Genomic DNA, 72,089 nt, shown 5'->3' with positions numbered 1-72,089 from the left:
TGGACAACTTGGAGGACGAGAATGAGGAGACAAACGAAGAGGCTTTTACGGAGATGGACGGAACGGATGGTTCAACAGGAACCACTCTTGCCGGGAGAGGTAAGCGAGCACAAATTCAGACCACAAAAGCTCAAATAGCAAATGACAAGTCGGCTACCAACAGAGAAAATACTAAGGGGGGTTAGAATGTGCAGAAAGTCAGGGAAGGAACTAGGGGCACGGTCAGAACTAATAAGCAAATAAACTAAGCGGCAGAAACTGACAACCACACGGTGGTTCGAGGGTATGAGAAGGGGTCGAGGGTGGAGAAAACAATAATTAATGAAGAAGGTAGCATGATAGAAGTTCAACACACCCAGGAAGAGGCCGGAGAACACCACCAGGACCCACCGGATGGGGGTATTCCGATGGATAGCGGAGGAAATGAGGATCCTATGATGGATGTTGAGTTCACCGAGGGACAGTCCTCGGAGGTGGGTGGTGAAGCTGCTTTGTGAGCTTCCCACTGTGCTCTTTGTGTGTCGTTTTTTGGGCTTTGTTTCTTTTCAGTTTTCTATGAAGATAGTTAGTTGGAATTGTCAGGGGGCTGCGTCTAGCGGGTTTAGACGAGCCCTTCTTCTCCTCGTTAATAATGTTAAGGCTAATTTGATTGGCCTGGTTGAACCTAGAATCTCCGGCAGTGCTGCGGATAGGGCATGCAGGAGCTTTGGTTTTGATAACTGGATTCGAGTTAAAGCGGTCGGCTTTAGCGGGGGCATTTGGCTTTTGTGGCGAAACAACATCAACGTGGAGGTCATGGCGACTAATCCGCAATTCATTCTAACCAAAGTTAGCAAAGGAAATGGGACGGTGGGGCTGGTTTCGTTCGTCTACAGCAACCCGTCACACCACTTCCGGAAAAAACTTTGGAACAGTTTATCTATTGATAATTTCTCCTTAAACGAAGAGTGGATTTCGGTAGGGGATTATAATGCAGTGACATGCATGGAAGATGTCAGCAACAAGGACAACTTCCATAATCACCGATGTGCAGGTATGAACCATTGGATTTTTAAAGAGGGCCTGATTGATATGGGCTTTGTTGGTGGCAGGTACACATGGACGAGAGGACGAGATAGCTCTACGTTCACGGGAGCAAGACTTGACCGTGCGCTTTGCAATTTAGAATGGATAACCAAGTACCCAAACACGAAGGTGGTTCACTTGCCGAGAGTGTGCTCAGACCATTCCCCTTTGCTCATTGACTTAGGCCTTTCAACAGAAGTACAGAGGAGTCGCACGTTTCACTACCAGGCTACATGGAGCAGTCATCCGGACTTCAACAATATAATCTCTCAATGCTGGAATGGAGATAGAACAGTGAGAGAGAACATTTCGAATATGCAGGCCACGTGTGCGAACTGGAGCAGAGAGATATTTGGAAACATAGACCGGAGGAAACACAAAATGTTAGCACGGATCAAGGGCATACAAACAATTATGGATAGCAAACCTCATAATGGTCTCATCAAGCTCGAGAGGAAATTACGATTGGAACTCTAAGAAATCAAGAGGAGCTCACTTGGTTTCAAAAATCCAAGGAGGAGTGGATCAACTCGGGTGACCGCAACACAAAGTTTTACCATGCAGCTACCATGGTTCGACGCGCGAGAGGGAAAATCCATGCCCTAAAGAACAGGAATGACGAATGGATTACAGACTCAATGCAATTAGAAGAAATGATTCAGGAGTATTACAAGAATTTGTACACCAAAGAAGGAGTGACAACCGAAAATGGGACTCTGTCCGGGTGCTTCCCGAGGATCGCCGAGACTAAATGGAAACTTGTTAACGAAGAGATCACGAAGAAAGAGGTTGAAGAAGCTATGATGACTATGGCACCGCTCAAAGCACCCGGACCTGACGGGGTACATGCAATGTTCTACCAACAGCACTGGAACATTGTCGGAGATTGTATGTACAAGTTAGTTAGGAATTTTTTTGAGGAGGGAAGATTACACGATGATCTCAATGAAACGAATATAGTGCTCATTCCTAAAGTGGAGAGAACCCGGAAAAAATCAGCCAGCTGAGACCTATTAGCCTTTGCAATGTAGCATATAAGCTGGTTACCAAGGTTATGTCCAATAGGCTTAAGGGCATAATGCCGGACCTTGTTAGCCCAAGTCAAAGCAGTTTTGTTGCCAACAGACAAATCACGGACAATATTGTTATATACTAAGAAATTCTCCACACCATAAGGATAGAGAGGGGCAGGACCGGATATATGGTTCTGAAGATTGATTTGGAAAAAGCATATGATAGACTAGATTGGGGGTTTATACGGTCTACCCTAAAGGAAATAGGCTTGACCGACAACTGGGTCAGGAATATTATGCATTGTGTGGAATCAGCGGGCATGTCAATACTCTGGGAAGGAAAGAAGCTCGAGCGATTTAAACCAGAGAGAGGAGTTAAGCAGGGTGACGCTATCTCACCGTACCTGTTCGTTCTATGCATTGAGAGACTAGGGCATATCATCACCAGAGCGGTGAACCAAGGGAAGTGGAGAGGCATTAAGGCTTCTAGAAACGGACCGAGCATATCTCACCTTTTCTTTGCAGACGACATGGTTCTCTTCGCAGAAGCTGAGGAGGATCAAATACGTGCCATAATGGACTGCCTTGACACGTTTAGTAAGTATTCTGGGCAAAGGATTAATAAGCTTAAATCTAACATCTTTTTCTCCAGTAATGTCAACAGGGAGAAAGCGGAAGCTTTGGCAGAGATGGCTGGAATCCCAATGACGACAGACTTGGGAAGATACCTTGGGGTTCCCACCCTCCACGAGAGAATAACCAAGGACCACTGCAAAGGCATCCTGGATCGGGTTCATAGTAGATTGGAGGGATGGAAGACACGTTTTCTCAGTTTAGCAGGAAGATAAGTGTTGGCCCAATCGGTCCAAAATGCCATTCCATCATATGCAATGCAGACGCTGCTCATACCAAAGGGCGTGTGCGATGCAATCGATAAAAGCACAAGGAACTTCCTATGGGGAGGTGATGGTGAGAAAAGGAAAACTAGTTTGGTGAAATGGGGGACGGTCACCCTACCTAAAGCTGAAGGTGGTCTTGGGATTAAGTCTATGCGGAGTATGAACATGGCTCTCCTTGCCAAACTAGGGTGGAGAGTGCTCAAAGAGCCGAACAACAATTGGGCTAGAGTCATCACGTGTAAGTACATGAAAGCAGGAGCTGATCATTCGAACATCAAGAGGAAAAGAAACGATTCCAATGTCTGGAAAGGCATCTGCGCGGCGAAGCCCATCCTCGAGCGGGGACTAACGAAGGTGGTGAGGAACGGGAGAGATACTATGTTTTGGACCGACTGTTGGGTGGGTTCTGAACCTCTAAACAAAGCAGTATTTGGTCCCCTAAACAGAAATGATGAGAAGGTCATAGTGGCCGAGATGTGGACCGAGACAAGCACATGGGATTGGAACAAAATTGATGTGGCACTCCATCCTGATAAACGAAATGAAGTGGTGGTGAAGGTGGTTTTGAACGATGATGAGAAGAAGGACAGACTGGGCTGGGGCCTTACCAAGAACAGCATGTTCTCGACAAAGTCCGCATACGGGCTGCTACTACAAGGAAACAGAACTGAAACGGACGAGTGGAAGGACATTTGGAAGATCAGAGTTCCAAACCGAATCCGGGCGTTCATATGGTTGGTCAAACACAAAAGGATCATGTGTAATGCGGAAAGAAAGAAGAGAGGATTCACTCCGGACGAAAGATGCGACGTATGTGGCGCAGAGATAGAGGATGTTAATCATGTCATTAGAAGTTGCCTAGCAGCAGAGGGAGTATGGAAGAACATTAATGTGATCAACAATCCAGGTATGTCCTCTTGTATGAGCTTTGATCAATGGCTAACAAGCAATTTAACAGGTAATCAAGGCGGGCAGAGAAGGAAGCAGAAGGTGGCGAGGTTTGCAATCACGATGTGGTGGATTTGGAAGTGGCGAAACGACGTCGTCTTCAACGGGGTTGGGCGAGAGACTAAGGAAAAAATTGGATGGTTGCACGGGCATTTCAAGGAAGTTGAAACATCCCTGGACAAACAAACAGGCCCAATGGTGAAACAGATAAGTGATGCAAGAAGAAGTCAACCGTGGCAGCCACCGGAGGAGGGATGGATCAAATTAAACACGGATGGAGCAGTTGACAAGCACAAAACAGCTACGAGCGGAGGCATTTTCCGGAACTCGGAAGCTGATTTTTTAGGTGCCTTTACGAGCAAAGTAGGCACGTGCACGCCTTTGGAAGCGGAGGCGTGGGGAATCTAAAGTTGGACTACAGAGAGCGTGGCAGCTAGGATATCACAAATTACAAATTGAATCAGACAGCGCCAAGGTTATAAGCCTCATCAACCAGAGAGAGGAGTACGATGGCCCCGCCAGAAACATAATCGAGCTATGTCGAGGCCTTATGAGAAGAACGTGGGAGATTAGAATCAGACACATTCCAAGGGAGCAAAACAAAATTGCTGATGTTTTAGCCAAGAAAGGACATAGGCAGAATGAGACTTTTGAGTGGTATGATCAACCCCCAAATGATATTCAAAGACTTCTGCGACAGGATGAGCTAGGCCTTCTTGGTGCCTCTAATGTTGTGAGGATCAGCTACTGATCTCGGATTTTTTCCTCCATATTTTCCAAAAAAAATAGCTTATATAAAACATATTATTCCTAAGCCCATTATGAGATTATAATGCTTAAAAACATTTTAATAATTACTTAGTAAGAAAATAACCCATTATTTTAAATATTTATATTTAAAATAATTGTAGGGAAATACGGGGTATTACACTCTACCCCCTTAAAAGGAGTTTCGTGACTTTCGTCACCGAAGCTCAAAAATCGATTTGGGTATTAGCTGCTTGAGTATCAGAACACCTGTTAAACTACTCATCCTTTTGATTTCTAAAGACAAACTCTACCATTTATTCAGTTTACTTCTGCAATTACATCAAAAATAAAAAATAAATATTATATGAGATACTTCTTGAATTTTTATTCTCAGATTCTTAATCCCAATAACAAGGACATCAGAGCTATTTGGGAATTAGCTCCTCCAGTTCCCAACCGAAGATTGCTTTTGCATCCTAATTGAAAGCTAGCAAGAATCGCATCGAAGGGGCACCAGGCACACTTGTCAAATGCATTTCGGGCATCCACTTGACATATTGTAATTATTACGTATTTGATGTATTTTACATTTAAAAAAAAAAATCAAATTAGGGATATATGATGTACTTCCAGGAATTCAATTTTACATAAAGCGCATTTGTAAAATTTAGTTTTCGTAAGTAATTAAAAATGGTTTCAAACATATTGAATTTGAAAGATCCAAAGGCCTGGCGGGTGGAGAATAACAACCACCCGCCACTTAGACGGAAGCAGAGATGGAGAGGAATGAGAAAATGTATATAATACTAAAAGATTACAATATATTACTACAATTCAATGTTTCTAATGAAGAAACATAGTACATATATATACGGACACATAACTGTTAATTTAAGCACCTATTCATAAACAGACACAACCCTATAGACATGCATAACCCTTTGGTTTTCAACAAAACGTATATGGCATATGCATTTCTGATGCAAACTTATTCAAACACATTTGGAACCAAGTTCTTCCTTTCTTTTTCTTTTTCTTTTTTTTCAAATTTCAAAGATGTCCCCATTTTTGTCCAGACCACATGAAATATTCCCATTCTGTCAAAAATCCTAAATAAAATATCCCCCGGGAAAGACAAAGCCAAAAAAAAAAAGTGCAAACAAGTGCACGCTTTACCTGTAGAACTTGATCAATGTAAGGCCTTATCTTCTGCTCAAAGCCTGCATTATTTTGACTTGCTACAAACTGCTGCATCATAAGTGCATCTTCTTCTGCCTAGAAACATAATCACATTATCATTAGACTTAAAATTATTATGAAATGTCAAAAGATAAAAGTACACTAGAAACCGTTTGGAAATGCTATGGATCCACTTATAGTCCTTGTATAAAATGGTGCTGTCAAGATATTGTAAAACACAAATTTAAAGGAAAAAAAAAAAAAGAAGAAAAAAAGAGTCAAAATTGCTCCCAAAGATCAAAGCTCTGTCCTTAATTTCTTCTCAGATGCTATTTTAATTTTTGGTAGCCAATCATGGGAATCTCAATGCTTGGCAAGTTGATATTTGAAGTGAAAAGCAAAAGCAAAGACAAAGTAAAAAGAAAAAAATATAAACTAAACCTGCAAAAGCCGAGCTAATTCTTCATCCGACATCGCGACTTTAGGCTCCGAATTCTCTTTCTTCTTCGTTTCTTCATCTTCGTCAATCGACACCAATCGGAGCTTTTCTGCAACCGACGCCAGATCAGCGTCTTCTGATACAACCTGATCATCATCACCTCCCAATATCTGTCCATCATTCCCATTTCACATCAACCAAGCGTAGCATTCCAGTGCATATAATTGGATATACACATAGACAGAGGGCGCGTACCTTTTGTTGATCGGGAGGGACGGAAGTGAGAGAGAAGAGCTGGAATTTGAGGACCTGGAAATAGGGAGAGAAAAGGTAAAAGAAGGAGGTGTTAACGAGGGAATTGAAGAAAGAGAAAAAGAGGGAAGGAGATGGAGATGGAGAGGAGGACTTCGAAGCCATCGTCGGTGTCGTAATCGACGTCGAAGGTGGAGTCATTGTGGCGGACAGAGAACCTCCGGGCCACCATTTCTGCGATTGATTTCTTTTCTTCTTCGTCTGGAATTGGATTCTTTCTTGGCAGGAAGGCCAAGTCAATGAAGACCTGAAGAGGAAGGAGACGACCTCTGTGTCTGTCTGTCTGTCCACTGTCTGTACCCTTCACCTTCACTTCACAAATAATACTGCATAATGCACAACAGCGCAAGCAAGTCAATTACAATGATTTTTAATTAACCTATCAAATTCAAAATTCACTCTCATAGTCTCATGCATTTTTTTTTTTTTTTTATACTACTCACTCTATCATTACAATATGTTTTCATAACTATTTTCTTAACACTGAAGCTCAAAAAGTCAATACCGCCCTTAGACTCAAACCCATAACCTCTCACACATTTCTTAATCTACCCAAACAAACAAACAAATTTGAATGCACAATCATTTTAAATGGACAGATAAAAGTATACTATACTAACTTTATACTCTTAATCTATCATCACTATAATAAAGCAACAACTATAATACTCCGCAAAATATTACAAAGAGTTAATTCCATCAATAGTCTTCCGACTATTGTGATTTTCCAAAATTAGTCATCGTCTTTTAATTTGGACGAAAAAGGCACCTGACTTTTAGATTTGTTCCAGTATTGGTCCTTCCGTTAACTTTCAATTTGTTAGGCGTTAGTGTAAGGGCTAAAATAGTCATTTCATTAGCTTGCATTCTTCGGGACGCTGCATTCATCGCAATCACTATTAACACACGGTGCCGGAAGAATCTTCGGGAGAAGAAGCTCGGCCGCTTGAGGATATGAATTATCCGTCCAACCGGGGCCCCAACAAACCACTAAAAATTTGCTTGTCCTCAATCCACAAGTGAAATCCGGCCCGGAAACAATGGATTCAAAGGGGACGCCACCCACTACGCTACTCGAAAACTCACTGTTTTGTCCCAAACACATGACTGTCTGATTCGCTCTCCGGATTGCGCAGCTGTGGTTTAACCCTAATGCTAATCCGTTGTAATCGTAAGCTGAATTGAATGACACTTCTAATTCGCCATTTTCGTTGTTTCCTTTGCAGATTACAAAGCCAGTGGTGTTTATCTCGCTAGCAAAGCTTCTATCGGCATTAACGTCCGGCATTGATTCGTTTTAGAACTGTGTTTCTAGGTCTGAGGCGATTGGTGTCGCTCCCCAGCATGCAACCCTATTTCAAGATTTCAAGACGCCGCAAGTAAATCCTGACCTAAATGAAATTGACTAGAATTTCGATGACCTATTTTGTGGGTTCCAAATCGAACCGTCGCACCAGCATAGGGCGTTGCGGGTCGACCTGTTTGTTAGCCTGCAAATTTGGGTATCGCCGATTGTGAGGCTAGAAAGTGGGGTTGTGTAGTTGAGGTAGAGCCTTTTGAGGCAGAAATTAGGGTTCCAGCATAGGAGCGTGAAACCACCAGAGCGAACACCGCAGAAGACGTTAGTCTCGCCGATGATAACGCTGAAAGATACTTCGGGATATACGGTCACCGGCGTGCTCCGACTGTTTGTCTAGCATTGAACATTCTGGGTGGATTTCCTGGCTACAATACCATAGGTGGTTGTAGAGGCGCCATACATGACGACCAGCGTGGATGAAAAGTCGCCGAAGGCATGGGCGGAGAGAGAGAGAGGCTGAAAATTCTGAAGGCTTGAAAAGTTATTCGCCCTTACAAATGACTATATTGAAGCCTTGAAATGACTCTTTTAGCCCTTACACTAACGCCTAACAAACTGAAGGTTAACGGAAGGACCAATGCTAGAATAAATCTGAAAGTAAAGTATCTTTTTCGTCCAAATTAAAAGATGAGGACCAATTTTAGAAAATCACAATAGTCGGGGGAAACATTGCTGGAATTAACTCTATTACAAATAAACGATATTATTTTAATACAAATACTTACAGAAGTAAAATTTAATTTTGAATTATAAATATTTTTAGCTTAAATGCTATTAAAATCAATTATTTTGTTTTAGACTTTAAATAAACTAATTTATGATCTTAAAATTTTCTATTCAAAATCTATCTAAGAGGGGAGCCTGCTAATATTGGCAAATTATGCTATGGACCCGGGTCCAAGTTGCAAGGTGGACCCGGGTCCATATTCACAATTTTAGAATTCTATATTCACAATTTTAGATCTCAAAATACAAAATTACATTACTCAATATTCACAATTTTTGAACTCTATATTCACAATTTTGTTATATAGATTCAAAAATTGTGTTATACTGTTGAATATATAGAGTTATAAAATTGTGAATATAGAGTTATAAAATTGTAAATATAGAGTTATAAAATTGTAAATATAGAGTTATGAAATTGTGAATATAGAGTTATGTAATTGTGAATATATAGTTATGTAATTGTGAATATAGAGTTCTAAAATTGTGAACACAAAGTTCTATAATTGTGAACATAGAGTTCTAAAATTGTGAACATGGACCCATGTCCATGACATAACAACCGGCTAACATCATTTTTATAACTATCAAATTAATGTTTGAGCCTAAATATATTTTATATTCCTAATTCCAATAATTTATCATGAGCACAAATCTCTAACCCGTATTTTTTACCCTAAAATTTAATAATTACAATTTTCCCTAAAAAACGTACCCTACCTATACAAATAGCATACTCGTGTCTTCCGATCCCCATTTTCCTTCTCACTTTGCAGCCCACGATTCCTCTCATTCTCTCACGTAAGTCTCTCTCTCTCTAAATTTTTCTTCTTGATTTGAGCTTCTCTTCTCCAAACCCTAAGCCCAAGACTTGGTAACTTTCTTCTTCCTTTCCCCCATTCCATCCTCTAGTATAAGTTATTGAAATGATGTATTTATGTGGGTTATTTGTTGTGTTTTTGAGTTGAAATGGTGAAGTTGTTGCTATGCTTTGGTTGGGAGAAGGAAGATGAAGGGTGTAGAAGAAGAGTTTGTAATTCGTAGTTTGTAATTCGCTAGTTATTATTTGTCTTAATTTCCCTAAAAAAAATTTTGCCCTAAATTTTAGTAGCAATTTTGGGGGTTTGTTTCGCATTTTAGTCACTAAATTTTAGTAGCAATTTTGCTTTTAATTGTCAAATTTATTTGTTTTTCTTCCGGTTCTGAATCTTTAAAAAATTTCTCAAATTTATTTGTTTTTCTTCCGGTTCTGAATCTTTAAAAAATTTCTCTTTTAGCCGTAAATATAAAAAATCTCTTTTAGGCCAATCTCTTTTAGCCATAAATACCCTAAACCCTAAACACTTTTTAAACTAATAATTTTGAATGAGCTTGGGCTGCCTCCACTTGCCTTTGTTCCGCCGCTATATATCTACACATACCTAAATTAAGAATCCTACAAACACTTTATTATTATTATTTTTTTGTGGTTTATCATAGCGCGTAAGAGGGAGAAAATGGAAAACCTAACTAAGGATCAAGGGGAAAGCCAATCTTCAAGCGACAGAAAGATCAAACAAGCTTATGGTAGTTTTGAAGTTCATGATTTTCATATCTCTCAAACTATAGGGAATGACGACAAGGAGAAAAAGGTAATTATATATGAATGATTCACAACATTCTTCTTTAATTTCTTTTTTTTTTTTTCATAAAAAAGAACTACAGTTATAAAGAATTTTTATTGAGTGTTCATTTGATTTTGACAGTTTAGGGTTATATCTATTATGGTAAATAGAAGGGTTCAAGTTGGAGTACGTTATGTTTGAATAGGTGGATTTTTGTTTGTAGATCTTAATGGTGGTCATCGTGTACGAACTAGAGAAACTTTGTCAAGATAGCTGGATTTTTGTTTGTAGATCTTATGGTGGTCTTCGTGTACGTACTAGAGAAACTTTGTAAAGTTTTCACTTTAGTTTTTAGAGGTTAGGGTTAATGTTTGAGAATGTGGTGTTGACATATGTGGTTTTGAGTTGAAGATTTAATGATGGCCAAGACTAGAGAACCTGTTGTAGAAAAGTTTGAGTTGTGGCCTAGGATTGATTCTTTATACATCTATCGTATTTATATTGTTGTTATTTATTCTACGAGATACTGTTATTGTTGGATTGCATGCTATATCATTTCTATTTGGTTATTTTTGGTTTGATATTTATTTGTAATGTATATCTATTCACTTTATGTCATTACAAAATTTTATCATGACATCAAACAAAAAATAGAAAAAAGAAATATCCAAACAATAAACTTATTTAATTAGTAGTAACTTTTTCATTGTTTTTGCCATTTTGAAGCTAATTCCAGCGATGTTTGTCAAGCACTTGGGAAAGTGGTTAGGTGAGATTGCAACCTTGAGGCGACCAGGTCACCAATGGAGGGTTCACATACGTACAGAGAGAGATGGCACATTTTTTAGCGACGGTTGGGAGACATTTTACAAAGACAATGATCTTGACATTGGTGAAGTTGTATTCTATACATATGTTGGAGGCATGCACTTTGATTTTAAAATTTTTAACAAAGATGGACGGGAGAAGATGTGGGACTCTGATATTCAAAATCCGAATGAAGAAAGTGATCATGATAATCCTTCAACCACTCCAGGTACACATTTATGAATTTAAAAAAGTGAATATATATATATATATATATATATATATATATATATATATATATATATATATATATATATTTGTAGGCATTTCAAATGAAAAGAAGTTACAGGCCAAAAACTTGTTAATTTTTCACGTACAAGAGAATATGATGAGTTACTAAATTAATCAAATGAATCTACATAATAAGAACATGAATAAGTTTTATGTAAAATTTTGTGTGCATGTGATACCCCGGATTTAAATCATGCCTTGAACCCCGGTAATTCCTTCTTTCATCGAAATAATTTAATTAATTGGGTTCGATTCACGTCGAAATAATTTTATCCCTAAAACGCTACACAAATCATTTTTCATCCTAGCAAGGGTTCAAAGCAAGATTACTCTTTTAGGGATTACTAAGCTTGGGTAAGTGTTAGATCATGTTTAGATTGCATTTTATTCTACATTTCCTTAGTCTTTATAAGTTTCTTATGGTTTTCCTTGGGGTGTTCTTGGGTCAAGATGATCATGGTGATGATGGTGGTTTGATGGATTGAGTTAGGAGATTGTGTTTTGGAGAAGCTAGCATAGAGGTAACCCTCCATGTCTCACTAAACCTACTTTCACTCTCATATATGTGTGATTTGGTGTATTGTGGAATCCTGTGGATTATTTTTTGGTTATAGCTTGTGATTTGTTGGATTATTGAGCCTATCTTGTAGATCTTTGGATTGTGTTAGCTATTCTTAAACCTTGGTATGTTTGAGTATTGTTTTGATGGATTCCATGTGTTATTTGGCTTCTGAAATATGTAATCTGATCATATTTTGGGTACTGGAATGAGCTATCGTGTATTATGTTCTAAGTCTGGGATTTGTGCATTGGTATTGCTCTTGCGGTGCATCTCAGCGGTATAATGTGTCCTGTTGAGGTTCTCCCTAAGTGTAGTGGCGGTGGGGTTTGGCGGAATGTGGTGTTCCGTGGGGGTGTGTCGCCCCTTCGTGTGGAAGGGATCGGCAGTCTGGTGTGTTCCGCCAGATCATTTTCGTTCTCTATTCCAGTGGTTGTTTTGTGGTCTAGTGACTCTGTTGTTTCACCTTTGATTCTAAAGTATATTCTGAATATGTCGTTGAGTATACTACCCTAATTATTGAGTACTGATTCATGTTTGTTGGTCATTTATCTTGGATTATTGATTGAGTATTGTTGGTTGATTCTTTGATTAATGTTCTGAGCATGAGGTCATGTTATTCATGTTCTGAATCTGAGTATTCCTTGGTATGAGTAATTTCTTTGGAGATGAACCTGAGTTTGATATGTTGAGATCTTGAACTCTTGTGAGTAATTCTTTGGCTTCTTAAGTCTTGTATACCCTTTGGAAAGTAATTATTCGAACTATGGCTCTACATGTATCTATTAGTATGGGAGGGAGTTAATTGGGCATTTTATGCCTCTGTGATTGGGCGTCGTATGCCTATGTGATTGGACTTATACGCCTCTGTGATTGGGCACCATGTGCCTCTGTGATTTGGGCATTGTATATATGCCTTTGTGATTGGGCTTATATGCCTTTGTGATTGGGCACCATGTGCCTCTGTGATTGGGCTTTTATGCCTCTGTGATTGGGCTTTTACGCCTTTGTGATAGGGCATTATATGCCTCTGTGGTATGTTATTTATGTTATGGTTGGGAGGTTTGGTTTGGAGGTTTTACTATGTCTCTTGGTTTGGGTCACTCTAAGGAAGTGATGTGAGATTGTTGATTTATTGGTTTCACTTGTGTTGTTTAGTTGAGCTTGTGCTTTGGTTGAGTATCATATTATGGAACTGTGGTATTGTGGATTCATTCTTTGATATTAAATTCGTCGAGGTGTCCTTAGTTTGTGATTCATTCAGCCTATTATTGTTGAGTCATCTAGTTTTTTAACAAAGGATAATTTCGTTGGCATATATTCTATATGCGTGTGTAAAACTTATTTACAAAGCTATGCTATACTATTGTATTTCTCGCGAATGTGAGTGAATGATTACTTAACATTTGTTTGCTAATATTTCTAACTATTTTTCAGGTATGGAGTAGATCTGCACGTGAGAACGCTAGCTGTAGTTCTACTTCTCCCTTTATTATTAGCTTAGAGATTGTTGAGGATGTTTAGACATTGGGCCTGCGTGCCTTAGACTTATGTTTGTAATGACTTATTTAGATTATGTTTGAGTTTTGAGGATTATGAGATGGATGTTGAATTCGCCTTATCATCTAGGTTATGGTTAGCCTGGATGTGGCGTAACACTCTGAATTGGTACGCTTCCGCGTTTATATTATTAGCATTGAGATTTGATAGCTTTTGACTTAAGTTTATTGCTTATCTCTGCCTGAAAGTTGGGGTGTTACAGTGCATCTAATATTGTCTATTTTCCACATTGGTCCATGTTCCTCCCCTAGACACGAAGACCTAAGGCTATCCGCACTCATGCAATCTTCTCTCACTTTCAAAATGTCACATCACAAAATTTGCAATTATTCAATATTCATTCTTCATCCATGCAATTCTCTCTCTTCTTTCAAAACCAACTCCACTATCACATCAACTTATTAAAAAAATATTATTTACCAATAAAGTATTAATAATAATTAAAATAAATAAAAGTAATGATTAAAAAATTAAAAAAAAAAAGAGGACTTGCAACCACATGGCAGTTATTATTATTATTATTATTATTATTATTATTATTATTATTATTATTATTATTATTATTATTATTTTCTTCCACAACATTTTGCAATACCCAAAATTTCATGGGTGTGGATAGCTTAACATGTATCAAGATTATTTACTTGTTGAAGTTTATACTATACTAAGTTATTAAATATTTGGAAAATGCAATATATGAATAAGTTTTTATTGTTTTAAATTTGATGCAGCACATGCTGAAAGAGCTATCATACCATGAGATGTTTCCCAACAAGGAAGCCAATGCAAGATTGTTTTAAGAAATTTGAAACAAAATATTTGGATAGGGAAAGTTCACTGAATGTTGTGGATGGTATTTATTAATGTTTTTACTTGAGATTTCAGATCTAAAATTAGGGCTCTCTCTAAAATTGCAGGAGAAGGGTTTTAAATAACCATCATAAAGTCAAAATCCTGAAATAGCCCCTGATGGCCCGGTCACGTGGCTTTCACGCGTGTATGGAGGCGTGGGCGTGTATTGGAAGTGGTCCACGCTCCTTTCACGCGTGAAGCTTGCGTGAATGGATCCTGCCCGATTGCTTCTTTGCTTGTTGATCCGTTTTGGGCTCGAATCCCATTTTGTTCTGTGGAATTGACTTCAAAACATGCTCTAAAATTCAATTAGAAACTTTGCTCACATCCGAGTCTTTTATGCATGAAATTATTACAAATGGGTGATAAAACTACACAATATTGTCCTATAATTGACCCTAAACTCGACTGTTCTTGGTGATTATCAAAGTTTCCACACTTAAACCTTGCTTGTCCTCAAGCANACTATACTAAGTTATTAAATATTTGGAAAATGCAATATATGAATAAGTTTTTATTGTTTTAAATTTGATGCAGCACATGCTGAAAGAGCTATCATACCATGAGATGTTTCCCAACAAGGAAGCCAATGCAAGATTGTTTTAAGAAATTTGAAACAAAATATTTGGATAGGGAAAGTTCACTGAATGTTGTGGATGGTATTTATTAATGTTTTTACTTGAGATTTCAGATCTAAAATTAGGGCTCTCTCTAAAATTGCAGGAGAAGGGTTTTAAATAACCATCATAAAGTCAAAATCCTGAAATAGCCCCTGATGGCCCGGTCACGTGGCTTTCACGCGTGTATGGAGGCGTGGGCGTGTATTGGAAGTGGTCCACGCTCCTTTCACGCGTGAAGCTTGCGTGAATGGATCCTGCCCGATTGCTTCTTTGCTTGTTGATCCGTTTTGGGCTCGAATCCCATTTTGTTCTGTGGAATTGACTTCAAAACATGCTCTAAAATTCAATTAGAAACTTTGCTCACATCCGAGTCTTTTATGCATGAAATTATTACAAATGGGTGATAAAACTACACAATATTGTCCTATAATTGACCCTAAACTCGACTGTTCTTGGTGATTATCAAAGTTTCCACACTTAAACCTTGCTTGTCCTCAAGCAAGTATACTATCTAAACTCTAATCACTTAAGTGCCAAGAATAGTTAAGTACTCTTATCGGTTGATCAATCAGGTAATGTGCAGGTGCTAAAAGCAGAGTGGGTGAAATTTCCTATACTATCTACCAAGAATACTAAGCTTATGCCAACCAAATGTGAGAAATATGCTAAGGGAGCAAAAATCTTATAAGATGGACTTTATAACAAGAAAAACCATTTTCACACCTTCCAAGCATGCAAACAATAGGGACTCACTTTCCATTTTGCAAGGGCCTAAAAGCCGATCCCACTAGTGGGAACGATGTGCACACCCTAGTCAATGTTCAACCTTACGCCAAAGCCCCCTTACGTAAAAATAAATGAGGGTAGGGACATGGACCGCTAACCGCCATGGCTTGGGCGGTCACTCTTTCTTCTCAACCCCCTCGGCTATTCTTTCGGACAACCCGACTTCACATGGATCTCCATGCTTTTCCGAAGACAGTGCAATGGGTGCCCGAATCCGAGCAGGGCGGCTCACCTCCTCTCTATTTTCTCATCTCCCAAGATCTCTTTAAGATAACCAACTTCACGTAGAGCTCTACGCTTTTTCGAAGGCGGTGCAATGGTTTCCCCATATCCTAACAAGATGGCTATCCTCGTATCTTATCTCTAGGAGTGGCCATTTTTAAGCATTTATTCACAATTCGCCAGTACAACCCCTCATGCCTTTTCCTAGGGGATTGGGGATGATCTAACACTCTCACATTTAAGCTCTCCTTTTACCCCATGCCTTACCGAATTAAGTTCAATTTTTGGGCTTCGCTATCCTTATATTTCTAAAACTAGAGGGTACACACTCCCACTTCAAAAGATCCTTGACTAAGGTCCCAACAAAATAATAGGTGAATAACATGCAATCACACAAAGATTTGAATCATTTCGGTTCCATAGATTTCAATTTTTGGTGCAAAACGTAACTTCCAAAGCATATTTCAAAATTTTTCTCGACATAAAATTAGAATTCCTCCTAGATAGTATTAACAATGACACACTCTCTAATGTGGTCGGGCATTGTGCCTCTGTGGTAATGGGCTTTTATGTCTCTGTGGTTGGGCTTTATGCCTCTATGGTAATGGGCATTATATGCCTCTGTAGTTGGGCTTTGTGCCTCTGTGGTTGGGCTTCGTGCCTCTGCGGTTGGGCTTTATGCCTCTGTGTTGTGACATTGGTATGATGGTTTGGTATGATGGTTGGTACGATGGTTTGGTGGTTGTGGTTTGGACTTTATCCTTTTGGTTTGGGGTCACTCTAAGAGAGTGATGTGAGATTGTGTTTAGTTGGTTTCACTTGTGGTTGTTCTGTTGAACTTATGACTCAATTAGTATCTTGTTATAGAATTGATGTCTTATGCATTCGTTCCTTGATATTGGATTCATTTGGAAGTGTCCTTGGTTTGTGATTCATTCAGCTTGTTATTGTTGAGTCATCTGATTTGAAATAAAGAACAGTTTCGTTGGTGTGTATATTTTATACATGTGTGTAAAACTATTTACAACCTATGCTATACTATGAATTTCTCACGAGTGTGAGTGGTTGATTACTTATCATTTCTTTGCTAATGTTTTCCTAAATGTTTTCCAAGTATGGAGTAGACTAAGCCACGAGAGCTCTAGTGATAGGTCTACCTCGCCTTATGCTTAGTCTAGTGATCTGTTGGATCTGTTTAGACGTTTTCAGGCCTGTGTGCCTCAGACTATGTTTATGTATTGGCTATTTCAGTTATGTTTACGTTGATGGATTAGTATTGTGGATTCTTAGCCTATGTATCTAGGTTCAGATTTGCCTAGATGTAGCATGACACCGTTTGAGTACTAGTACGCTTCCGCTTTATTATGTTGTTAGTTCTGAGATTTACTAGCTTTTATATTAAGTATTTGCCTATCTCAGCATGAAAGTTTAGGGGTGTCACATTGACCTTTAGAGATTTTTGCTTCCTTGGCATACTTTTTAAATTGAATTGACATGTGTTTAACATTCCTGGTAGATAGTGTGGGGGATTTCACCTTCTCCGCTCGGTAACACCCGCGAATCACTAGGTCAATCAATTGATGAGAGTATGTGATTATTTTTGGCGCTTAAGTGATTAGGGTTTAGATTGAGAATTGCTTGAGGACAAGCAATGTTTTAAGTGTGGAAACTTTGATAAGCGCCAAAAGTAGTCGCGTTTAGAGTCGGTTTAAGGACTTAAACGCACTGGTTTTACACCCATTTGTAATCAATTCGTGTATAATAAGCTCGGATGTGATCATTTTTGCAAAATTCACTTTGTGTTGTATTTCGAAGCCATTCCCGCAAGACAAAACAGGACCTGGGGCCAAAGCAAGGAACAAACAAAAAACAAAGCAGGCACAAGAAGGTCAATGCTTTTCCCACGTGTGAGGCTAGCGTGGAACAATTCCAGTGTGGTTCCACGCCAGGCCTCCACGCGTGGAGCTGGCGTGGATGGGACCATTAAGGGCAAAATTGAGATTTGGCTGATGAAGACTATTTAAGTGAATCCTGAACATTTTTTAGGGGATCCCAATTCTAGTTTAGATCTAATTTTCTTTTCTCTCCCTTTTAGGGGAATTTCCCCAAAATCCTTAGTTGTAGATTTCTTTAGTTTAGGGAATAGATCTAGCTAGATTGGAGGAATTAAAGAGGAAGATGTAATAGAGTTCCTATAATAGATTGGTATCTCTACTCTACTTTTCCTTTCTTTAATTTCATTTCAATTTCCATTTGATTTCATTGTTGTTATCTTTTGCTTTGATTTTATGATTTAGATGATGACTAGATAGTTTAGTTTAGGGAATTGGATGCCTGAATGTGTGTTTTAGTGGTGGTATAGGTTTAATGAAGGTGATAAAACGAAGAGTCAAGACTCCCCGAGTGCCGTGTCTCTCAAGGATGACAAATTGGAGCAAATTAGTGTTGGCATTTAGGATGTTAAGAGGTAAGAGTTCAAGAACTAACTAGGAACAAGAGGACGACAAGGCATAGGTTGGAGAAAGTGCTAAACATTATCAAAACATAACTAAAGAAATGCGGATGGGGTTAGGATATATCGGAGTTTGCACTCTCGGGCTATGGTAGGGATGAAATGCCAATCAATCTAGCTAAAGGGACTTGTTATACAATCCCGAGTGATGTCACACTCGAGCTCCCAATCCTCAGTCGGTTGGGGAATTTTATCAAACACCTTGCCTACGAGTTCCCTTTGGGCCTCATCCTCTCGGATAGAGGGCAGGAGATGTGAGCATCTAGCTCTCACCCATTTGCGATATCTCGCCAAATGGGTGATCTTAGACTCTCGAGAGATCGGGTACCTCGATCCAACAAGATCAACACAATCATACTCACAATTTAACAAGATCAAAGGTAAATCAAATCACAATTGGGAATATCAAATCATGAGTGCAAAGCTCCTAAAATCCTAGCCCTATCCTAAAATCTAGCCACTCATGGGCTTCACAAACATCATATACTATTCTAGATCAAGATTCAATAACAAAAACAATATAAAATGCAAATGAAATCAAAGAAAGAAAGGATTCAACCAAATGAAATTGAAGATTAAATGCAAGAAAATTAAAAGGATTATACCAATTTGGGGAAAGTAATCTCCTTCAATCTTCTTTCATCTCTCTAAAATTCCTACTCTAAACCTAATCTAAGAATGGAAATATGATTTCTGAAAGTTCTCCCTCAAAATCCTTTCAAGCCTCCTTAAATAGCCTCCGAAATTTCGCATTAAAAACATTTCCGCGCAGTGTCCTTTCCACGCGGCCTCCACGCGCGTGGAGGCGGCGTGGACACTTTCCAGTAGTTGTCCACGCATGCATCCACGCGTGTGGGCTGCGTGGACCCAAAATTTGCTTCTGTTTTCTGCATCTAAGTTGTAGTCCACGACGATGCGGTTCCTTAGCAAATTGCCTCGCCTCATTCGGACATTCCTAGCTCCAATTACGCTTGTTTTACTGAGATGTCGCCGGAATGCCCTGCGAAAGTTCAGCTTCGTGCAAATTATATCAAAACACACACAGAAATTGTCATGTTCTAACAAGTTTTAGGCCTAATGGACATCTAATATAGCATATTTCACACCTAAATTACCCCTCAAACACGGCTACTTTTGGCACTTATCAATGCCCTAACCTAGCTATTATGATTGATTTGTTGAAATTCTTCCATTGATTGTAGAAATGATGAATTAGGGTTCTAAGTCTTGTGTGGTTGATGTTTGTCTTGATTTGCTTCTATTTCCAGCTGGGATAGATAATAGAGTTAGGGGAAGTGTGGATTTCGTGATAGCGAATCCACATGAGTCCTAATCGACCACATCCCTGCCCTTAACCCGAAAGGATGAGGTCCGGGAGGAGTGGTAGACCAAGTTTTCGATAGAATGCCCCATCCGAATGAGGAATTGGGAGTCTGGAGTGTGACGCCACCCGGTGATGGTGCCGTGAGCTCCCTTTATTGAGCCCGAGTCACATTATCTAGAATCCTCGTAGTAGAATCAACCGCAAGAACTAGTTAGGACATCCAACCTCCCATTTCTTTTCATTGTTTTCCTTAGTCTATCCTTGCTTACCTTTTTCCTGATGATTCTTTTGTTTTCTAGTGATTCTTGTAACTCTTGCCTCTTAACATCCTAAATGCCAATACGTAATTCGATTCCAATTTGTCATCCTTGAGAACACGACACTCGGGGAACTTCTTCCTCGTTTTACCAACTATCACTTTCATCCACACCACCACTAAACAAAAAACATCAACTTATCACAACTCTTCTATCCTACAGCTATAAATAAGAGCTCTTATTTTTATTGATTGATCCTAGGAAAAATCATAGAATCTGCTTCAATTCAATAAAATGATCCCTAATGTAAAAGCCCCTCCATGAAGATTATGCCAAATGTTGGTCTAAACCCACATTGAAGATCAAGCCATTTGAACATGGAAGCCCTTTAGAAAAACAAACATATAAGTTCTTCTTTAAAGATCAAGCCACTTGAAATCCGGAGGCCCTTCAATGGATCGTTCAAGACATTAATTGAAGAATCAAGGGACTACACAGAGATCTTGCACTCACACTATATTGACATTCTGTGTAACTAACAATTTTGAATTCAATATACATAATTCAATTTCTTTATTCACAAATTGGCACGCCAAGTGGGACAGGTCTACCTCTCATCTCTTCATAGGCACATACCATTCGATCGATATGGGGGCAAACCCTGTATGAAATTTGAAATGGAGGAAGTTAAACAAATACTCCTTGGCATGAGTTAAAATGGCCTCATACCTTCAAGGCTCCTTGGCACAAGTAGAAACGGCCTCATCTCCATACCCCTTGGCACGAGTTGAAACGCATTATCTTTAATTGTAGTGTCGAAATTTCCTTACATTACATACTCTCGAGTAGTATATGCTCTCAAGTGGTGTACAAGCAAGTCTCGATGAGGCATTTGTTGACACAGAAAATTAGCTAAATATGATTATTTTTTAATACTAGTATATTTAAATAGATTTTGGATAATATTGATATTATCTAATTTGTTAATTAGATAATATCAAAAGAGTTTGAACTTATCACAACTCTTTTATCCTACAGCTATAAATAGGAGCTCTTATTTCTATGTATTAATCCTAGGAAAAATCATAGAATCATTCAATAAAATGATCCTAAATGTAAAAGCCCCTCCATAAAGATTATGCCCAATGTTACTCTAAACCCACATTGAAGATCAAGTCATTTGAACCCGAAGGCCCTTCAGAATAACAAACATATAAGTTCTTCTTTGAATATCAAGCCACTTGAAATACGGAGGCCCTTCAATGAAGTGTTCAAGACATTAATTGAAGAATCAAGGGACTACACAGAGATCTTGCACCCACACTATATTGACATTCCGAGTAACTAATAGTTTTGAATTTCAATATAAAATTCAATTTTCTTTGTTCACAATGCAAATGATGAATTTTAATTATGATGTTATATACAACATGCATTCTGAAGTTTTCTACGATGAACCACAAGATATGTTGGCGTTTCCTCACGTGTATCTTTACATTTAAGTATACTTAGCTGGCATTTCCTTCTAGTAGAACTTAAGCTGGATAAAACCTCAATAGTGTACTCCATACTTGCATCAATAAACTACTTTTAGCTTATGAATTTTTTTATGTCCATCACTTAGGGTTGTAAGGAAGAAGAACTTGAAATGACAAATTTTTCCTCAAATTTAATAATACTTACAGATATACATATTAAGTAACAGAAAACCATGAGAGGTTACTTTTTGATAAAAACCGTAAATTTGAAAAAAAAAATTAAAAAATATTTTCAATAAACATATTGGAGAAATAAGGGATTTTTTTCAATCAAAATACCTTTATACATTAAGAAACTTCGTTAACAAGTGATGATCACTGATACAATTCATTTAATATCAAGATTTTTCCATGAATAAAGAATCATTTTCTTAATGGAGTCGTTATCAATGGTTTATCTTCTATAATTAGCAACTCCTCATTCTTATCTTCTTGAAATTAGACATCACATTCTTTCCTATTTAGACTCCTCAAAATTATACTCAAATTTCCTCTGTCATACAGAGTTCTTGACAAGTAGATTTTCTAGGCAATTGATAAGAATTTCGGAGTAAAATTCTAGAATATAATAATATAATTGTCAACACAAAAGTAAAAACATTAATAAATACCATCCACAACATTCAGTGAACTTTCCCTATCCAAACATTTTGTTTCAAATTTCTTATAACAATCTTGTATTGGCTTCCTTATTGGGAAACATCTCATAGTATGATAGCTCTTTCAGCATGTGCTGCATCGAATTTAAAACAATAAAATTTATTCATATATTGCATTTTCCAAATATTTAATAACTTAGTATAATATAAACTTCAACAAGTAAATAATCTTGACACATGTTAAGCTATCCACACCCATGAAATTTTGGGTATTGCAAAATGATGAAAATAATAATAATAATAATAATAATAATAATAATAATAATAATAATAATAATAATAATAATAATAATAACTGCCATGTGGCTGCACGTCCTCTTTTTTTTAATATCTTAATCATTACTTTTATTTATTTTAATTATTATTAATACTTTATTGGTAAATAATACTCCCTCCGTCCCATTTTGGTTGTCTGGTTCATATAACGAGGCTTGACTAAAGTTATTTTTAATCCAATTTTTCATAATATTAAGTTTAGTATATATATATAATTTATATATTTAGAAATTACATCAAAAGTACTATTAAACACAAAAAATTAAATTTAAAANGGTTGTAAGGAAGAAGAACTTGAAATGACAAATTTTTCCTCAAATTTAATAATACTTACAGATATACATATTAAGTAACAGAAAACCATGAGAGGTTACTTTTTGATAAAAACCGTAAATTTGAAAAAAAAAATTAAAAAATATTTTCAATAAACATATTGGAGAAATAAGGGATTTTTTTCAATCAAAATACCTTTATACATTAAGAAACTTCGTTAACAAGTGATGATCACTGATACAATTCATTTAATATCAAGATTTTTCCATGAATAAAGAATCATTTTCTTAATGGAGTCGTTATCAATGGTTTATCTTCTATAATTAGCAACTCCTCATTCTTATCTTCTTGAAATTAGACATCACATTCTTTCCTATTTAGACTCCTCAAAATTATACTCAAATTTCCTCTGTCATACAGAGTTCTTGACAAGTAGATTTTCTAGGCAATTGATAAGAATTTCGGAGTAAAATTCTAGAATATAATAATATAATTGTCAACACAAAAGTAAAAACATTAATAAATACCATCCACAACATTCAGTGAACTTTCCCTATCCAAACATTTTGTTTCAAATTTCTTATAACAATCTTGTATTGGCTTCCTTATTGGGAAACATCTCATAGTATGATAGCTCTTTCAGCATGTGCTGCATCGAATTTAAAACAATAAAATTTATTCATATATTGCATTTTCCAAATATTTAATAACTTAGTATAATATAAACTTCAACAAGTAAATAATCTTGACACATGTTAAGCTATCCACACCCATGAAATTTTGGGTATTGCAAAATGATGAAAATAATAATAATAATAATAATAATAATAATAATAATAATAATAATAATAATAATAATAATAATAATAACTGCCATGTGGCTGCACGTCCTCTTTTTTTTAATATCTTAATCATTACTTTTATTTATTTTAATTATTATTAATACTTTATTGGTAAATAATACTCCCTCCGTCCCATTTTGGTTGTCTGGTTCATATAACGAGGCTTGACTAAAGTTATTTTTAATCCAATTTTTCATAATATTAAGTTTAGTATATATATATAATTTATATATTTAGAAATTACATCAAAAGTACTATTAAACACAAAAAATTAAATTTAAAAATAATAAAAAATTACTAAAGAAAATAAGCAATGAAGAAAGAGTTGGTTTGACCAATGAATAGTAATAGGACAGGTAAAATGGGACGGAGGGAGTATTTTTTTAATAAGTTGATATGATAATGGAGTTAGTTTTGAAAGAAGAGAGAGAATTGCATGGATGAAGAATGAATAGTGAATAATTGCAAATTTTGTGATGTGACATTTTGAAAGTGAGAGAAGATTGCATGAGTGCGGATAGCCTTAGGTCTTCGTGTCTAGGAGAGGAACATGGACCAATGCGGAAAATAGACAATATTAGATGCATTGTAACACCCCTAACTTTCAGACTGAGATAAGCAATAAACTTAAGGATAAAGCTATCAAATCTCAATGCTAATAATATAAATGCGGAAGCGTACCAATTCAGGGTGCTACGCCACATCCAGGCTAACCATAACCTAGATGCTAAGGCGAATTCAACATCCATCTCATAATCCTCAAAAGTCAAACAGAATCCAAATAAGTCATTACAAACATAAGTCTAAGGCACGTAGGCCCAATGTCTAAACATCCTCAACAATCTCTAAGCTAATAATAAAGGGAGAAGTAGAACTACAGCTAGCGTTCTCACGTGCATATCTACTCCATACCTGGAAAACAGTTAGAAATATTAGCAAAGAAATACTAAGTAATCATCCACTCACATTCGTGAGAAATACAATAGTATAGCATAGCTTTGTAAATAGGTTTTACACACGCATATAGAATATATGCCAACGAAACTATCCTTTGTTTAAAAACCAGATGACTCAACAATAATAGGCTAAATGAATCACAAACCAAGGGCACCTCGATGAATTCAATATCAAAGAATGAATCCACAATACCACAGTTCCATATAATGATACTCAACCAAAGCACAAGCTCAACTGAAAAACACAAGCGAAATCAATCAATCAACAACCTCACATCACTCCCTTAGAGTGACCCAAACCAAGAGACATAGTATAACCTCCAAACCAAACCTCCCAACCGTAACATAAATAACATACCACAAAGGCATATAATGCCCAATCACAGAGGCGTAAAAGCCCAATCACAGAGGCATAAAACCCCAATCACAGAGGCATACAAGCCCAATCACAGAGGTACATGGTGCGCAATCACAGAGGCATATAAGCCCAATTACATAGGCATACGATGCCTAATCACAGAGGCGTACAATGACCAATTAACTCCCTCCCATACTAATAGATACATGTAGAGTCGTAGCTCTAATAACCACTTTCCAAAGGGTATACAAGACTCAAGAAGCCAAAGAATTACTCACAAGAGTTCAAGATCTCAACATATCAAACTCAGGTTCATCTCCAAAGGAATTACTCATACCAAGGAATACTCAGATTCAGAACATGAATAACAGGACCTCATGCTCAGAACATTAACCAAAGAATAAACCAACAATACTTAATCAATAATCCAAGATAAATGACCAACAACCATGAATCAATACTCAATAATCAGGGTAGTATACTCAACAACATATTTCGAATATACTTTAGAATCAAAGGTGAAACAACAGAGTCACTAAACCACAAAACAACCACTGGAACAGATCAGGAAAATAACCTAGCGAAATACACCAAACCGTCTATTCCTTCCGCACGAAGGGGCAGAACACCCCCACGGAACACCACATTCCGTCACACTCCACCACCACTACACTTACGAAGAACCTCAACGGGACACATTATACCGCTGAGATGCACCGCAAGAGCAATACCAATGCACAGATCCCAGACTTAGAACATAATGTACGATAGCTCATTCTAACTTCTAAGTACCCAAAATATGATCAGATTACATATTTCAGAAGCCAAATAACACATGGAATTCATCAAAACAATACTCAAACATACCAAGGTTCAAGAATAGCTAACGCAATCCAAAGATCTACAAGATAGGCTTAGTAATCCAACAAATCACAAGCTATAACCAAGAAATAATCCACAGAATTCCACAATACACCAAACCACACATATATGAGAGTGAAAGTAGATTTAGTGAGACATGGAGGGTTACCTCTATGGTAGCTTTTCCAAAACACAATCTCCTAGCTCAATCCATCAAACCACCATCATCACCATGATCATCTTGACCCAATTCAAGAACACCCCAAGGAAAACCATAAGAAACTTATAAAGACTAAGGAAATGTAGAATAAAATGCAATCTAAACATGATCTAACACTTACCCAAGCTTAGTAATCCCTAAAAGAGTAGTCTTGTTTTGAATCCTTGCTAGGATGAAAAGATGATTTGTGTAGGGTTTTAGGGATGAAGAAAGTGGTGTGAATAGTATGTAGGAGAATGGAAAAGACTAGAATAATTAATTAATATAAACCTTTTATATGAATCCCACAAAAACTATACATACATAATGTATGTAGTATTAGGGTAATTAAATGAGATATGGGCCCTTATAATAAAAGTGGGCTAAGCCTTATCCAAGAATTAGTTAAATATCATAAGGCTTGAACCATTAAAGAATTGGGCCAATTTAAATGTACAATATATTATAAGGGATGAAAGACTCGAATTGGTATTCTTAACAAAATTATATTAGAAATTGGGTCCACTTAGAGATTAAATAGGCTAGTCTAGGCAATAAATATTTATTTAAAAAAGAATCGAACCCAATTAATTAAATTAATTCGACGAAAGAAGGAATTACTGGGGTTCAAGGCATCATTTAAATCCGCGGTATCACATTGTGACACCCCAACTTTTCACAAGCCGAGATAGCTAAACTTTAACACAAAAGCTACCTATCTCAACTATCAAACATAACATAGCGGAAGCGATTTATAACCTAAGGGGTATCATGCCACATCTAGGTAAGAAAGCACAACCTAGATGCACAGGCTAACCAAATACTGAACCAACTGCATAGATATAAATCCTCAAAACATATCCAAAACATCCCAAAATCTAAACAGGAGTATATAATCTCATCATTGGCACACATGCCCAAACATAAAGTCTAAAACATCAACAACTAGTCTAAGCCGCCTCATAAAGATAAGCTCTAACGCGCTCTCGCTTAGACTTATTCCATACCTGGAAAACATATAAGAAACCATTAGCAAAGACTGCTAAGCAACCACCACTCACACCCGCAAGGAAATACATATATATATATATATATATATATATATATATATATATATAAGTTGTAAATAGGTTTACACACCCATATAGAATATATACGCCAACGAACTGTCCAGTATTTAAAATCGGATACTCAACAACAACACGCTGAATGAATATATCAACCGAATCAAGAATTCAATAGAATACTCATAAGAAACGACCAACAAGAATATATCTAAGAATAATCAACAACCAACGAGATATGATATAACTCAAGAATCAAGTAAATAGACCAAACGGACCTCAACCTAAGGATAAGTACCAACCCTTACCCTCCAACCAACTCACCAATCCTCCCACCAATCATCAAAACCAAACTCAATTCACAGAGGCAAATAATGCCCGAATCATAAAGGCAAATGGTGCCCAAATATACAGAGGCAAATTGTGCCCAAAATATACACGGAGGCAAATCGTGCCTGGATACATAGAGGCAAATGGTGCCCAAATACACAAATGGCAAATAGTGCCCATATACACAAAGGCAAATAGTGCCCAAATACACAAAGGCAAATTGTGCCCAAATATACACAAAGATACTCAAAGATCAACCATCCACATCCAACCTCAGCCTCAGCCCAAGAACAAACCACTCAAAGTGTTCATCTCAGATTGTGAGCACAAACAACTCCCAGGTAATATAATCAAGGATTCAACTAACCAAGAGACTCAAAAGATGGACCAAGAGATATGAATAAATACTCAAAAATCAAGGTGGAATACTCAACAAAATATCCAAACAAGTTCCAGAATCAGAGATGAATCAACAAGACAACAGATCAACAGATCAGCTACTGGAAACAGAACTGGAAATGAACTGGCGGAGCACCCTCACGGAGCACCCTGTTCTGCCAACCTATTCCACCAACACTAACGAAACACACCAACGGAGCTACCCCTTCCGCCGAACTCTTCATCTAGTTCTAACGGAACACACCAACGGAACACCATGTTCCGCCAAACCCTTCCACTAGTGTTCTTACGGAACATTCCAACGGGACACATTATACCATTGAAACGCACCGCAAGAACAATTCCAACGCACAGAATCAGACTTAGACAGAATACAGAATACGAAATACTCACTCCCAGAATACAAAATATGATCAGATTGCCCAGATTACACATTTCAGAAGGCAAATAAACATGGAATCCATACCAACAAATGTTCATAAACATCAAGATGCAAAGGATCAAGAACACAAGTTTATAAATCCATCAAAATAACTCACAGACCAACAAAGAATAGGCTAAGCAGCAAAGATTTCCACAGGATTCCAATACACCAAATAATATTCATAGATCAAGAGTGTAAAATAGGTTTTAGTGGACATGATGGTTATCTCTTGAAGTACACTTCACCCAAGAACTCTCAAACCTCCTTACAAAGCTTCACCTCCACCTTGATCATCTTTTTCCCAAAAGATCCCAAAAAGAACAACATAAGAACTTGTATAAAGATTGTGAAAATAACATGATGCAAGGTACATTCCTAAAGATATACACTTACCCAAGCCTTAACAATCCTAAAAGAGCAATCTTGGTCTTGGATCTTGAAGATGAAAGTGTAGGATTCACTTAGGGTTCTTTAGAGGTGAAAAGAGTAGGATGTAATATATTTGCAGGAAATGAAAAGGGAAATAGGGTTGTAAGTACAATGCTTTTATATTAGTAGGGAAAGATCATTACATATATCAGGTATGTATCAACTAGGGTAAGACATAAAATAATGGGCCCTTATAAAATGGGTCTCACATTATTTATTATACTACTAGTTTGTAAGGAATTAATCCTCCAAGAATAAATTTATGTATTGGGCCATTATATAGATACTCTTACAAAAAATATATTTTCACTTTTTTAAATTCATAAATGTGTACCTGGAGTGGTTGAAGGATTATCATGATCACTTTCTTCATCAGAAGATTCCCACATCTTCTCCAATCCATCTTTGTTAAAAATTTTAACATCAAAGTTCATACCTCCAACATATGTATAGAATACAACTTCACCAATGTCAAGATCATTGTCTTTATAAAATGTCTCCCAACCATCGCTAAAAAATGTACCATCTCTCTCTGTACGTATGTGAACCCTCCATTGGTGACCTGGCAGTCGCCTCAAGGTTGCAATCTCACCTAACCATTTTCCCAAGTGCTTGACAAACATCGCTGGAATTAGCTTCAAAATGGCAAAAACAATGAAAAAGTTACTACTAATTAAATAAGTTTGTTGTTTGGATATTTCTTTTTTCTATTTTTTTGTTTGATGTCATGATAAAATTTTATAATGACATAAAGTGAATAGATATACATTAAAAATAAATATCAAACCAAAATTAACCAAATAGAAATGATATAGCATGCAATCCAACAATAACAGTATCTCGTAGAATAAATAACAACAATATAAATACGATAGATGTATAAAGAATCAATCCTAGGCCACAACTCAAACTTTTCTACAATAGGTTCTCTAGTCTTGACCATCACTAAATATTCAACTCAAAACCACATATGTCAACACCACATTCTCAAACATTAACCCTAACCTCTAAAAACTAAAGTGAAAACTTTACAAAGTTTCTCTAGTACGTACACGATGACCACCATAAGATCTACAAACAAAAATCCAGCTATCTTGACAAAGTTTCTCTAGTTCGTACACGATGACCACCATTAAGATCTACAAACAAAAATCCACCTATTCAAACATAACGTACTCCAACTTGAACCCTTCTATTTACCATAATAGATATAACCCTAAACTGTCAAAATCAAATGAACACTCAATAAAAATTCTTTATAACTGTAGTTCTTTTTTATGAAAAAAAAAAAAGAAATTAAAGAAGAATGTTGTGAATCATTCATATATAATTACCTTTTTCTCCTTGTCGTCATTCCCTATAGTTTGAGAGATATGAAAATCATGAACTTCAAAACTACCATAAGCTTGTTTGATCTTTCTGTCGCTTGAAGATTGGCTTTCCCCTTGATCCTTAGTTAGGTTTTCCATTTTCTCCCTCTTACGCGCTATGATAAACCACAAAAAAATAATAATAATAAAGTGTTTGTAGGATTCTTAATTTAGGTATGTGTAGATATATAGCGGCGGAACAAAGGCAAGTGGAGGCAGCCCAAGCTCATTCAAAATTATTAGTTTAAAAAGTGTTTAGGGTTTAGGGTATTTATGGCTAAAAGAGATTGGCCTAAAAGAGATTTTTTATATTTACGGCTAAAAGAGAAATTTTTTAAAGATTCAGAACCGGAAGAAAAACAAATAAATTTGAGAAATTTTTTAAAGATTCAGAACCGGAAGAAAAACAAATAAATTTGACAATTAAAAGCAAAATTGCTACTAAAATTTAGTGACTAAAATGCGAAACAAACCCCCAAAATTGCTACTAAAATTTAGGGCAAAATTTTTTTTAGGGAAATTAAGACAAATAATAACTAGCGAATTACAAACTACGAATTACAAACTCTTCTTCTACACCCTTCATCTTCCTTCTCCCAACCAAAGCATAGCAACAACTTCACCATTTCAACTCAAAAACACAACAAATAACCCACATAAATACATCATTTCAATAACTTATACTAGAGGATGGAATGGGGGAAAGGAAGAAGAAAGTTACCAAGTCTTGGGCTTAGGGTTTGGAGAAGAGAAGCTCAAATCAAGAAGAAAAATTTAGAGAGAGAGAGACTTACGTGAGAGAATGAGAGGAATCGTGGGCTGCAAAGTGAGAAGGAAAATGGGGATCGGAAGACACGAGTATGCTATTTGTATAGGTAGGGTACGTTTTTTAGGGAAAATTGTAATTATTAAATTTTAGGGTAAAAAATACGGGTTAGAGATTTGTGCTCATGATAAATTATTGGAATTAGGAATATAAAATATATTTAGGCTCAAACATTAATTTGATAGTTATAAAAATGATGTTAGCCGGTTGTTATGTCATGGACATGGGTCCATGTTCACAATTTTAGAACTCTATGTTCACAATTATAGAACTTTGTGTTCACAATTTTAGAACTCTATATTCACAATTACATAACTATATATTCACAATTACATAACTCTATATTCACAATTTCATAACTCTATATTTACAATTTTATAACTCTATATTTACAATTTTATAACTCTATATTCACAATTTTATAACTCTATATATTCAACAGTATAACACAATTTTTGAATCTATATAACAAAATTGTGAATATAGAGTTCAAAAATTGTGAATATTGAGTAATGTAATTTTGTATTTTGAGATCTAAAATTGTGAATATAGAATTCTAAAATTGTGAATATGGACCCGGGTCCACCTTGCAACTTGGACCCGGGTCCATAGCATAATTTGCCAATATTAGCAGGCTCCCCTCTTAGATAGATTTTGAATAGAAAATTTTAAGATCATAAATTAGTTTATTTAAAGTCTAAAACAAAATAATTGATTTTAATAGCATTTAAGCTAAAAATATTTATAATTCAAAATTAAATTTTACTTCTGTAAGTATTTGTATTAAAATAATATCGTTTATTTGTAATAGAGTTAATTCCAGCAATGTTTCCCCCGACTATTGTGATTTTCTAAAATTGGTCCTCATCTTTTAATTTGGACGAAAAAGATACTTTACTTTCAGATTTATTCTAGCATTGGTCCTTCCGTTAACCTTCAGTTTGTTAGGCGTTAGTGTAAGGGCTAAAAGAGTCATTTCAAGGCTTCAATATAGTCATTTGTAAGGGCGAATAACTTTTCAAGCCTTCAGAATTTTCAGCCTCTCTCTCTCTCCGCCCATGCCTTCGGCGACTTTTCATCCACGCTGGTCGTCATGTATGGCGCCTCTACAACCACCTATGGTATTGTAGCCAGGAAATCCACCCAGAATGTTCAATGCTAGACAAACAGTCGGAGCACGCCGGTGACCGTATATCCCGAAGTATCTTTCAGCGTTATCATCGGCGAGACTAACGTCTTCTGCGGTGTTCGCTCNCCCGCCAGGCCTTTGGATCTTTCAAATTCAATATGTTTGAAACCATTTTTAATTACTTACGAAAACTAAATTTTACAAATGCGCTTTATGTAAAATTGAATTCCTGGAAGTACATCATATATCCCTAATTTGATTTTTTTTTAAATGTAAAATACATCAAATACGTAATAATTACAATATGTCAAGTGGATGCCCGAAATGCATTTGACAAGTGTGCCTGGTGCCCCTTCGATGCGATTCTTGCTAGCTTTCAATTAGGATGCAAAAGCAATCTTCGGTTGGGAACTGGAGGAGCTAATTCCCAAATAGCTCTGATGTCCTTGTTATTGGGATTAAGAATCTGAGAATAAAAATTCAAGAAGTATCTCATATAATATTTATTTTTTATTTTTGATGTAATTGCAGAAGTAAACTGAATAAATGGTAGAGTTTGTCTTTAGAAATCAAAAGGATGAGTAGTTTAACAGGTGTTCTGATACTCAAGCAGCTAATACCCAAAACGATTTTTGAGCTTCGGTGACGAAAGTCACGAAACTCCTTTTAAGGGGGTAGAGTGTAATACCCCGTATTTCCCTACAATTATTTTAAATATAAATATTTAAAATAATGGGTTATTTTCTTACTAAGTAATTATTAAAATGTTTTTAAGCATTATAATCTCATAATGGGCTTAGGAATAATATGTTTTACTTCAATTGACTCAAGTATTTGGGAAACAACTTCTTCCAATTTTTGCCTAAATTTCAAAATGTTCCCATTTTTGTCTTGGCCATATGAAATATTCCCATTTCTGTAAAAACCCCTTTTATTTATTCCCTCAAATTTTTAGTATGGAGACGTCAAATTGTATAGAATTCATGTTTAAGCAGTTATTTCTCATATATTGGTCCTGTAAATGTAAAAACTCAATACCCGAAGATCAAAATAGTCCCTCTCTCTCTCTCTCTCTCTCTCTGTGAATGAGTGACAGGTTTTATTTCTTATTGACTTGGCTTTGTTGCAGTATGAGGACCCACAGAGGCAGGAGGCTGCTCGAAAGACAGTACCTACTGATAAGCTTGAGGAGAAAGCATTGATTTCATTGGCCAGGGTTAGATCTTAATCTGGATTTTTATGTATAATCTGTATACATAGTGCCTAAATTTTGAGGAATTTGGAAGATGTATGATGTTAGTTGCATGAAGTTGGATACTGACATGCTCTTAACATGGAGTTAGGGAAGCTTTAGTCCAGCTGTGCAATTTTCGCATTTACAGTTTTGTTCATTTATGGAGTACCATTGTCAGAAGTAACAGGAATTGAACACCTAAACATCTTCTTTCCAAATAAAGATGCCAACATAAGAATTATAGAATATCAAAAATGAACTTGAAGGGTTGAAGGTAATGGGTTTACCGTTTACCAGAGAAATGTCAAGAACTGTCCAAACCCCAAGGCCATCATTAGAAATGACATGGTGGTGCAAACTTAAAACTGAACCATCATTTGAACTTAAAAGATGAAAATGCAAGCATCACAAAACCCAGAAGTTGTAGAAATATGAAATGAAAGCATATAGAGGATAAACCAATGTCTATGGAGAAGTAGATTTCATCTTTCCAATGAATATAGGCCATGTGTAACCATTGCAAACCTTGTGATGCACTAATAGAATATAAGAAAAATATGCAGGTTATATGAATTTATTACTGCTATGATAACTGGTGTCAACTCTTGTGCTGTCTCCTGTCCTCATTATCTAGTGCTTTAGGAACCAGGGCTCCTAGCTAGTAATGTAGTAGATACAAAAGCACCACAAGAAGGCATGGACCATTTGTTTTTATATTCTGGTATAGCTGCAAAATTTGAGTTTATTTATTCATTTTAACTTAGGAGTTTTGAAAGATGAGATAGGATATTCATTCAACTGGAAAATAGTCCACATTCATCTGTAACAGTGATGTGTCTGCCTTCCAGCTTCTGCAACCCAAGGATGATGTAGGACAACGAAGCCAAACATTTGGTGATAGTCTTGCACTCTTGTGACGTGGAAAGGAAGCAGAGACACTCTTTAGTTTAATACTATTTTCTCTTAGTAACTAGGGCTTGTAGATAGTCAGCACCACAAGAAGGCATGTACATCTTTTCTTATATTGTAGTTTTTCTTGTATTTGGGCCTTAGTTTTAGATTCCACGTTGAGCATTACTACTTTGCTGGGATGCAACAGTGTTACATAAGCATTATTTTGTTGGTATGCAATAGTGTTACCTAAGCACTTCTTCATTAATGGAGAACTGATCATATCACCACAAAAATGCTGATGTTTATTGTTTATTTTACAGAATAGGCATTAGTGCCTGCTTGAAAATCTTTTTCCAGGAAATTCACAACTCCATCTCCTGTGTCATAGGATCAATCTGCAAGTGTCCAAATTTTTTATTGACAGCTAAACTCCAACATTCTATGAGTTCACATAAACTAATTGATATATTTCATAAACCATGTTTTTTTTTTTTTTTTTTGACTGCTTCTTGAAGGAGAGTATTTGTCTATATGATGGTGTATATTGAATCTGAAAGTGCAGTCCATTAGTTGCAATGTGATGATTCCGGTTGTAGAGAGTCTGATCTGCTTGTTATCTGCAAACTAACTATTTTGAGCTCTTATAATGCCCTTATGGTATCTATTTAGGAGGGAAACTTTGAGCCAACAAAAAATGAACAAGACCATGCTTTCTTGCTGCAGCTTTTATTCTGGTTTAAGCAATCATTCAGGTGTGTTTCTTTTCTGCTTTGTTGCTTTGAGATGTAATAATTTGTTTGATCAGTCAAATGAAACTGAATATCTATGCCCCTACCAAATTTAGCTTTCTTCTTAAAAGTCTGTTTGGCTGGACTTTGAGTAAGAGATTTTGCATGTTGGGTTGTGTATCATAGTATAAATACGTTCTTTATGTAGTTTTGAAATTGAGACCCAGTCTCATCATGCTTCAACTTTGCAATTGTTTATCCTTGCATACCATTTACAATTGCTGTAAGAAATAAGTGAGTTTCACCAATATTTTCCATTCTCCAATTTTCTAGAAAATTGTAAAATTCTCTGGTTAGCAAACAGGCCTTTAGGGGCTATGTTACTAAAGTCTAGTGAAATAAATCATAAGAATTGTGCTCATTTATATTAATCAATTTCAGGTGGGTAAATGCGCCTCCCTGTGATAGTTGCGGTAATGAAACTAGAAATGAGGGCATGGGCACTGCAAATCCTTCAGAACTGCAATATGGTGCTTCAAGGGTTGAACTTTATCGGTATGTTTAATAAAGATACTGTAATCCAGCTGATTTCTAGTTGGCTGCATTTAGTTAATGGTTTCCATTAAATTTCATTCTTTACTAATAACAATATTATGTGATGTCATAAAGATTGCATATATGCAATCGCGTTTCTGCCTTTTGGTAGAAAACCTCACAAACAGTTTTCATAGTTGTTGGACATCAGATTAAGCTCTTTCATGATTCATGAATACTTTTCTCCATTTTTAATTTCCTTGCTATAGAACCATTGTTCTCCTACATGCCTTGCCCCCAGCTGAAAGAGGGGAAAAACTCAAGTTCAATATGCTGCTTTTCTTATACAGTCCCTTTTGTTGTTGTAATTTTAAATCTCCATTGATGCCTATTGTGCCCAAATGTTACTTGTTTTCCTTGATAAAATGAAATATTATTATATTACTTTTCTCCAATTTTAATTTTCTTGCTGTAGAACCCTTGTGTCTCCCGTATGCCTTGCCCCCCAGCTGAAAGAGGGAAAAAAACTCAAGTTGAATATGCTGCTTTTCTTATACAGTTACTTCTTTTTATTTTATTTATTTTTTTAAATCTAAACAGATGCCATTCATGCTCAAATGTTACCCGTTTTCCTCGATACAATGACACATTGAAGGTATTGCACTTTTGTTTGTGAAGAGGATTTCATTTTACGATTATTTTGACTGTCTTTAATTCTCCATATGCAGCTCCTGGAAACAAGGAAGGGGCGCTGTGGGGAGTGGGCCAATTGCTTCACACTCTATTGTCGAGCTTTTGGTTATGAATCACGCTTGGTAATATTTTTGCCCCTTTTTTCCAGAGTAAATCTACTAAATAAAATGTCCATTTCTATGTAAGTGTTGAGAGAGTTTACTACTAATACAAGCAGTGAAGATAGAAACAAATTATAAATGTATTATACAGAATTAGGAAACTATCCCAGCAAAATATTCATAGCTCATAGGATCCGTAAAAATTAGGGATTCCACCACAAAATCTCCTAAACACAGTATTTTACAGTAGGCTGCCCCAAAAATAATGTCACTCTGCTTTTCTTACTAAAGTAATATAAAGTTCAGAGAAATTAGTTATTCTAAATGGGTATTGTACATCAAAAAAGTTGGTGACCCAAATTTGTTTCCGTGTCCTGCTACAATTCCTTCCTAAAATTGACTCCTAATGTTTACTCTGTATTGTTGCATTACTATGTGGACTATCTTTTTGTATTTGATCACTATGTGGACATTTATTATGACAATACTTATCCACTTAACTTGTTGTGGGATTAACTAATCCACTGGTAGTATTATAGGTGTATAATACTTGACATGGCAATTGCCATCTCAGGGTGTGCATATTAAATGGTAATTTTAGGAGAGGAAAACAACATTTTTCTTATCTAGCAGTAAGTCACTTCTTATTAATTAATATAGGTGTAGAATACTTGGCATGGCAATTGCCATCTCAGGGAGTAAATATTACGGAGTAAATGGTAATTGTAGGAGGGGAAAACAACAATTTTCTTATCTTGCAATAAGTCAATGCTAAATGAGTTCATCATCGTTATGCAAAGCAGGAAAAAGAAAAAAAAGAATGAATCAATCAGGTTCATGTAAAGGCCAATAGGAGAAACTAAACATAGTAAGTAGTCAAAATGGGAAAGATGACTAGGTTAACTTTCACTTATTTTCATGTGTATTTCTGTGTGACTGTTTTTTTGTTGGCTAGATGTTTTCTTCCTTAAGTTTGCATTGTGCATTCTGTCAAGGTAACACTCGGCTTCAAGATGGCATATATCAACTAATCAACTTGTGGTGATATTTATCAATGGTCAAGTTGTAGTTGGAAATTTGTATGCTCAAGTAAACCTTTTGATACTGATTCAAATTTAATTGAATTTTAAATGCTCCCCCCCTCTTTTAAGCTTAAAAAATTGCAAGACTATCACATTCTCTTTTGTTTGGGATTCCCGGGACTTCTATTGTCTGCTCACTCTGAAATGGATGTCTATAACCTGTACAATACATATTTTGTCATTTTGAAGGGGAATCTTTGAGTTCTTGTTTTATCTTCTCATGTAGTTTTGTTCTTTTCCAGGTTTTGGACTTTACAGATCATGTATGGACAGAGTGCTTCTCACTTTCCCTGGGAAGGTAAAACTTTCCTTACTGAGATGTGGTTATCATCCATGCATTTGTGACCTGGAAACTTACAACTTACTGTTAAACTTTGCAGATGGATGCATCTTGATCCTTGTGAAGGAATTTATGACAATCCATTACTATATGAGAAGGGGTAAATTCTCTTTATATCTGCTCCTTTTCTGTCAATATTGTTCTAGTATCTAGGTTCCATTTTTATCTCTTTAAGAAAGTTAAAACCATTTCAGCAGTATGCAAGAATCTATAAAGAATTCAAATATTTTAAATAGCTGATTGGAAATCATAAGGTTTGTTGAAATTGGTACTATGATTCTGTGAAGCCAAAGATGGACAGAAGAGACTTTTTGGCATTGCCCTGCTTGCTATATTTGAATTGATACCTTTTCACATCATAATTTGTTTCTTACATGACTGTTAGATTTAACTTTGGCCCAACTTGTGGTCACAAATACATCTTTATCTGTCATTAGTGTCAGATTAGATGATCTTCCGCTATGATGAATGAATTGTTAGCAAAAGTATTGTCTCTGTGTGAATCTAATAGTGATGTTGAACATAGTAGGTTACTATATTACTAGCCCTAGTCCTAATCCTAGTAGCAATGGGCTTAGCTCAACATGTATATAAATATAGGTCCTCTGAGCATACTTTAATACATAGAAAAATAAAATAAACCTTTTTCTACTTTCACATGATATCAGAGCTCTAAACCCTAGTCTTCCATCATAAAATTTTGGTGGAACCCTAGATGCAATCATCAAACTAACACCACTGCCTTGCTTGGGACCTCTTTGTGATGGGTTGAAAAGCCCATTGCAGGAGCCACCAGGATGCGCCTTCATGCGTTGCCGTAGTCCCTGGATATTACTAACAGCTTTCAGCTTTGAATTCATTTTTTCAGTGAATTGTTGATATCACCACCCATACTGGAGAATTCTACACTCTCCGATAACCCTATCTAGAAAATTTGGTTGTCAGCTGTTGTCGTCATTGCCTCTGACCATAACCTCTTCTTTTTTCTTTTTTCTTTTTCCTTTGCTTGTTGCTATGGCATCTGCCACTCCGACTTTCACTTCCTTGCTATCACCATAGAGAAGCTAATCAGGAGTGATAATTATCCATCTTGGGCTGTTTCCATGAATTGATGGTTCAAAGGTCAAGGTATGTTCATTCATTTGAGAGCAAGTGAATTTACTAAAAACAAAAATGAGTGGGAGAAGATCGATGCAGTTGTGTACATCAAATTCTGTCAAGTCCTACTATTCCTACCATGATATAAGCTTTTGCTAGACTTCTTTGGATCTCCTTGGCACCTGTCGATTAGCGCCAAGGTGGTCGAGGTGGTTCCTCTGTTCTCCTTCATGTCTTCACATGCTACAAATAAGGGTTTGTTGGGGAGTAACACTGGTAGACCATCACAATGTGGCAACCAATCTCAATGTCAATGTTGTTTAAACCATTGGTTCTGAATCACAGAGCATCGACATAGTCATGTCCTCATATTCCTCGGTTGAACACGAGGAATGACTTCATTTAAAGGCCTCTAGGCCAACAATAACTGCGATTCATATTGATAGTGCTTCAATGGCCTGTCTGTACAACTAGTTCCTTTGTGTGATGGGTTGTAGACTCAGACACATCAAACTACATTTCTTTTTTTGGGTGGAAACCGTGTGACTAATTCCTTTGCTGAATTATGGGCACCTCAAACTGCATTTCTAGTAATTCATATCTCTTGTCTAATATCTGCAAATCTCAATCTTTACCCATGGTCACTTTGGCAAATAGCCTTAAAACGCTTGATGTTGGGTTTGGTCATGCTTTAGCTCTACTTTACCTTTAGAATTAGTCTTATATGTTCTTGATAACTGATTTAATCTTGTGTCAATATGTAAAATAACTCATCCACATAACTAGATATTTCCTTTGTAGATAGTTTGCTAAGCCAATTCTTAGAAACCCCATGTGAAAATCATTGGGATATTGTTGTTTGAATTTTGAGGTACATCAAAAAGGCTAAGGCAGGGTCCTTTTAGAGGTCACTCATATTGTTGAATACTGTAATGCTATTGGGCAGACTCTCCATTTGAGAGGCAGTCTACCTTTGGGTATTATGTTTTTATTGGTGGCAATCCAGTATCTTGGAAGAAGAAGCAAGATGTTCTTGCCAGGTACAGAATTGAAACTGAATACCATGCTATAGCCCTAGCGGCCTAGCCACATATGAACTGCTATGGTTGAAGTGCTTAAAGAATTACAATATGGTGATGTTCTGCAGATGACATTGATATGATATAATCAAGCAACTTTGCACATTGCCTTGATTCCTGTATATCCTAAGAGGACCAAGCATATAGAAGTTGATCATCATTTCATCAGGGAGAAGATCATGCTTAGATTCTTTACTATGAGTTTTATCAATTCTGCAAATCAATTGGTTGACATTCTAACCAAGTCTCTCAGAGGTCGTAGTATAGGGTTCATTTTTACCAAGTTTGGTGCATATGGACTTATATGCTCTAGCTTGAGGGAGAGTGTTGACTGTAATAGTGATGTTGAACATAGTAGCCCTAGTCCTAATCCTAGTCAGTAATTGGCATAGGCCCATAGCCCAACATATGTATATAAATATAGGTCCTCTGTACACACTTTTATTTCATATACTCAGATATTGTTGTCATTCCTCTCAGTCTATACTCAGATATTGATGTCATTCTAACCTTTTTGATTCTAGAAGGAAGTGTTGGATATTGTCCTGAATTAATATACATTCCATTCATAATCAAAAGGTATGTTGCATTCTGCCTTCTAACTTGTCTCTCCATTTCCTTGAAAGGTGGAACAAGAAATTGAACTATGTGTTTGGCATTGCTAAAGATGGAGTCCATGATGTCACTAAGCGCTACACAAGGAAATGGCCCGAGGTACATAATCTAATTTTAGCAAGCCTGATGTCTGCTCTCCTTGCACAAAACACATTAGAATTTCTGGGTACTAATTAGTTGGGAATATTTGCTTGTTAAAGGTTCTTGCTCGGAGGAACTTAATTACAGAGCCTGCACTCTCTGCTTTTCTCCGTAACATAACTAGAGAAGTAAGGAAAAATTTATCCTCTCAAATGCTTTCAGCTTTGGAAGAACGTGACAGGAATGAAACAGAAGCCATCGAGAGAGATTTATACTCTAAAGAAGATTCTACAATTTCCTTACCTGGAAGATTAAGTGGGGATAAGGAATGGCGCATATCGAGATCTGAAACTGGTCCTGATCAAAATTTATCCCTCAGCTCTTCATCTTGTCCAGTTCGTAGATGCATAGATGTACATGTGACTAAGATCTACAATGCCTTCTCTCCTATTATTTCTAAGCTAGTAGAGGATTCTGCCTCAAAAACAAAAGCTATTGACGTCCTTACGATTTTCAGAAGGATGTTGGTTGATCTCAAGAATTCCCCTTTTAGAAACAGGAGAACTTCTTTAAGCTCTGTTTCAGATAGTTCCCTATATTTTGCCAATAAGATGCTGCCTTCTTTTGGTCAATTACTTGAAGCTTTATCATTGAAGAGTGATTTGGGCATAAATGGTAGGATTGACATATGCTTAGCTGCCGATCCTGTGAGAACCGCCGTTGCACTGCCTGTCGTGTTCCATGCTTTGGATGATGTGATCTATAATGTTAGTCAATGTAATAAACTTGATAAAGATTCACTTGCTTGGCCACTTTTGAAGTTGAACAGATTATGTTCTGGTCTAGTGCAAGCTAGTGGGGAGGAGCTTCCTTTTGGAATTGTGAGTATTATTGACTTGTATAACAGTATAACGACTATAATCCTATGGGAGCCTGAGAAGCTCTTCTATCCTTGTATTGTAGTCTAAAGATCTTATGTTCTGAATTCTGTTTGAAATACATCAGGCAACATCTGCATTTGATGGAACACGGATGTCAAAGTGGGAAGAACCAAATGGGGCAAAAGGTATACTTTTCTGTTAACTTTTTTTTTTTTTTTTTAATTATTTTAATCAGACTATGGTAATATCTTCATCTAATCACATAATTTGGCAAAATCATTTTCACTTTGAATGATATTTGTTTTTCCTATCTTCTACTAAAATGGAAGAACTGAAGAGGAATAAAAACTAGGAAAGCTGGATTCTTTTTCCCTTTTGTTGTGTGATCATGAAGCAGGTCATAGAACTTTTTTACAAATGCGCATGACTCATATGCATATATAAGCATACTTATACATATATACACATGTATGTGTGTATGTATAAATGTATACTGTCTTAAGAGGAATAGAAAGAAACACAAGGAATGGCAGTTTGCCTGTTGACCTCTTTACTTTTTTTTTCTTTTTTTTTTTAATCTCAAAGGGCTCCTAACAGGCTAATATCTTTGGAAATGAACAATCATTCACTCTGCAGTTAATAGGAGGAACAAATTAACGCAATACAAATATATTATTTGGAAATTCCCCTTCATGTCATTTGTTCTCATCCTTCCCCAGAGGGATCCCCTACGGCCCATGGGCTTTATAAGTTACTGACTAATGGCTATCAAGCTACGGCAGTAACCTTAGGCTTCTGCTAGTAACCTACTAAGCCATTGGCACCTTGGTTACCTGGTTGTAAGTTTGGGTGAAACATCCCCTTCCTTCCAGTTTTTCTTCCAAAAAAATTTAAAAAAATCAACAATCTCAGAGATGAACAAGTGCATATCACCTAATGGTGAACAATGCATATCCTCTATGTTCTTAGTTCATGGTATGAATCCTCTTTCTTTTAGTTGCTCAGTTCATTGTCTCTCAACTGGCAATCTGTCTGTCTAATAGGTTGTTGGATCTTATATCAAGTTAATGGTGAAGAAATGCATGAGCTTGTGGCATATGAATTCATGTCAGCTAATGATGTTCCAGAAAGAGATCCAAAGGACTGGTAAGATGCCTTCAAATTTTAAATGTTAAGTGAAAAAATCTTTTATCATATCATCTGTTATTAAGCATCAAACAGAACTCTGAGTGAGAAGTTGAAGCCATATAAGCGAGCCCCAAGTAGATTCGGATTATGTATTAAGGCATAGTTGATTTAAGTTGGGTTATTGATTTATGTTATTTTCCATTAGGGTTATTGAAGGAAGCACAAATGGAGGGTCTAGCTGGCATGTTTTAGACAAACAAACTAACCAGATATTTGATAAGCGTTTCCAGCGGAAAACATATACTGTCAAATCACAAAGTTTCCTAGCAAATGCTTTCAGGTATACTCCCCTCCCCGAGCACCTATCCGATCAAAACCAGAACTTAAAACTTACAATAATCAATGGTAAATATTGGCAGGATAAGATTTCTTGCAGTTCGAGATGGGAAGGAAAATCCGCGGTTTCAAATTGGCAGTATTGATCTGTATGGAAGATGCAGTTAATATTTCAGGCTGGAATCATGTAAACATAGGCATTATCCTGCTTTCAAGAAACTCCAAGCTTAAATAACTCTGGCTTCCCAATTGGCTTATTTTTGTGATTGCGATTAAAAATTAACATGTATTTTATTGGTTCACATTGTAATATTGACTATGTATGGTTCTCGGTATAATGATTGGTAATTTGAGATTATCTTTTGTTTAGTTTAATTTTTCATTTTAAAAATATTTTTGAATAAATATTTAATATAATAAACTTGTTTCTAGGCTGTATTTTTCAACACATTATTTCTTAACATTTTTTTCCTCCCTTAGCACTATAAGTAAAACTAAATAAGACTTGTTAGTTTAGTTGTTGAGTATTTTAATTTTTTTTTTTTTTTTAAAAAAACTTATTGGTTTTTCTTGTTTTCCTTGAAAAAGTGTAAGAGAGAAATAGAAGTTATTTTTTAGAGGAGAATTATAAAATTTATGTGAGATTCAAGAGTTTACTTGAAAGAGATGGGTTAGAGATTTTGGTTGGCTCGCACTAATGCACTATATATCTCTAGTTATGTCAAGTACCTGTCAATTATACCACATTTGATTAGATCTTGATCATAGAAAATTCCATCAATTTAGGGTTTGTTTGATTTATGAGTTTACAAATTAGGAATGAGAATCAAAATCATTGTTAGTGTTTGGTTGATAACTTTTTAAAATTTAATTATGAATTTTGATTACCCTTTCAATTAAAAATTTCATTTCCTAATTAAAAGGGGTATCATTCCATCTTATTGGTAATCTAATTTTTAAGTTTGGATTAATACTTTTAGATTTTTGTTTTGATTTTTTTATTCATATTGATGCTTTGGATGTCATTAATTCATTATATTAAGATCAATTGCCTTGATTTTTTGTCTTCGTATTTTTAAAACATTTATTGGTATTATATGATCATATACACCCAAATATCAATATCGATAATCATTCCAATTCCATCATACTACCAAACATGCAAAATATTTTTACCAAAACTCATTACCATTACCAAGTATTTGATTGTGATTCTGTTTCTAATTCCTATGTGCGAACCAAACACACCTTTAGGGTGCGTTTGGTTCGTACATGGGAATCGGAATCGGAATGGGTATCAAAAACTTGGTAATGGTAATGGGTTTTGATGAAAGTATTTAGCATGTTTGGTAGTTGGGTGGAATGGGAATGGTTATTAATTGTTGGGGAAGAAAGGAGGAAGAGGGATGAAACCCTTATTTAATAAGGGTATGAGTTTTCTCATTAATGGGGTATTCCAAACCCATAGTAGCATTCACAAAACCTATCAACCAAACACAAGCAATCACTTTCATACTCATTCCTTATACCTAAACCCACCAACCAAACACACCCTTAATTCTTCATAGATGTTGGCAAATTTTGTCTCATGATGATGCATCACCATGCAACAATTTTAGTTTGCCTTAAGAGTTTTTTTTTTTTTAACTCTTTGTTTTTTTTATTTGTAAACCGTAATATTGAGAAGTGGTTTAGTCAAATTAATCCCTACAATCTGATCCTCATTTGTGCAAATTTGAAAGGGGTTAAAAAGTAAAATTTCCTTTTATAAAATGTGTTTTTACTTTTTATCATAATACTTTATAACATTAGAGTTTATAGATAAATAAAAATTTAGGGTAACGAAAATGGTTGAAGTACTAAATCTCACAAATTGATATGTTTAGGAATCAATTCTACATAATGCATACACCAAATTGATTAAATTTTAATATTTCAAGTTCAAATTGTTGATTTGGTAATTACAAGGTCTCACATTTGACTCTGCGTGAGCTGTTTTTTGACCATTTTGGTTTGGCACCGGCCAGTTATGACAACCTAATCTAGTTTATCTCTAAGCGAACTTCACCCAAAGTGCACCTTCAAATTGTGACAGTAAGTTTTCTTGTAAATCTAAATGGTTAAATTTTAATCACACTTAACTCAATTACTAAAATTGTAAGTTTGTAACTTCTCCTGTAGAAACTAACTAGTGTGGACAAAAGATGGGATCATATGATTTATGCTTGGACTAATTATTCTTTTCTACTAAATACGGAGTAGTAAATTTACAACAATTGAATCAAACATAACAATCTGAAAATTTTATCCAAACACCATTAGGTAAATTTTCACCAACACCATTATACAAGGAAAATGTCATTTTCCAACATTTACAAAGCACATCTTTAAACAAGCATAATTATAATTTTTTTTTAAATTTTTAATTACAACACAGTTTCATAAGATAGTGTATTATATATTATGACTCTTCCTTGTAAATTGCATATTCTAATCTCTTTTCTCTTGCATGCCCTCCATTCCATATACATTGTCATGTTTGACTGATCACACAAATTTAAGAGTTCGTTTTAACACTCATTATTCTTTATAATGTAATATATATTCTATATTTTCTCAAATCTTTTTCAGTCCAAAGAATCAATGTCTCCAGTTCCCCACCACCAAGTTTGATCCTGTAGCCAACTAACTACCAATTTTGAATGATAACAGAAGTGTGGTCACACTACATAGTAATTGGCAATAATGAATAAACCAACTAATGCATTTTCATTTCTTGCCCATAATAGCACACTTTGTTACCTAAGCAAATATGCAATCAAGAATCACTTGGTATTATCATAACACAAAATGCAAACATCACCCTTTTAATTATTTCAAATTGTTGCCAAATTTGCCTATAAATTGTTGCCTTTTTTTTTAAATACCCCACTCTAAACTACTAGTATCTGCTCACCTTAATGTCAACCCTAATTGGGATGGAAATCAAACCTGAAACTTCCTTATGGAAGATAAAAGTGATGACATCAGACACCTTGTTAGTCACTAGATTTCACATTACAAAGTCCATATGTCAAAACACCAATTGGCTGTCTAATCCAATTCATAATTTTTGGTAGCCACTGATGGATTGATAAGCTTAGTCTGGATTCTGGAGGCATTATTATAAAATAATCTTCACGAAAAGTTAAAGCTGGCTGAATGGTAGGGTTGTGGGTTGTGGGTTGTGGGAGCAACCCAGCTAGCTTTCCTCTCCTGCAATACACAACTAACAACATACAAGAATGAATCTCAGAGAGGTGAAAATAAGTGTACAAATTTCTTCCAGATTTTAACTGCCCAAAGTTGTGAATTCTTTTGTAATGGTATCTGGTGCTGACTGTTTCTTAGGGCATATAATTTGGTAGAACTTGATGCATATAGTACATGATAATAATGGTAATGAAAATGCTTGCTTCAAAATGAGAAATCGAAGTATGGATTTTCTTGTAGACCCGTGCTTTCTCGAGGTCAATGATCCTCAATCTTCTTCAAACCCTTCATATCTGTTGTCTCCACCCTACACAAGACACCGTCACAAAATTAACATCCATTAACAAAGCCATATAACATACACAGTACGCTAAGAGAAGAATTAAGTAAAACAGCAAGGATTAATTTTTCCAGAAGTGGATTTCGTGGAAACTGAATTGGCTTCTCCAAAAAAAAAAAAAAAAAAAAAAATGAACATTACAATTTTGTAGAGAGCAAGGGGGTGACGATGATAATTATCCTGTTTATAAAAACTCCAAAGCCATTTAATTTCTTCGATAATAAAGCACTGCAGTGCTTTTGGTATCCAATTCTTACTATTCTTTTAGAAATCCAATCTAATTAAGTATTTATTATATGCATTTCAAAGGTGTGTCCATGATGAACCGAGCCAATCTGAATATTGCCTAGCCTCAGTTCAGCTGGGCTTGATGATTGACAGAAAGAAGCAAAGGGGCAACTGCACCAATATGGCAATACTGGACAAAGAAACAAAGGCTATTACAGGAACACAGAACAAACAAAAGTCGAACTGATACACAGTAGGGAAATGGAAATGTTATCCAGCAGATGATCACAATGTGAAGTATATTAGTGCACTTGTTTTAGAGGACTAGACAAGCTTATCCAAAGCTACAGGAAGAGCTGCTACTGGCCCACCATCTCCCTTCAGGTTAATCTAGTCAACAAGCAGATATATTCACAAATTGCGCATGCTCCACCTTGTTACAGAAATATCCCTTTACAAATGATAAGGTACAACAATAGGCTAAAAAGCACCCTTTTATTTCACTTCACTTTTGCTCTTCTAGAACACAAACAGTAGCATCCATTTCCAATAGCTGCTAAGGCACAACTGCCAAGCACCAAATCAAGCAGAGGAAAAACTACCCTCATGATCTTGAAAACAATAACTTGAACAAGGAAAAAACATATTTTACCTTGTTTGGTTGATGAGAAAATTTATTCGGAAAATAAATTCCTTAGTCTCTATAGGTATTTTATTTTTCACTCTTTGGGAGAAAAGATACAACATGAATTCCTATATTTTCCTCACATATCTTTTTATTATGTAGGGACATTTGAGTCTTTATACTAATTATTCCTAACAACTTATTTTCCACCAACCAAACAATGGAATCAATATTCTAGGTAATTTCTTTTTCATGAAACTTAAATTCAATTTATTCTCAATTCTTTTTCACGAACCAAATAGGTTGTTGCAAGTGTTGCTTTATTTTCCTTGATTTCCTGAGCTAATTTTGTGTGCCATATCATCACTCCCCTCCAGAACATCAAATGTGTGTAGGCTTGAAAGGTTGTGGTAGCTTTACCGTGATAGTACTACCAGATGAATAATGCATATTGGAGAGTGGTGTCGTGGTGCCTGATTGCCCAACAATTGCATTTATTGGGCGTAATCACAGACTACATTGATTGTTTCATCTAAGCCACCTCTCAACATCAATTTGACGGGTCCCATCAAGACCCACCGTATCAAGTTCCACTTGTTGATCATATCAAACTCTAACAGTTTCACACTAGCGTCATATGTAAATCATCAATATACTCCTCAATGTGCCTGCCATTTTGTTTCAATTTAGCCAATTCACTAGAAGATTGAGGCTTCTCAGTGGGCCAAAAAGAAGGGTACACCACCACTTTAAAAGTATGCCAAGAGAAACATTGGCCATCCCAAACTCATTTTGTGTAAAATGGCTGTTTAGGTCCACTAAGGCTTTTGTGACAACTTTCTCATGCTCAGGCACAATGTTGGCAAAGTATAGCTCACAGTGATGGAATTAGAGAAACGTATCCTCTTTGCCTGAAAAGTTTGAAAAGGCACAATGTGTAGGGTCTTGTTTATGTGGATGCAAGTTAAGGGGAGTGGCTGGTGGAGTAGATGGTAAAATGATGGTAGATATCTCCGGAGGAGGCGGCTGGCTGCTTTGTTTGGCTAACAATGATTATACCAATTTTCCAAGGTTGTCATCTATGGTGGATAGAGTTTGGGCTGAGTCTACTATTGCCTCCATTTTTTGCAAGGATTTTTTGCGCAGATTGCATAGAAGTTTAGAGCCTGGACTTCTGCTTGCAAGGTTTTGATATCACCCATGTCAATGCTCAGCAAGTCAGCAACAAAACCAAAATGTTATGTTCACAGGCAAAAGCTCACGTCAATAGGCAATGAAGATCGTCCGAAGCAGAGGGTGGTTTGCCTATTTTGTGAGCTTGAAAAGGGAATAACAAGGAAAAATAATTTGGAATTCTTGGGAGTTTTCCTTCTTAATTTTGACTGTGTTTTATTAGAAAAGAAATCCCCATTTATCTAGAGAGGTTTACACGCAATCAACAATCATAAAGATGGAAAGGAATAATAATCAAAATTACCAAACAACTGTAAAGGTAATAGAATAAAATTCAATCTATCAAACAATCAGAATAATTGAGAAAATCAATCTTGCTTTATTTTCCTTGATTTTCTGAGCTGATTTCTTGTCATATCAATGACTTATACAAAAAAATATGTATCATATAAATTTGATAGAAGACATGTTAGAAGCATGTCTAATTGGAATCCAAATTGTAGGCAACAAACCAAAATAATTCGAAAAGAGTTCACATTTCAAAGAAAGTAGAGCTCACTAGCTCTGGCATCTATAGACTATAGCATCATACTCTACAAAAATGTCATACTTCACAGTTCACATTATAAAGCACAGAATAGGCTTCTTATCAGTATAGGATCAAAAATGAGAGCATGAATTGAGAAACTTACGTTGTTCCATACAGAAGAATCTTTTGAACTTTTGTAATATCAGTACCAGATTGATTGTCCTCAATAAAAATTGTCACACTGGTTCAACATTATTAGCAAGATTAAAACACATTAGAATTAGATACATAACTATACTAAAACATTAAAAGAGAGGTAAAGAATGGAGGATGGTGATTGTATACCTGCGAACATTTTGAAACTTAACATACTTCAATGTGACAGGTTTTCCCTACAAATGTCAGACAACCAATAAAAATGAACTAAATTAATAACAACAATAATATGGAGTAATAATAATAATAATAATAATAATAATATTATTATTATTATTATTATTATTATTATTATTGTGAATATGTAGGAGAATAATATATGTTTTTATATTTCTCTGTGTCTAGAACTGTACAGACTACCACTACAAAATAGAGGAAACCCTAATGGGCTTATCTATAAACGGGCTTAGGGTTTAACACTCCCCCTCAAGCGGGAGAGTATAGATCATATGCTCCAAGCTTGTTACAAATATGCCCAACTCTAGGAGCTCTAAGAGACTTTGTTAGGATATCAGCCAACTGATCTGCAGAGTTGACAAAGCTAGTCTTGATACTCCCAGACACAATTTTCCCCCTGATAAAGTGGCAGTCAACCTCAATATGTTTGGTCCTCTCCCTGATAAAGTGGCAGTCAACCTCAATATGTTTGGTCCTCTCATGAAAAACTGGATTTGCAACCTCAATATGTTTGGTCCTCTCATGAAAAACTGGATTTGAGGCAATATGAAGAGCTGCTTGGTTGTCACATACTGGATTTGAGGCAATATGAAGAGCTGCTTGGTTGTCACATATTAATGTCATTTCAATATGAAGAGCTGCTTGGTTGTCACATATTAATGTCATTTGAGCGACCTGACCACACTGTAAGTCACATATTAATGTCATTTGAGCGACCTGACCACACTGTAACTCTTGAAGTAAATGCTTCAGCCATATCAACTCACACGTGACAAGAGCCATAGCATGGTATTCAGCTTCAGCACTGGATCTGGCAACAACATCTTGTTTCTTACTCTTCCAAGATATAAGATTACCACCAATAAGTACACAGTAACCTGAGGTAGATCGTCTGTCAAAAGGACAACCAGCCCAGTCTGCATCAGAATATCCCACAACTTGAGCATGTCCTCTATCTTCATACAGCAAACCTTGCCTTGGGGCTCTTTTGATGTACCTCAGAACCCGAACAGCAGCATCCCAATGAGTATCACACGGACTTTCAAGAAACTGACTTAATACACTCACAGCAAAGGAAATATCTGGTCGAGTGATTGTGAGATAATTCAATTTCCCGATTAGTCTCCTGTATCTCTCTCGATCAGGCAATGGCTCCCCCTGTCCTGGTAGAAGTTTGACATTTGGATCCATTGGATTATCCACAGGTCTACAATCCAACAAACCAGTTTCTTCTAGAATATCCAAGGCATACTTCCTTTGAGAGATAACTATACCACTGTGAGACTGAGCTACTTCAATACCAAGGAAATATTTCAGCTTGCCCAAGTCCTTAGTCTGGAATCGACTGAAGAGATATTCTTTCAGCTTGGATATGCCTTCTTGATCACTTCCTGTAATAACAATGTCATCTACACAACAAGATATATGCATTTCCCACTAGAGTGACTATAAAACACAGAATGATCAACTTCACTCCGAACCATACCAAACTCACACACCACTGAGCTAAATCTCCCAAACCAAGCTAGTGGAGACTGCTTTAAACCATACAAAGAGCGGCGAAGCTTACAAATCATGCCAGAAGACTCCCCCTGAGCAACAAACCCAGGTGGTTGCTCCATATAAACTTCCTCTTTAAGGTCGCCATGGAGGAAAGCATTCTTGATATCCAACTGGTGTAGGTCCCAATGGTTAATAGCAGCCAGAGACAACAACAAGCGGACTGATGCAATTTTAGCTACAGGAGAAAAAGTATCAGTATAATCCAAACCAAAAATCTGGGTGTAGCCTTTAGCCACCAGCCTTGCTTTAAGGCGATCAATCTTACCATCAGGACCCACCTTCACAGTATAAATCCATCTACACCCAACAACAGTCTTACCCACAGGGCGAGGGACCAACTCCCATGTGCCACTAGACTGGAGAGCCTCCATTTCTGTCAACATGGCTTGGCACCAACCTGGATCCGAGAGAGCCTCACTAGTAGTCTTGGGTATAGGCACAGAAGACAGATGAGAAAGGAAGGCATAGTATGGGGAAGACACACGATGATAGCTTAAGAAAGTATATATAGAATGAGGATTACGAGTAGAACGTGTACCTCTACGAAGATCAGTGGATGCCTCAGTGGGATCAGTGACAGACTCCAGTGGAAGTGGTAGAACCGTAGTAGGAGAATCAGATGGCCCGGGTGAGTCAACAGGAGTCTCAGCAGGTGTAGTGCGAGGACGGCGATGATAAACCTGAAGGGGGGGTTTAGGAGCAGCTGGAGGATCAAGTGGAGGATCAGTACTTCGGGCAGTTGGAGGATCAGCTGGAGGAATGTAAGGAATATGAAGAACTTCTCGACCGGTGTCTTTTGGAGAAAGCTGAAAGAAAGGGGATGACTCAATAAAGGTGACATCGGCAGACACAAAGTGCCGTTTGAGGGACGAAGAATAACATCTATAACCCTTTTGTAGCCTGGAATAGCCCAAAAACACACACTTAACAGCTTTAGGATCATCTTTGACCGCCCTGGTGTCATGTCATGGACAAAACAAACACACCCAAAAACCCGAGGAGGAAGAGGAAAAAGATCAACAGAAGGATATACAATGGAATATGGGGTAAGGTTGTTTAAAACAGAGGATGGCATGCGATTGATCAAATAACATGCAGTAAGGATAGCATCAGCCCAAAAATGAGAGGGAACATGATAGTGCAATATCATAGTACGAGCAATTTCTACCAGATGCCTATTTTTCCTCTCAGCAACTCCGTTCTGCTGAGGTGTGTAAACACAGGACTTTTGGTGTAACATACCCCGAGACTGCATAAAGGTTTGGAAAGGAGCAGATAGATACTCTTTGGCATTGTCACTACGTAAGACACGGATGGGAGTACCAAATTGGGTTTGTATTTCATTGCAGAAATTCCGAAAGATATTAAACAACTCAGAACGATTTCTCATTAGAAAAACCCAAGTACATCGTGAATAATCATCAATAAAGGTTACAAAATAATGGAAACCTAAGGTAGAATTGACTCGATAAGGACCCCAAACATCTGTATGCACTAAATCAAAGAGGGACACAGCCCGATTATTGACTCTTCTTGGAAAAGACTTACGGGATTGCTTTCCAAGATGACACGACTCGCAATCTAAAGACTCAACAGAGATACCTGGAACCATCCGTTGAAGTTTGGATAGGCTCGGATGACCAAGACGACTATGGATAAGCAAAGGTGAATCTGTGGATGCACTGGCAGCAACACCCCCTCGCATGTAATAGAGACCCTGCGACTCAAGCCCTGTGCCAATCACCTTCCCCGTACTGCGATCCTGCACAACAACTGAATCAGCAGAAAAGGTTATAGAGCAGTTAAGAGTACGGGTGATTTTACTCACCGAAATAAGGTTGAACGGACTATTGGGCACATATAACACAGACTCTAAAGGGAGAGAGGGAATAGGTGAAGCCTGGCCAATACCCACAGCTTGAGTTTGATGACCATTTGCTAAAGTAATCATGGGTAAATCTTTAGAGTGAGAAACATTAGACATAAGCGAGACATTACCAGAAATATGATCTAAGGCACCTGAATCCAGTATCCAAGTATTAGGAGTACTGGAATGAGAGAGACAAACAAGTGGGGAGGTACCATGATTGGAGGAAGGTGTGGTAGTAACCTTTCAGGAGGCTTTAAATCGGAGGTAATCTTCATAGTCATTTGGGGCGAAACTACTGTGAGCCTGAGCCTCTAAACCAGTGGTCTGCACCATATTGACAGAACAAATATGCAAAATAATATGCAAAACAGATCTGAAACAGTGCAAATAATACACTGATCTGAAACAGGACCAAACTCCAAACAACCTTCAAACACACTGGAAGTGTGACAATATATATATTAAGTCCCAAACTTCAAATAACCTCCAAACACACTCAAACACACTCCAAACAACACTGTTTTGAGGCTCGTCGGAAAATCACGGCGGCGGCCGCCAGTCGCCGGCGACGGTGACCGGTGACGGCAGTCGGAGAAACAACTGGTACTGGCTGGTTCGTCTCTTCAAGGCGATTCCAATGGTGGTGACGGCGACTCGATCGGACACCGGAGGAAGGAGTTATGGCAAAAAAACCTCCTAGGTTTCCGACGACGGTGGTAGTGCGTGGCGGCGCGTGCGGCGGCGGATGACGGCCGGGTTTGGAGCAGATTACTCGCGACGGTGTTCCTGAGGGTCCTGTGGTGTTAGATTGGAGAAAACACCACGAGGCAAGGATGGAACGCGAAACGGCGGTGATCTGCTTGTTTTCCAGCGAGGCGCGGCGGCGACGGCGACTGCTATGGCGGCGGCGGGGATAGGTTCCTAGGGTTTAGGCTCTGATACCATGTGAATATGTAGGAGAATAATATATGTTTTTATATTTCTCTGTGTCTAGAACTGTACAGACTACCACTACTTATACAAAATAGAGGAAACCCTAATGGGCTTATCTATAAACGGGCTTAGGGTTTAACAATTATTATTAATATTAATATTAATATTAATATTAATATTAATAATAATAATAATAATAATAATAATCATACTAGTAGTAGTAGTATTAGTAATAGCAGTAGCAGCTACTGCTATTAAGGAAAATCTTAGACCAAAAATCCATCAGGTTATAATGTTATATTCATTTGCTTTCATAATTAAGAACTAAGAACAATTTTTGAAAACTGAACATACCTTAAGATTGTCAACAGATAATTCAGCCATGTCACTTGGAGGAAAATCATTGACGTTACTGCAGATAGGTCAACCAAATTAAGTAACTATATTACAGATGGAAGGACAAGAGACTTTCCCATCCAAAAATCTATCATGGTAGCAATAGCATCAAGAATTGGGAATTTCACCTGAACCCCATGTGTTCCCTATTAGCAAAAAGCTTCACAGTTTTAGGACCTGGATTTAGACCAAAGTTAGGATGTCGTTAAACAAACATTAGAAGGAAAGAAAGATTGAGAAGAAGCAACCACTTCTCAATACCCATTTTTGCTGAGTGTCTTTTGGGACATAGACAGCGGGGTGGTAGTTGTTAGTCCACAGCCTTTAACAAAGAATTGTAAATGGAACATGCCTAACATTACTCATTAATACCTTCCTCCTCAGGACCTTTGACAACAATGGAATGAAGTTTAATAACTTGGTTAAATGGGATGTAAATCAGAAGCTGCTCATCAGCATCACTCTCCAGATTCAAACCCTCATCTTCTCTGTATCCCTAAAGCATAATACACAAATCTAATAAGAAACCACAATACTTAGACAAATCAAATTATTGAAGTTAACCAAACAATACAACAAACAACACTATAGCAGTCGGTTGTTAGAATGCTAGAATGCATTAAATTCATGAATTATATTGATCCAGTAGGGATCCTTAGTCAGGCTTGTTGGAATGGAAAGCTAGATCATAGTAAATTCAAGAATTTTATTTTTCCAATGGGGATACCATTACTAAGGTTTAAGGCTTGTTAATCTAGCTCTACTCTTGAGGAGTGAGGGCTTTTCTTTACTAACCCTATGTGATAAATAACCCAAGAGAATCAAGCATGAATTTTCAACAGACAATGATTAGACTTTCCTTTCTAGTGTGTCATATTAAGAATGTTGTTTAGGTTTTGCAACTTTGGTTATCCAAAACCAATCATAGCTACAGAAGTGTTTGCCTATGGTACCTAGCAAGCTTGAAAGGCCAAATAAGCATGAAATCTGATGTGCACTACAAGCAAGCAATCTATACCCATTTTTACTTGTAAACATGTCTTTTCCATGCACCTTTTGCAAGGAATATGCAGTGGCCTTGTTTGCTATCTGTATCCTTTAGTGAAATGGTATATTTCCTATGGCCATTCTCGTCAAAGAAAACATTATAGCAAACCACTTGAATGTTCTTAGCAAAAATTTATTTTATCAGCAATCTCTCTTTTTCCATTGAAATTATCATCTTAGGGAAATAAAAAGTTTGCAGACTTCCACATACTTGCTGTATTAAATAATTCCCAAGAATCTTACTCCAAATGCTCCACAACCACCAGTACCGGTCTAAACTTGATTCAACACTATGAACTGTGAAGAATGAAAAATAATAATCTAAAGACCTTTCTTCTTCTGATATTGCAGGTGAAGTATATGAAATTCCCATTTGCCTCTGGCAATTAAATTCATTATGACAAGTAAATAAACTCAGAGCAAAGAATACTTCTTATTTCCCTTGGAGAAATTAGGGTAGAAACTAGAAAAATATCAAGCCATAGAGAACACTAATCAGTATTTCCATAATCTTTCTCAGGCCTAAACAAATTCCTCAACTCCTCCAGAGTACAGTTAAGCAGTAATTAAAGTAAACAAAGCAAAACAAAGTTCATTTGAATGCACGGGCAAATTATAAAACATAGAAACCCCAATTTCAGCAAATAACTCTACCTGCTTTAGGGCGTTGGAAAGGGAATGGCTGCTGTTCTGATTAAGGCATTCAACTCCAGACCAGTCTATGAAGTCCAGCAAATCAACCTGTTTGTGTTCATCATCATTCATTTCCACCCAATCACAGCATCAGCTACCCAACAATCCACATATAGACACACGCAATGATACTTTCTGTGCGCAAATCATTAAAATACTCGAGAAAAAATCTGAATAAGGAAAACAGAAATCCGTACTTGGCCTTTGGGAATTGCAGATGCAGATTCAGCTGACATTGTTGATGGGCGAATTTCGCAAGCCGCAGAGAGAGAGAGAAAGAGAAGAGGAACGAGAGAGAAATAGCAATTGATGAAAATAGCTGGGTTAGGAAGAAAGGCATAAGGCAAAGGGGAAATTATACTTTAGGCCTTCTAAGAATTGAGAAATTAACTATTCGCCTCGTCAAATTAAGAAATTTGTAAAGAGACATTTATAATTGTGAAAACAACACTTTTGACTCCGGAATTGTTTCATTTTTGAAACTTTAATCCTTGTTAATTAATTTAAATAAATTTAGCCTCTTAATTGTCTCTTGTGTTATTTCAAAAAAAAAAAATTTGTCTCTTGTGTTACACCTTCAGACTCTGGTGTACTATCATACCATTATCAAATTTTGCTAATATACTCTTTTTATGAGGTTATTTTTGTAATAATAAGAATCAATATCTATTGTTAAAGTTTTAGTTTTTCATTTTAAGAGTGAATATTGATTATAAATGGTAAAAATAACTTCATATGTTAATAGAGTTTGATAATTATATAACACTATAGCCTAAGTGTAATATTATGAACAATTAAAGAATTAGATTTATTTAGATTAATTTACTGGACCAAGTTTTCAAAAGTGAAATAATTCAAGTGTTAAAAATATTTTTAAATTTCTTTATAATTCTAAGAATTTTTATGGCATCATCATATATTAATAATTCAAAGTGATTGTATTTTTTGGGGCATGCTAAATAAGTTTTTTTTTTTTCTTTTTTGGTTATTACTTAGGTGTAATGCAAGTTTGCAAAGTACAAAAAAAACTATAGTTTGGCAACTTTTGTCTCATTGCTATCATTCTTCGATCAACCAGACTTGTAAGCACAAAGAATTACAAAATCATTGTACCTATCATTATATTCTTCTATCAACAACGTAACTAAACTATTACTCTCTTAGAGTTGCTGGAATGTAGTGAAAGTAATAAGGGAAATGTAAATTTGATTATACGTAAGTAAGATCTACTTTTAAAAGTGAGATATTCTTGCACGATAAGGATAGCAGCCTTAATTCTTCATCTGTCTATACATTCATGCTTTCAAAGTCTAACAATAAGGTTGCTTCTTTCTGCTGATATGATTCATAGAATTGAAGTAGCTGCTATTTCAGAACATACTTCAGCCCTTGATGACTAACAGCAGACCAAGTGTTTTCAAAAAAAAAATAATAATAAGACAGCAGACCGAGTAAAATAAACAAGACAGAAATAGAATATTTAAGAACGAAACCAAATGGCCGTAGACTCTGCTTTTTTCTGCTAGAAGGGCAGTCTTTGTCTTCACAGTTAAAAGTACATTATGATGAAGTTGCACTTGAAACTTCAAGAATTGGGTTCAAATGAGACATAAAAGAACTACCCTAGTCTTTCTCTTTCCTCACTCAAGGAAAGATGACAATATATCAAAAACAAAAGGTGAGAATTTGCAGCTAAATAACCAGGTTTATAAGACACAACAGATCAGATAAAACAAGTTCCGAGGCATTATATTCATGGTCAATAAGCAGTCAATTTTCTGCATTTCTTAGTAAAACATATTGACAAAGACTTGGTATATACCATACTAAGCTGCAGATAAGTTTAAAACATAGCAAAAAAAGACATAGTATAAAAGAAATTGCAGAGAGTTAAAGCCAGAGAACAATAAAAACATGCACATACACATCCTTGTAAGAAATGGTAGATCATAATCTTTTAGCAGATGCATGCAAACTGTTTATCAGCTATTGTCTCATTGCTATCATTCTTCTATCAGCAAGAATTCTAAGCTCAAGAATTACAAAATCATTGTACCTATCATTCTTCTTCTATCAACAAGAATTGTAAACTCAAGAATTACAAAATCATTGTACCTATCATTCTTCTATCAACAACTAAACTACTACTACTGTATGTGATGAGTGTAAGCCATGGCAAACAAATTGAAACCCAATTCAAAGGAAACAAAAGCATCAATGCATCCATATTCAATTTGGGGAAAAGTAAGATTTTTAGAATCCCAATTACTTAGAGTCACTTCCCGGGGTTTCTCCATCACTCTCCCTAGAATTCGCCATGCCATTTTCTTCAAACCCATCCTCCTATACTCTTCCGAACGGTAAACCATCTCAGCCAGACGCCGCAAATCAGCAACATTTGTGACCGCCAAGCCGTGATCTTGGAGAAGCTTGTCGGCATCGTCTTGAACCCCAACGCCAACAAAGGTGAAGCGGGGATGAGCTAGAAAGGCAAGGAGAGAACGGGGGATGAAATCCTTGTGCAAAAGTAGAAAAATCAAGCACCTTTCCCCAACGCAAAGCTGGAGCGTGGCAGCCGGGTTATGTTCCCCTTCAGAGCATGGGTGCCACTCAATGTCGAGGCCAACGACGAGATTGTGAAGGGCATGACAGTAATTGTGAAGGATCTCGTTAACCCATTCATCGACCTCAGCGGCTCTCTTTGTGACGGTGACCAAGAGGTTGTTGCCGTGAAAGTGAACTTGGTGTAGCCCGAAGGAGTGGCCGCACTGGCGGACTCGGCGAAGCCTAGGTGGAATCGTCATATCGCCCAACAATCTGGGTTGGGTTTCAACTGGAATTTCAAGTGGAATTTCAATGAGAAAGCGTTGAGTTTGAAGATCGAAGAAAGTGAGTGAGAAAGTATTCCACTGGAATTTCAATGAGAAAGCGTTGAGTTTGAAGATTGAAGAAAGTGAGTGAGAAAGTATTCAACAAAGAATGAGTGAGCAGTGAGTTTGAAGGTTGAAGAAAGTGAGTGAGGGAGGGAGGGAGCGCGGGGTAGGGGTATATATATAAGTTTTCCATATCCCAATTTGAATGGGAAAGGGTTTAAACTTTAAACGGTAATGGTTTTTAGTTTTGGATTTAGGAAACTATATTTAACGGTAGGGATTTGTTTTTGTTTTCAATTTAAGAAAATAACGGCAACAATTATTTTTGAGTACTATTAACGGTATCCCAATGAATTGTTTTAGTTTTGGATTTAGGAAACTGGCATAGATTTAACGGTTAGGATTATTTTTGTTTTGAATTTAAGATTAAAGAAAATATCGGCAACAATTATTTTAGGAGCCAGAATGTTAAGTTTAATGAATAAAACCATTCTTTATTATATTTCTTCCTCCCCAATAAATATAATAAAGAATACTTTATTATCTTGTGATAAAAAGTAAAATTGTTCACTCCGCACCTCAATGGTTCAATTGGTTACATTTGATTACTAGTTTTTTGTGATTAATTTCACGTTGTAACCAGTTAAATTATTTATGTGTACAAATATTCTTTATTATTATTTTTTTTCTGTATTATTTTGGTGATGAAAGTCATTATTTTTATATAAAAAGAAATTTTAAAAACTAAAAATTTATGGAGTCATTCTAAAATAAAAAAATCATAAAATCTTAAATATTTGTTACATTTAATTTAATAGGAAGTATGGTATAATTTACCTCTCTCAAAAGAAAGTATAATGTATGTTACTTTAGTTTTTTGTATAATTTCATTAAACATTATTATTTTTGTTTATGATTTTATGCTCTGGCTTCATTTACCCTTCTTAGAAAAGAAAAAAAAAAAAGTGTTAAAGCTTAACCTTCAAAATAATTAGGAAAATGATCAAATGTATCATTAAATTCCTAACAAAACTTTCATTCGCACAAAAAAAATTGTTGACTCATCAAATACACTAATAAGTAATAACATATTGACTATGTTTCACGCAACTGTGTAGATCATACTATCAAATCATGTATATTTAATACATAAATAATATAATTTTAATATATTAAAAATATATGTTGTATTCAGAAAAAGTACATTATTTGAGTACTAAAAATACATTATTTTGTATAATATACATTTAGTATACAAATAATGTACTTTTAGTATATTAATATATATATATATATATATATATTATGATCTACGTAACATTGTGTGGACCATAATCCATATAATAATTTGCCAATAACAACAACAACATTTACTTGTTACCCGCTTACATTCTTCCCAAAAGGTTGAATCCCAAACCATAAGGGCCACACGCCCTGGCCCAAGCATCTAAGAGGATGTAAATTATAGTAACTCAGTTGAACAAAGAAATCATACTACGCACAAAAAACTCCTTTACTTTTAGAGGTTACTCTCACCTGTTGCGAGTAAGACTCAATCCATGACTTCTCTCACTTACCTTATTAAGGGTATTGAGCACTTTTTTCTTACCTGGTGCACACCAAAATAAAAATTTAGTTTGAAATTAACCAAATTCAACTAGTAAATGGTGCATATGATTTTACAAATGCCATTTTTCCAAAATAATTGTTGAGGGGCTCTTTTCTTAAATATCTCTTTTCGAAGGGCGTTCATGGCGCCGTAAAAGAAAACAGATCACAACCAATTCGTTCTTCGATCAAAAGTTGGGGAAAGATGGGAACAAGGAGCAACTTGTACAAGAATCCTTCTTTTGTCTACAACAAATCCTTCAATCTTAACTCCGTTCTTCAGAATCTCAATGGTGATCTGCACAATTTATTTCTCAATTTAATTTTCTTTCCCACCAATTTTTAAAGTTCAATTTCTTAAACTTTCAGCTTACAATGTCGTCACCGGCAATGTTTCCACGGCTCCTTCCACCGCCAAGCCGGATTCCGACGATAATGATATCGGACACCATAAACGCCGAAGGACAGAGAGACGACAACCTCTACGGAACAATGAAAGTGAGGTGAAAGTGAATGATAAGCCTATGTCTCACCAGGATTACATTGAAGAAAGAAGGTGAATTTGAATTATTATAACGCTTTTTGGTTGTGATTTTGGTCTCTTTTTTTAGTTTGGAATAGTAATGGTAATCGGTGAGTGATTGAAACAGGAAGGAAATTGCTTCAAGTCGTCCTTATGAAGAATTGAGTGCCGATGTATTGGTATGGAGTAATTGCTTAACTGTGTGCTGTAAACCTGTAACAACTTTTAAATTTTGTATTTGATTCCGCACTTCTTGAATAAGCTTATGGGGGTGAGTTTTGCTGCAGGAAACTTCAACTTCAGTTACGCAGTTGGTAGAGTATGAAAGTGAGTTTGTTATTTTAGTGTAATTATAATTATTGTAAAAAATGCAATGTCTTTGCCAAAGGCCTTGTAGTTTAGCAGCCAGTGATAATTTGTAGGAGGTCATTTGTTCAATCCCCACTCTCCTCAAATGTACCCCCCAAAAAACAAAACAATTGCAATGTGTTTGATGCAAGCTTTGGCAATTTGTGTAAAGAAGGTTGCATATGAGAAGATTCAGTTGTGCAATTGGTAGAGTGAAAAAAGGGGGTTGCTATTCAGGTTTAGTCTAATTATAATCATTTTCACAATTGCAAATTTGCAATGCATTTTATGCGAGTTTAATGTGAAAATATTGTATAGGGTAAGATACTTATATGAAATTGGTGAACTCCTATGTGTATGAACGTGTATGTTTCACTTGTGTTATCTGGTCTATCTTATAAACCTGGTTCTGTAGTTGCACATTCTCTGTTTTTCTTTTCTTCTTATAATATCAACTTCCCTTGAGTGAGGAAAGACTAGGGTAGTTTTTTATATTTTTATTTTTTGTCTCACCTGAAACCCAATTCTTACAATTTCAGGTTCAACTTCAAGTAGTTCATCAGAATGTGAAAACAAGCACTGTCCTACCAACTCTAGCATGCTAGCTGAAAATCAGAGTTCCCAGCCACTTGGTTTCTTTCTTAATTCTTGTATTCTTGTCTTGTTTATTTACTCAATTGTTAGATAGTTGCATTTAATCCTTTACATCTTGCCTATCCAAACTTCCAGATGATTAACCATGAATGAACTACTTTTCTGTGATACTTCTTGGCATTTAATTTGTTACCAGATTAAGGATATACACAAATCCACCAACCACTTTAGCCTTGACTCATCAAACAAATTGAAAGCCAGGATCTGGACATTATAAACCAACTGCTTCGATGAATTAATTCCGCTAGATGAATTTTGTTAGGTCATTTTTTAAGAATCAATACCCTACTCTGCACAAACAAGGAAAAAAAAACAGAGAGTAAAGCCCGTTAAACATTCTACTCTCTGTATATACTCTGGATTAGAAATCGTGCTTTACCTAACTACATGTTATGCCATTTGGGAAATTAATAAAGCTGTAAATTTTCTTTAATTTCGTTTGTTTTCCGCATGGCAAAGTAACTATTATAAACAATGTAGCTTGATGCCTAGATTTGGGTTATGTTCTGGTTAATCCAAATGTCACATCGTCACCTAACATGTGAATATCTGTCATTTACTATAAAGTTTACAGATTATATTCTTTGATTTTCTCAAGCTTGTCACTGACTGTTTCTTTGTTTTGCAATTTATTTCATTGGTACTTCAGGCAGTACAAATGAAGATGATAGAGTTAAGACCTGGAGTGAGCAGCGGTTCCCTCTTCCTGGAGAGCCTGTTTGTGTGGTGTGTGGGAAGTATGGGGAGTACATTTGCAATCAGGTGGGTTATCTGGGACATGTAACAATTTTTCCATTATACTGTGTAACCTAACAACCATATCTCTTTTGCTTGCAGACTGAAGATGACATATGCAGCATTGATTGCAAAGCTGAGCTTCTTGAAAACCTTAAGCCACAACAGGTATTTTTGCACTTCCATCCGGTCATTTCCTAAGCACTTCAGCTCCTTTCTGTTTCTTTAACTCAATAATTTTTTGAGGATGCTTCAGGGGCCCTTAAGTGCTCAATTCCCAGTAGAGCCCTTTGGCAATAAATGCTACTTAGAAGTTCCTGAATCTGGAGGGGACATCTGGAATTATGAGAATCATCGGTGGTCCAAGAAGAGATCTGGTCTTTGTGCTTATGAATGGTAGGTATTCATCATGATCTATTTGGTAATGACTGATGACATGTCTCCTCAACCCAAAGGTCTTTAGCACAATGGCCTATCCCTATTCATGTCAAAAGAAAATGAGAAACGAGTGGAGCAGTCATGCTACTAAACTCCAGTTAGACCAATTGCTGCTTGGTGCTTGAGAACCATGTTTTAGTAGAGAAAAGTCAATGCAAAACTTTTTTGTTGTGTGTGTGTGTGTGTGTGTATGCGCGCGCGCGTTTTTTTTTTTTTTTTACATAATTATGCTTTTACTTCTGTAGTTGGAAATGCCAAAGGCCTGGGCATCTTCCTGATGATTGTCTGGTTATGGCATCTGCAAATCAATCTCAGCCATCTGGTCAATCAGGTGAAACGAGAAACCAGGTATTAGTTTCTTTGTGTGCAGTGAAACTTAAGATATGCCAGTGGCAAAATGAAGCTTATTATACTCATCCCTTTCATACAGGTTGCAGTGCTTCCAAGTAAATCCTGTTCTATATCCAGAGATCTTCTCGAATTATATAAAAGGTGTAGTGTGCCTTGTTTACTTCACTTTTTTGTTTTTTTCATTGCATAAATGCATACAGTATTTCCAGTGTATATTCTCTGCAAGTGGATGACAACCCTCTTCTTCTTTCCTCCCTTCCCACAAAAGTTAAATGAAGGCATGATCCTCTGTACAAGGCTTCTGCATCATGCAAGTCTATATAGAAGGAAGATGTACCCAACTTTAATTTTCTTCTTTTAGAAATTTCCATTTTTAGGGCCCCTATCAATTACCTAACAATCAATGAAAGAGCAGGCAACAAGTAAATAACTAAATATGGTATAAATTTAAGAGAGTAATGTGGAACAACACAGTAGCATTTGATGCAAGGTGGTTTTACTTCATTTTTTTTATTTTCACTAATTTGAACAGTTCTGATGAATTTTTTTGTAGCTTCAAAGTGTTACGGCATCATTTGTGTGGCAGTGGGTTCATGTTTATGCCCCTTTTGTTTGTTTGTTTGTTTGCTTCTTTTTTTTTTTTTTTTTTTTAAATTATTTTTTTATGGTTTTTTTTGGGTTCTCTTTTTTTTTTTTTTTTTTTTTTTTGTTTTTTTTTTTTTTTTTTTTTTTTTAAATTATTTTTTTATGGTTTTTTTTGGGTTCTCTTTTTTTTTTTTTTTTTTTTTTTTGTTTTTTTTTTTTTTTTTTTTTTTTTAAATTATTTTTTTATGGTTTTTTTTGGGTTCTCTTTTTTTTTTTTTTTTTTTTTTTTGTTTTTTTTTTTTTTTTTTTTTTTTTAAATTATTTTTTTATGGTTTTTTTTGGGTTCTCTTTTTTTTTTTTTTTTTTTTTTTTGTTTTTTTTTTTTTTTTTTTTTTTTTAAATTATTTTTTTATGGTTTTTTTTGGGTTCTCTTTTTTTTTTTTTTTTTTTTTTTTGTTTTTTTTTTTTTTTTTTTTTTTTTAAATTATTTTTTTATGGTTTTTTTTGGGTTCTCTTTTTTTTTTTTCTTAATTTTTTTGTACTTTTTTTTTTTCTTCCAAAGTTGTTCTTGTACTTGGACCTTCCAGATAACCTATCAGTTTTCTTCAGTATGTATATCCTGATCATTGACACTATTAAACAAGAACACTGATGTAACTCTAATCTATAATTTTTTTTCCATACTGTAAGAAGTAAGAACAATTAACTGACCCATTATTAGCAATTAGTTATTCTTCATTGAATTTCAACTCTTTTTTACAATGTGGTACACTGGCAATTTTAGTTTTAGATGCTACAATTAATCCATTGATATTGTGTTTAAATATAAAAATTGAAGTTTTTCATTTAAAACTACCCTTTCTTTTTTCTATTTGCAGATGCCGTGAAATTAGAAAAAAATCACTTTCAGCACAATGCGATTCTTGCCGTAGGTCTACATCTTTGGCCACATGTCTTAGATGTAGTAATTCCTTTTGTGACAGGTATATTTGGTGCTTTTCACCAATTCAGCGATGTAGTTATCCTTGATGAATGATCATGTTTTGTGTATGTCTGCTAGTATTGATTATTTCAAATCAGTTTCTGTATACTACTATCTGTACTGAAGATGGATGAGGCTTGTTAAGGGAAACTTGGGTTGCTAGTACACTGCTTCTACTCCCCCCATCCTCCATTTTCCTGTACAACAAATGTTGTAGCTCAATGCTATGCAATGTAGGTCATTAGGTGCAAAAATCTTTTAGACAATGTAGTTTTCCATTAAAAAGGATCTTAGCAAAGGAAACTCGAATTGTAATCTCTTGTAGGTTTTTACTGATTTCAGAAAACAGCTGTGTTGAAAGTGTTTGTAGTAAAGTAAATCTGATCTAACCTAACTGAACTTATTATAATTTTTAGTGCAGGTCATTTGAGAAAGCATATCAGCATGCACCCCTCTCATCAACAGTACTATTCCTATAAGCTCAATCGTTTGGTAAGGTTTCACTTGGCTATTTGGTGTTCGTATGAGAAACTTTGTTTAAATAGCAGCTCAGTCGGAACCCCTCACCCAGGATTATATTATGGGGAGGTAGGGTACCTGCTGTGATCCATTATAAATCTATAATATAAAGGTGGTTGAGAGAGTAAATAGTGAAATATATCATACTCAACTGTACAAGCTTGATAAGAGCTAAATAAACTCCACATCACAATTTAATTATTTAATTTAATATAGCTCTAATGAGATCATTCTCTGAGGTTCAATATAATATATTGTAATTTGATTAAATGTATCTTCATATATTGTTGTATGGAAATGTGTCCTTTTGTGTGTTTAATAGTACCATTTTACACTGGAGACAGGTGAAATGCTGTAAATCAACATGCAAAGTGACTGATATCCAGGATCTTTTGGCCTGTCACCATTGTTTCAATAAAGCATTTGACAAGTACTATGATATGTACACTGCGACCTGGTATGTAAATTTTCCCCTTTTTCCCCCCATTTGCAAAGTTGAAAGTATTACCAAGTTTGGTCCTATTCGCAAAAGTTTGCCCATCATTGTTGCTATGAGTAAATTGGATTCACAATTGCAGGAAGGGTGCAGGACTTTCAATTATATGGAATTCTATTTGCTGTGAAGACCATTTTGAATGGTACGTATGCATCAGTTACATAGAGTTAAAATATTGGACACCAATGACCTAACCGATGACTCCCAACGCTCCAGGCACAGGATAAATTGCTTTAATGCTGGCGTCGAAGATAGTGCATACATCATTAAGAAACACTCCCCAAATGACAACTGTGCCTTTAGTGACTTCATCTTTTGAAGATGTAATGGCAAGCAGCTGTTGGGCTGGGGTGTGGGGTTGTCATTGAGGCTGGGGATTCAACCTTTTGGGGAAGAGGAAACAATGAATGGACTTCTAGTCTGAGGGCCACATTCCGAGGAAGCCACCGGATTGGACATGCATTGTATGTACCGGAGATTTGAATTTTGAAGTCTAATTGGTGATGGAATATCCTTTTGCGCGCACCGGAGGGAGAGTATGATATCCTCTTTGTTTGCTGATGATTTTATTGCAAGGAAATACTTTTTATTTGCACACTAAAGCTTATACACAAGATTTTTTTACAACTATTGATATTTGTTCATAGGTTTTAAGGAGAATACCTTGACTGCTCTATGTCTCACACACTTTTGAGTAAAGTACACCATCCTATATATATGAATTAGAGGACATATGGTATGGAAACAAGTTTCCATATACTACTACCTCAAAACCCTAGCTTCCAAGTTTCCTAATATGTAGGATACTATATTTGATGAATATACCTTATAACACTCCCCCTCAAGTTGGAGCAAAGATATTAATCATGCCCAACTTGTTACACTGATAACTAACTCGTGTCCCAGTTAGGGCCTTTGTGAATAGCTCCTCGAGTTGTTCCCCATCTTTACAAATCCAGTGGAGATTAACCCTTGTTGTATCTTCTCACGAACAAAATGACAGTCAATCTCTATGTGTTTCGTTCGTTCATGAAACACTGGGTTTGATGAAATATGCAGAGCAGCTTAATTATCACACCATAACTTTGCAGGAATTGGAGCTTTAAAACCAGCCTCACTCAGAAGGTTGTTTATCCACATCACTTCACACGTTGATTGTGACATTGCCCTATATTTAGACTCTGCACTCGAACGAGAGACCACATTCTATTTTTTTTACTTTTCCACGAAACCAGATTACCTCCAAAGAAAACACAATATCTAGTTGTTGATATACGATCCTCTTTGGATCCTGTCCAATCAGCATCCGTAAAACACTCGATCTTAGTGTGACCATGATTTTTATACAAAATTCCATGTCCTGGAGCTCCCTTCAAATAACTCAAGATGTGTTCTACAGTTGCCCAATGCTCAACAGTTGGGGATGCCATATACTGGCTCAAAACACTAACTGGGTATGCAATATCTGGACGAGTTACTGTCAAGTAGTTTAACTTCCCAACTAATCTCTTATACCTCTCAGGATCTTCAAACAACTCCCTTTCCTTTGACAATTGCATATTTGGTATCATGGGAGTATTGCATGGTTTAGCCCCTAGTTTCCCTGTTTCAGAAAGTAAGTGAAGTACATATTTTCGTTGAGACAGTAATATACCTGTTTTATTCCTCATGACTTCAATACCCAGGAAGTACTTCAGTGGTCCCAAATCTTTTGTCTGAAATTGACTATGAAGGAATGACTTAAGAGATGAAATTCCTCCGGTGTCACTCCCTGTAATGACAATGTCATCCACGTAGACCACTAACCAAATTATGCATGTTTTGGACCACTTGTAGAACATTGAGTGATCCGATTTACTTTTCACCATCCCAAAGCTCTCAACAGCTTGACTAAACTTTCCAAACCATGCACGCGGACTTTGTTTCAGTCCATACAATGATCGCCGAAGTCGACATACTTTCCCAGACTCCCCTTGAGCAACAAACCCAAGAGGTTGCTCCATGTACACTTCTTCATGAAGATCCCCATGCAAAAAAAGCATTCTTGATATCAAGCTGATGCAATGGCCAATCTTTAATGGCCGCCATTGAAATGAGTAACCTGACAGAAGTAAGCTTAACCACAGGAGAGAAAGTGTCAGAATAATCAATCCCATAAGTTTGGGCATATCCTTTAGCCATAAGACGGGCTTTCAATCGAGCAACAAACCCATCAGAATTTACCTTGACAGTAAACACCCATTTACAACCAATAGGCCTTTTACCTACAGGCATAGCAACTAATTCCCAAGTACTGTTGTGATCAAAAACATTCATCTCTTCAATCATGGCAGTTCGCCACCCAGGATGAGACAAGGCTTCCTTAACAGTTTTAGGAATGGAAATGAAATCAAGGGAAGCAATAAAAGAACAGGATGCAGATGACAGCTAAGCATATGACGCAAAAGAGGATATAGGATAAGTGCAACTGCGTTTACCTTTCCGAAGAGCAATAGGAAGGGTATCATTCAACGGTGGATCAAATGACTCAGAGGTGGTTTCAGGGATTTGAGTTCGTACCGAGTCAAGAAGATAAGCTTGAGGCAAAGCAGGAACGGGAGCAGCAGGCCGAGGGCGACGAGAATAGACTTGTAAGACTGGAGGAGTAAGAACAGGCATAGGGACAGAGGACGTGACTGTATACATCAAGATGTCATCCCCCTCCTCCTCCCCCTGACCAATAGCATCCAGATAAGAAGGAAAGAAAGGAACGTCCTCATGAAAAGTGACATCAATAGAAACAAGGTACCTACCAAGCTCTAGAGAGTAACACCTGTACCCCTTTTGCACACGAGAATAACCAAGAGACACCACACACTTCACAGACTTTGGATCTAGCTTGGTGAGGTTAGGACGAACATCTCAAACAAAGCATACACACCAAATATACGAGGGTCAATATGGAACAAAGGTTGTGATGGACACATAATATGGTACAGAGTTTTTCCATCCAAAATCATAGAGGCATGCGATTGATCAAAAAACAGGCAGTGGAAACGGCATCAGCCTAAAACTGCTTAGGAACCCCCATTTGGAACATTAATGCCCTTGCAGTTTCAAGCAAATGCCGATTCTTGCGATCAGCTACCCCATTTTGGGAAGGTGTGTCAACACAAGAAGATTGATGCAACATACCCATGTCATGCATATAAGAGGCAAAGGGGTACGAGAAATATTCTTTAGCATTGTCACTGCATAATATTTTGACATGAACACCAAATTGAGTTTTAATTTCAACACAAAATCCAAAAAACACATCAAATAGTTCAGAACGAGACTTCATTAAATATAACCATGTCATTCGAGAGAAATCATCAACAAATGTAACAAAATACTTATAACCAAGTTTAGAAGTCACAGAACACGGACCCCAAACATCAGAATGTACTAACTCAAACAAAGTAGACACATGTTTGTTAACTCTAGGATTCAAATGCACATGACGGTGCTTAGAAAACTCACACGACTCACAATGTAAAAACGACAAACTTTGAAACTGTGGACACAATTTCTTGAATAATGGGAGGGAAGGATGCCCCAAACGACAATGAGCATCTACCGAAGTGACAACACTCGAACAAGCAACCGACTTCAACCTCGTGGTGTCAAGAATGTAGAGACCCCCAGACTCACGCTCCTTACTAATAACCCTCTTTGTCATAAGATCCTGAAACAGACAATGATCAAGGAAGAACGTAACAGAACAATTTAAAGCACGGGTAAGCTGGCGGACCGAAATCAAATTGAACGAGAAATTAGGGAGGTGTAAGACAGATTGTAAGGGGAGCGTGGGGATTGGCGTAATGGTACCAGACCCAAGTACATGGGAGGTGGATCCATCCGCTAAGGTGATAGGGGAACTATGTGGAGAAGAAGAAATGGAGAAAAATAAACTAGAATTACCTGTCATATGGTCTGTGGCACCTGAGTCTATAACCCATTTGGATGAGGATGAGAGAAGACAAGAGGTCGTGTCACCTGAGTCAACAATAGCAGTGACTGAAGAGGATGCATGTTTCAAAGAGTCTTGGTATTAAGAAAACTTGGCAAACTCATCAGTAGAAACCATGATTGTCTTGGAAGACGCCTCAGGTGTAGATGCAACATTGGCAGAATAATTTCTTCGATCTCTTAACAATTTGCTACAATCCTTCCTTATATGCCCAGGCTTTTGACAATAGTGACACACAATGGTGGAAGTACGCCCCTGGGAATATCCATTGTTCCCACTGTGAGGATGACCGGAAGTGTGCCCTTGGGAATTTCCACCATTCCCATTGTGAGGATTACGACTAACCAGAGCACTACTAGGTGGGATGGGAACTTCGGGTATATTGGACCTAGCTGTGTCAAACTTAGAAGGAAGACCTGCCAAAAAACTCATAACAGCCAATTGTTCTCGTTGCTTTTGTTGCTCTTTAATGTCAGTAGTGAATGGCATGAGCTTATTAAGTGCCTCATATGTTCTCTTAAATTCTATAAAGTAATCTGTGAGAGACAAATTGTGCTTCTCGGCACGGTAAAAAGACTTGCAAACATCATACATACGAGTGATATTCCTCTTCCCAGAGTACAAGTATTCCAAATAATCCATCAATTCTTTAACAGAAGAACAATGACTAATGAACCCAAGAATACCCTCATCTATAGAATTACGGATTTGTAAGAACAAACGTGCATCATCCCGCACCCAATTAGCATCTTGTTTTGTCTAAGTGAGGTGGTCTTTTCTATCCAAACTAGTGAGATAAAGCTTAATGACCTGAGACCGCTCTAAGTAATTAGAATCATTAAGCTTACATTCCGTGATTTTGAAATTCATAGGAACAATATCAGTTACAACAATCGACTTATTCTTAGCCATACCCACCAAAAATTGAGACCAAACATATCAGAAAACAGACAAAAAAGGAAACATGAAGGCGTACGAGACAACATGATTGAAGAACCGCAATAACCGAAGCAACACTGGTCCAAACCAAGACTAGATCCGAGACCCCAGGACCAAGGCGAGCTCGGAGACGTCGGCTGGGAAAATTTCCGGTGGCCGGAGGCGGCGCACGCGCCGGCAACCGCCGGCGACGAACTTTGCAGACTAGGTCGCCGGCGTCCGGCGATCCTTCCTAGGTGGGTGGTGACGACATCGGAGCGAGAAAAACATTTATCGTAAAGGCTCTAATACCATGTTCAAAGGTTTTAAGGAGAATACCTTGACTGGCAGCTCTATGTCTCACACACTTTTGAGGAGAGTACACCATCCTATATATATGAATTAGAGGACATATGGTATGGAAACAAGTTTCCATATACCACTACCTCAAAACCCTAACTTCCAAGTTTCCTAATATACAGGATACCATATTTGATGAATATACCTTATAATAATATTCATTAGGTACTAGTGAATTTATAGAGTTCACTAAGAGTTAGGTGGATCTGGTCATCTTGAGTGACTGAGCTTATAGTATCAAAATATGTGTGAAAAAGAAAAATTATTACTAGGGATCAAAGCCAACTTTCTCCATTTCTATTTTGAAAATGGTGAAATAATTCTTGATCATACAAACTCACTTGATGTGATGCGTTATAACTAATTAACTGTTAATGATATCTGATAAGGTTTATCATGTGAGACATGTTCTATTATTTGCATCCATATAATTATAATGCAATGCCAATCTAAGTAGAGTTAACAGTTGAAAGATGATACTCCCTCCGTCCTATTTTACCTGTCTTACTTTCCTTTTTAATCCGTCCCAAAATTTTGTCCACTTTCCTAAAATAAACACTACTAACTCTATGTTTTTCCCAAATTACCCTTTGTGAATTAGCTTTCAAAACTATCTCCATACTTTATTATTTCTTGAAAAATGTGTAGCTTTTCCACATCTTTACTTTTTCAAGCAATTCTCTTTCATCTCAAGAATTTGCAGACCCATTTCACCTTTCTCAATCCTTTTCTTTTTTCAAACGTAGATTTCTTTCTTTTCATCTCAAAAATGGTTTCAATGTTACAAAGCCACCAGCCCACCAACGCAAATTTCTTTCTTCTCA

The 72,089-nt window shown here is 36.4% G+C and overlaps 6 protein-coding genes across 7 annotated transcripts in view; 3 read left to right on the top strand and 3 right to left on the bottom strand.

Moving 5' to 3' along the window:
• The window catches only part of LOC116029829, a 2,344-nt gene extending 802 nt beyond the window's left edge, over positions 1-1,542 (top strand). The window contains exons 1-3 of the mRNA XM_031271869.1: positions 1-99; positions 256-473; positions 583-1,542. The exon at positions 1-99 is cut by the window's left edge and continues 802 nt beyond it. Coding sequence (XP_031127729.1) covers positions 1-99; positions 256-473; positions 583-1,542 — 1,277 coding nt within the window. The remainder of the gene's footprint in view (positions 100-255; positions 474-582) is intronic.
• A 3,955-nt stretch (positions 1,543-5,497) lies between these two features.
• Positions 5,498-7,893, bottom strand: LOC116029827. Its single transcript, XM_031271868.1, has 5 exons — positions 7,514-7,893; positions 6,700-6,931; positions 6,549-6,602; positions 6,296-6,463; positions 5,498-5,950 (listed from the first exon to the last, which is right to left on the bottom strand). Exons 1-5 carry the CDS (start codon positions 7,891-7,893, stop codon positions 5,726-5,728), a joined length of 1,059 nt encoding a protein of 352 aa, XP_031127728.1. The 3' UTR covers positions 5,498-5,725.
• Positions 7,894-31,986: 24,093 nt separating this feature from the next.
• On the top strand, positions 31,987-43,217 carry LOC116029826 (peptide-N(4)-(N-acetyl-beta-glucosaminyl)asparagine amidase). The gene is made up of 14 exons (XM_031271867.1): positions 31,987-32,010; positions 33,115-33,234; positions 34,816-34,898; positions 35,316-35,429; positions 36,009-36,063; positions 36,137-36,223; positions 37,527-37,582; positions 37,665-37,724; positions 40,428-40,515; positions 40,617-41,378; positions 41,503-41,563; positions 42,422-42,524; positions 42,712-42,846; positions 42,926-43,217. The coding sequence occupies exons 1-14, from the start codon at positions 31,987-31,989 to the stop codon at positions 43,008-43,010; spliced, it is 1,833 nt and encodes a 610-aa protein (XP_031127727.1). The 3' UTR covers positions 43,011-43,217.
• A 2,755-nt stretch (positions 43,218-45,972) lies between these two features.
• On the bottom strand, positions 45,973-56,229 carry LOC116030334 (PITH domain-containing protein At3g04780). The gene is made up of 8 exons (XM_031272561.1): positions 56,082-56,229; positions 55,846-55,932; positions 54,517-54,640; positions 54,273-54,321; positions 54,103-54,160; positions 49,335-49,381; positions 49,153-49,230; positions 45,973-46,401 (listed from the first exon to the last, which is right to left on the bottom strand). The coding sequence occupies exons 1-8, from the start codon at positions 56,118-56,120 to the stop codon at positions 46,353-46,355; spliced, it is 531 nt and encodes a 176-aa protein (XP_031128421.1). The 5' UTR covers positions 56,121-56,229; the 3' UTR covers positions 45,973-46,352.
• Positions 56,230-58,031: 1,802 nt separating this feature from the next.
• Positions 58,032-58,688, bottom strand: LOC116029825 (Werner Syndrome-like exonuclease). The gene has a single exon (XM_031271866.1). It carries the CDS (start codon positions 58,686-58,688, stop codon positions 58,032-58,034), a length of 657 nt encoding a protein of 218 aa, XP_031127726.1.
• Positions 58,689-60,481: 1,793 nt separating this feature from the next.
• LOC116028805 lies at positions 60,482-66,728 on the top strand. Of its 2 annotated transcripts, XM_031270628.1 has the most exons (15): positions 60,482-60,658; positions 60,735-60,921; positions 61,016-61,067; positions 61,176-61,215; positions 61,776-61,868; positions 62,540-62,652; positions 62,728-62,793; positions 62,882-63,021; positions 63,309-63,411; positions 63,494-63,555; positions 64,878-64,982; positions 65,398-65,473; positions 65,845-65,957; positions 66,079-66,138; positions 66,213-66,728. In XM_031270628.1, the coding sequence occupies exons 1-15, from the start codon at positions 60,571-60,573 to the stop codon at positions 66,313-66,315; spliced, it is 1,401 nt and encodes a 466-aa protein (XP_031126488.1). In that variant the 5' UTR covers positions 60,482-60,570; the 3' UTR covers positions 66,316-66,728. The 2 variants fall into 2 exon arrangements, 1 of the variants encoding a protein (XP_031126488.1); XR_004100225.1 differs by lacking the exon at positions 66,213-66,728 and having other exon boundaries at positions 65,403-65,473; positions 66,079-66,104.
• Positions 66,729-72,089: the final 5,361 nt, after the last annotated feature.

This window comes from Ipomoea triloba, chromosome 9 (genome assembly GCF_003576645.1).
Source record: "Ipomoea triloba cultivar NCNSP0323 chromosome 9, ASM357664v1".
NCBI classification, from domain to species: Eukaryota; Viridiplantae; Streptophyta; class Magnoliopsida; order Solanales; family Convolvulaceae; genus Ipomoea; species Ipomoea triloba.
Note: the sequence above shows the minus strand (reverse complement) of the source record. Positions and strands in the feature narration are given on the sequence as shown.

Coding starts and splice junctions, on each gene's coding strand:
- LOC116030334 (XM_031272561.1), bottom strand. CDS start 56,120: ATGTCAGCTGAATCTGCATCTGCAATTCCCAAAGGCCAA. Junction 54,641..55,845: donor TTTCCAACGCCCTAAAGCAG/GTAGAGTTATTT, acceptor ATTATGCTTTAG/GGATACAGAGAAGATGAGGG. Junction 46,402..49,152: donor ATTCTTCTGTATGGAACAAC/GTAAGTTTCTCA, acceptor TGTCTTGTGTAG/GGTGGAGACAACAGATATGA.
- LOC116029827 (XM_031271868.1), bottom strand. CDS start 7,893: ATGCCGGACGTTAATGCCGATAGAAGCTTTGCTAGCGAGATAAACACC. Junction 6,603..6,699: donor ACACCGACGATGGCTTCGAA/GTCCTCCTCTCC, acceptor CCCTATTTCCAG/GTCCTCAAATTCCAGCTCTT. Junction 5,951..6,295: donor AATTAGCTCGGCTTTTGCAG/GTTTAGTTTATA, acceptor TTATGTTTCTAG/GCAGAAGAAGATGCACTTAT.
- LOC116029826 (XM_031271867.1), top strand. CDS start 31,987: ATGGCGCCTCTACAACCACCTATG. Junction 34,899..35,315: donor TGGTTTAAGCAATCATTCAG/GTGTGTTTCTTT, acceptor AATCAATTTCAG/GTGGGTAAATGCGCCTCCCT. Junction 36,064..36,136: donor GATACAATGACACATTGAAG/GTATTGCACTTT, acceptor CTCCATATGCAG/CTCCTGGAAACAAGGAAGGG.
- LOC116029825 (XM_031271866.1), bottom strand. CDS start 58,688: ATGACGATTCCACCTAGGCTTCGCCGAGTCCGCCAGTGCGGCCACTCC.
- LOC116028805 (XM_031270628.1), top strand. CDS start 60,571: ATGGGAACAAGGAGCAACTTGTACAAGAATCCTTCTTTTGTCTACAAC. Junction 61,869..62,539: donor TCAGAGTTCCCAGCCACTTG/GTTTCTTTCTTA, acceptor TTGGTACTTCAG/GCAGTACAAATGAAGATGAT. Junction 62,653..62,727: donor GGGAGTACATTTGCAATCAG/GTGGGTTATCTG, acceptor TTTTGCTTGCAG/ACTGAAGATGACATATGCAG.